Here is a 72,089-nt window from a genome sequence, read left to right as displayed (position 1 = left end):
GCTTCCTTTGATACTTGGCTAGAAAATAGCCATAGGAGAATACAAACAGCTTCTTGAAGCCTACAGTAGCGTTCTATATATTTGATTTCTGGTTGATCTGCTGGTGGCTGTAGTTTCTGCAGTGCATGTACTTGCCAATTCTGAGCAATTTGTAGTGAGACTTGCGACCGCTGTGTTCTGCGCTTAGTGGCGCACATATCCATAGCAAAGGCCGAAGTGGGAAAATTCAGTAGGGGTTGGATTTCTATTAGGCAATAACTCAGTGTCATCTCATCTGGCATAGTAGTGTGCTTCCTTTGATACTTGGCTAGAAAATAGCCATAGGAGAATACAAACAGCTTCTTGAAGCCTACAGTAGCGTTCTATATATTTGATTTCTGGTTGATCTGCTGGTGGCTGTAGTTTCTGCAGTGCATGTACTTGCCAATTCTGAGCAATTTGTAGTGAGACTTGCGACCGCTGTGTTCTGCGCTTAGTGGCGCACATATCCATAGCAAAGGCCGAAGTGGCAAAATTCAGTAGGGGTTGGATTTCTATTAGGCAATAACTCAGTGTCATCTCATCTGGCATAGTAGTGTGCTTCCTTTGATACTTGGCTAGAAAATAGCCATAGGAGAATACAAACAGCTTCTTGAAGCCTACAGTAGCGTTCTATATATTTGATTTCTGGTTGATCTGCTGGTGGCTGTAGTTTCTGCAGTGCATGTACTTGCCAATTCTGAGCAATTTGTAGTGAGACTTGCGACCGCTGTGTTCTGCGCTTAGTGGCGCACATATCCATAGCAAAGGCCGAAGTGGGAAAATTCAGTAGGGGTTGGATTTCTATTAGGCAATAACTCAGTGTCATCTCATCTGGCATAGTAGTGTGCTTCCTTTGATACTTGGCTAGAAAATAGCCATAGGAGAATACAAACAGCTTCTTGAAGCCTACAGTAGCGTTCTATATATTTGATTTCTGGTTGATCTGCTGGTGGCTGTAGTTTCTGCAGTGCATGTACTTGCCAATTCTGAGCAATTTGTAGTGAGACTTGCGACCGCTGTGTTCTGCGCTTAGTGGCGCACATATCCATAGCAAAGGCCGAAGTGGGAAAATTCAGTAGGGGTTGGATTTCTATTAGGCAATAACTCAGTGTCATCTCATCTGGCATAGTAGTGTGCTTCCTTTGATACTTGGCTAGAAAATAGCCATAGGAGAATACAAACAGCTTCTTGAAGCCTACAGTAGCGTTCTATATATTTGATTTCTGGTTGATCTGCTGGTGGCTGTAGTTTCTGCAGTGCATGTACTTGCCAATTCTGAGCAATTTGTAGTGAGACTTGCGACCGCTGTGTTCTGCGCTTAGTGGCGCACATATCCATAGCAAAGGCCGAAGTGGCAAAATTCAGTAGGGGTTGGATTTCTATTAGGCACTAACTCAGTGTCATCTCATCTGGCATAGTAGTGTGCTTCCTTTGATACTTGGCTAGAAAATAGCCATAGCAATAGGATAGGATTGTTTGGTTTTAAAAACTCAAAAAAAAACAAAAAACACAAAAAAAAAAAAAAAACACAAAAAAACACAAAAAAAAACAAAAAGAAGTAAAAAAAAAAAAAAAGTTATAACTCTCATTTTAAAAATGTTTAACCCGAGGGCTAGGGGTAGAGGACGAGGGCGGGGACGTGGGCGTCCAACTACTGCAGGGGTCAGAGGCCGTGGTCCTGGGCGGGGTGAGACACCACCTGCTGATGAGGGAGCAGGGGAACGCCGCAGAGCTACACTCCCTAGGTTCATGTCTGAAGTTACTGGGACTCGTGGTAGAGCACTGTTGAGGCCAGAACAGTGCGAACAGGTGATGTCGTGGATTGCTGACAATGCTTCGAGCAATTTGTCCACCACCAGTCAGTCTTCCACGCAGTCCACCCATGTCACCGAAATCCCCACTCCTCCAGCTCCTGCACCTCAGCCTCCTCCCCCCCAGTCTGCCCCCTCCCAGGAAAATTTGCCATTTGAACCTTCATACTCTGAGGAACTGTTTTCTGGACCCTTCCCACAGTCACAAACCACTTGTCCGGTTGCTGCTGAGCAATTTTCCGATGCCCAGGTTTTCCACCAGTCACAGTCTGTGGGTGATGATGACCTTCTTGACGTAGTGGAAGTGTGTAAAGAGGTGTCCGACGATGAGGAGACACGGTTGTCAGACAGTGGGGAAGTTGTTGTCAGGGCAGGAAGTCCGAGGGGGGAGCAGACTGAGGGATCGGAGGATGATGAGGTGACAGACCCAAGCTGGGTTGAGAGGCCGGGTGAACACAGTGCTTCTGAGACGGAGGAGAGTCCTCGACCTGAACAGGTTGGAAGAGGCAGTGGTGGGGCCAGACGGAGAGGCAGGGCCAGAGCTGGTGCATCAGCGCCACTGTCAACTAGTGAAGCTCCCGTGGTGAGGGCTCTTGCGGCGAGGGCTAGATCTTCAGAAGTGTGGAGGTTCTTTAAGGAAACACCGGATGACCGACGGACTGTGGTGTGCAACATTTGCCAAACCAGGCTCAGCAGGGGTTCCACCACTACTAGCTTAACTACCACCAGTATGCGCAGGCATATGAATGCTAAGCACCCCACTCAGTGGCAACAAGCCCGTTCACCTCCGGCCGTGCACACCACTGCTCCTTCCCCTGTGTCAGCTGCTAGTCAGCCCCCTGCCCAGGACCCTGGCACAAAAACCCCATCGTCGCCTCCACGATCCTCCACAGCATCCACCAGCGTTCAGCTCTCCATACCCCAGACGCTGGAGCGGAAACGCAAATATAGTGCAACCCACCCGCACGCCCAAGCCCTTAATGTGCACATCTCCAGATTGCTTAGCCTGGAGATGCTGCCCTATAGGCTAGTAGAGACCGAGGCCTTTCGCAACCTCATGGCGGCGGCCGCCCCTCGGTATTCGGTCCCCAGCCGCCACTACTTTTCCCGATGTGCCGTCCCAGCCCTGCACCAGCACGTGTCAGACAACATCATCCGTGCCCTGACCAACGCCGTTTCTGACAAGGTCCACCTGACCACGGACACGTGGACGAGTGCTGCCGGGCAGGGCCACTATATATCGCTGACGGCACATTGGGTTAACTTGGTGGAGGCTGGGACCGAGTCTGACCCTGGGGCTGCTCATATACTGCCGACGCCGAGGATTGCGGGGCCTACCTCGGTCCAGGTGTTTCAGGCCTACTATGCCTCCTCCTCCTCCCACCCCTCCTCCACCTCCTCCTCCGAACTACCATCCGTGGGCATGGCGCCATCAGTCGGTAGCTCTAGGCACAGCAGCAGTGCCGTCGCTAAGCGACAGCAGGCGGTGCTCAAACTGCTGAGCCTAGGCGACAAAAGGCACACCGCCCAAGAGCTATTACAGGGCATCACGGCGCAGACTGATCTGTGGCTGGCACCGCTGAACCTCAAGCCGGGAATGGTTGTGTGTGACAACGGCCGTAACCTGGTGGCGGCTCTGCAACTCGGCAGACTGACACATGTGCCATGCCTGGCCCATGTGTTAAATCTGATAGTGCAGCGTTTCCTCAAGACATACCCCAATCTGTCTGATTTGCTCACGAAGGTGCGCCGCATCTGTGCGCATTTCAGGAAGTCCAGCCCAGATGCTGCCACTCTCAGGGCAGCGCAGCGCCGCCTCCAACTGCCCGCTCACCGACTGTTGTGCGACGTGCCCACGAGGTGGAATTCAACACTGACCATGTTATCCAGAGTTTACCAGCAGCGCAGAGCGATTGTAGACTGCCAGATGTCAACTTCCACCAGAACTGGTAGTCAGGTCAGTCAGCTTCCTCAAGTCTACAATGAGGAGTGGACGTGGATGTCTGATATCTGTCAGGTGCTGAGTAACTTTGAGGAGTCAACACAGATGGTCAGTGGCGATGCCGCCATCATCAGCCTCACCATCCCGCTGCTTGGCCTGTTGAAAAACTCTATGGTCAGCATGAAGTCGGAAGCTTTGCGCTCGTCACAAGAGACGGGGGAAGAATATTCCCTTGTTGATAGCCAAAGCACCCTGAGGTCTGTTTCTCAGCGCATATCGGAGGAGGTGGAGGTGGAGGAGGATGAGGAGGAAGAGGAGGAGAATGTTGGCGAGACACAAGAGGGGACCATTGTTGAGTCCTTCACTGTTCAGCGTGTATGGGCAGAAGAAGAGGAGTTGGAGGAGTTGGAGGAGGAGGAAATGGACAGTCAGGCCAGTGAGGGGAGTGAATTCTTACGCGTTGGTACTCTGGCGCATATGGCAGATTTCATGCTAGGCTGCCTATCCCGTGACCCTCGCGTTCAAAGAATTTATTCCAGCACCGATTACTGGGTGTTCACTCTCCTGGACCCACGGTACAAGCAAAATCTTTCCACTCTCATCCCTGCAGAGGAAAGGAGTGTGAGAATGCATGAATACCAGCAGGCCCTGGTGCACAAGCTGAAACAGTATTTCCCTTCTGACAGCGCTAGCGGCAGAGTGCGTAGTTCTGCGGGACAAGTAGCGAGGGAGAGTAGGCGAGCAGGCAGCTTGTCCAGCACTGGCAAGGGTACGCTTTACAAGGCTTTTGCCAGCTTTATGTCACCCCAGCAAGACACTGTCACCTGTCCCCAGTCTCGGCAGAGTAGGGCTGATCTTTACAGAAAGATGGTGAGGGAGTACGTAGCTGACCATACCATCGTCCTAAATGATCACACAGCTCCCTACAACTACTGGGTTTCAAAGCTGGACATGTGGCACGAACTGGCGCTGTACGCCTTGGAGGTTCTTGCCTGCCCTGCCGCTAGCGTCTTGTCCGAGCGGGTTTTCAGTGCAGCTGGTGGCATCATCACCGATAAGCGTACACGCCTGTCGACTGACAGCGCTGACAGGCTGACGCTTATTAAAATGAATAAAGGCTGGATTTCTCAGAATTTCCAATCTCCACCAGGTGAAGGAAGCTCAACCTGAATAATTGATCCACTCCTCCTCCTCCTCCTCATTTTCCTCCTTCTCCTCCTCTTTGTACAGTAAAGCAGAGGAAAATGGCTATTTTTTGACAGGGCCCACTGGCTCTTGCTATAGTACTTCATGCATTTAATTTTTCTGGAGGGCCACCTACCCGGTCCTCTGTTTGAAACAATTTTTGTGAGTGCCACATACAGGCACTCAATCTATTCCATTTTTCTGGAGGGCCACCTACCCGGTCCTCTGGTTTGAAACATTTTTGGGACTGCCACATACAGGCACTCAATCTATTCCATTTTACTGCAGGGCCACCTACCTGCTCCTCTGGTTTGAACAATTTTTGGGACTGCCACATACAGGCACTCAATCTATTCCATTTTACTGGAGGGCCACCTACCTGCTCCTCTGGTTTGAAACATTTTTGGGACTGCCACATACAGGCACTCAATCTATTCCATTTTACTGCAGGGCCACCTACCTGCTCCTCTGGTTTGAACAATTTTTGGGACTGCCACATACAGGCACTCAATCTATTCCATTTTACTGGAGGGCCACCTACCTGCTCCTCTGGTTTGAAACATTTTTGGGACTGCCACATACAGGCACTCAATCTATTCCATTTTACTGCAGGGCCACCTACCTGCTCCTCTGGTTTGAAGAATTTTTGGGACTGCCACATACAGGCACTCAATCTATTCCATTTTACTGGAGGGCCACCTACCTGCTCCTCTGGTTTGAAGAATTTTTGGGACTGCCACATACAGGCACTCAATCTATTCCATTTTACTGGAGGGCCACCTACCTGCTCCTCTGGTTTGAAACATTTTTGGGACTGCCACATACAGGCACTCAATCTATTCCATTTTACTGGAGGGCCACCTACCTGCTCCTCTGGTTTGAAAAATGTTTGGGACTGCCACATACAGGCACTATCCAAATTAAATTGTCTCCATAGCAGCCTCCACACGTTGTCTCCATTGCTACCTCCAAAAGTCGTCCATATAGCTGCCTCCATACATCGTCCCTTTATCAAACGAGGTGTGTCAGGCAGAAATTTGGGTTGTTTTCATGGATTCCACATCAAAGTTGTTAACTTTGTCGCCACCCTGCTGTGTTATCCACAAAATATACTGGCAAACTTTTACCATTTAGGGATATTATTTCAGCGCTTCTTGCGCATCTGTTTACATTCCCCTCACCCGGCATATCCTAAACTTATAAGAACGCTACTACACTTGATCTTATACAAAAGGTTCTTAGAAGTGCTGTTTGGGGAGTAGCCTAGAGACAGGGGCTTGGATTGGCGAAAGCTCGCCTGGCAGCGGAGCGCCAGCTCCATGCGCATCATGCGCTTCTTGCGCATCTGTTTACATTCCCCTCACCCGCCATATCCCAAACTTATAAGAACGCTACTACACTTAACTTGGTGCAGGCTGGGACCGAGTCTGACCCTGGGGCTGCTCATATACTGGCGACGCAGAGAATTGCGGGGCCTACCTCGGTCCAGGTCTCAAAGGCCTACTATACCTCCTCCCACCCCTCCTCCACCTCCTCCTCCTCCGAATTACCATCCGTGGGCATGGCGCCATCAGTCGGTAGCTCTAGGCACAGCAGCAGTGCCGTCGCTAAGCGACAGCAGGCGGTGCTGAAACTGCTGAGCCTAGGCGATAAAAGGCACACCGCCCAAGAGCTATTACAGGGCATTCCACATCAAAGTTGTTAACTTTGTCGCCACCCTGCTGTGTAATCCACAAAATATACTGGCAAACTTTTACCATTTAGGGATATTATTTCAGCGCTTCTTGCGCATCTGTTTACATTCCCCTCACCCGGCATATCCTAAACTTATAAGAACGCTACTACACTTGATCTTATACAAAAGGTTCTTAGAAGTGCTGTTTGGGGAGTAGCCTAGAAACAGGGGCTTGGATTGGCGAAAGCTCGCCTGGCTGCAGAGCGCCAGCTCCATCACAAGATCCAACTAACATAGTTGCAGCACCTTTAATCTACTACTAGTTCACTGCCTCCATAATAATAATAATCTTTATTTATATAGCGTCATCATATTCTGCAGCGCTTTACAAATCATAGGAAACAAATACAAATGTAATGTAACAGAGCACAACATTTGTATGGAACAACAGGAGTGAGGTCCCTGCTCGCCAGAGCTTACGGTTTATGAAGATGATGGGGTAACACGAGGTAAAAGAATATTTAATGGTCAAGCCATTCTTCTTAGGGAATAGAAAAAAATATAATAAATGGAATTGCTGTCGCTTGAAACACTCAGCCGTCATCTTATATACCAGGTCCAGGGTGAATGGGACTGCAGAGAAGTCTGGTGCCTGTTGGTTGCTGGATAACAGATGGGAGGACGACACAGGACGGGTTAGTAGAAGAGTTAAAACTTCATGCAGTTAATGAGTGTTATAGGCTTGCCTAAAGAAATGGGTTTTAAGAGCACGTTTGAAACTTTGGAGGTTAGGTATTAGTCTGATAGTCCGGGGCAGAGCATTCCATAGAATTGGTGCAGCTCTAGAGAAGTCTTGGAGACGCGAGTGGGAGGTCCGCACTAGGGTAGAGGTTAATCTAAGATCACTGGCGGATCTAAGAGCACGGGTTGGGCGATAGACTGAGATAAGAGAGGAGAGGTAGGGGGGTGCAGCATTATACAGAGCTTTATGGATGAGGGTTATTATTATTTTAAACTATTCGAAAGGAGACTGGCAGCAAGTGCAGCGACTGGCATGAACTGTAAGCATACATGGTCCCCTTATCAAACGAGCTGTGTCAGGCAGAATTTGGGGTTGTTTTCATGGCTTCCATGTTAACTTTGTCGCCACCCTGCTGTGTAATCCACAAAATATACTGGCAAACTTTTATCATGTAGCGATATTATTTGAGCGCTTCTTGCTCACCTCCTTTGGTTCCTCTCTGCCACCCATTGGTTTGAAGCCTGAGTCCATTTAGGGTATGTCGCCATGCCACTCTCTAGCCTGCCGCTGCTGCCGCTGCCTCTGCATGCCGTCCCCTATAGTGTCAGGGTCAATTATTGGATGTTTTAGATGCTATCTAGCTTCATTCTGTCACTCTGTCATGGCCATGCTGTTGCCCATAATTTTGGCATAATGGTGCGATTAGGCAGCCTCAGAGGCATCCATGCATGCTGCCCCTGCTGTTTCCTGTCCATTTCCGTGGTGTTTCCATCCTTTTCTGAGGTTCCCAGGTGTTTGGCCAAGCTTCCCTGTGCAGAGCCTTGGTCCCCTTGAAAAATGCTCGAGTCTCCCATTGACTTCAATGGGGTTCGTTATTCGAGACGAGCACTCGAGCATCGGGAAAAGTTCGTCTCGAATAACGAGTACCCGAGCATTTTAGTGTTCGCTCATCTCTAGTCGGTAGGCATTTCAGCGGCATCGAAACATTTCAGAGAAATACATGGTAAATCGGCATGACACTTCACATGGATAGGATTTGAAAGAGTGACACATCCAATCAGGGGTGGGAATATGAAAAGGAAATTATTGAACAGGGAGAGCTATTGGATTTTTGTAATGGAAAGTAGAGCACCACAGGGTATGAACAAAAGACATGACATCATATTGACATACTAAGAGTGTGTTTTTCCTGTATGTGCTCCATCAGATAGATACCTTCCCCCCTTGTTTTTCCGTTTTCTTTCCTTCTCCCTGTCCTATATAGGTTAATTTAAACCAATCCTGATGGTTTTCCCGTATTGACCGTTCGTTTATATGCAGTATCCTGTACAATTTTCATGGCTTTCTTTCCATTTTTGGCAATTAGGTGACACATGGTCACTTTCTTTCGGAACTTTAAGACTTGCAAAATGTTTTTGAATTGATATGTGTATGTTTGAATCGTAATGCATCATAATATGACTCCTTAGTTCTCTAGTACTTTGGCTTATGTCCAGCCCACACAATCTATTTGCATAGTGTAACTATAAGGGGCTTTGACATATTTTATGTATATAAAGTCTGTGTCTTTAAAATTTTACTTACTATCGCTATATGTTTTTCCGGTCCTCGCTCCCGATCACGTGACGTAGTAGGAGGAGGAAGTTGTCATGTGACCTGGAGGTACGGTCCGTATCAGGTGTTGATGAAACAAGGAGGGTGTTTCCTTCCTCGCACCACCCAGCTGATTAGCTTTAAAAGTGAGCGTGGTGTGTGAACAGACAGGTTAAGATTAAGACGGTCTCCGTCGAAACGCGTCAACCCATTCTGTATCCTCATGTTTATGACGTTTTAAAACAATAAAGAAGAAAGTTTTTTGGCATCATACCCATGTGAAGTCCTTCATGTTGTGCCGGTCTACTACTGCATTTTCCTGTCTACGCTACTTGGCTATGGATTGAATCTTCCGTGCACCAGGAGACCTGCGCAGAGTGTGTACAGCCGAGAGGGTCTGAAGGTTGGGTGAGCCGGCTTTACATTATTTCCTTTCCCTATGAATGCAGGGGAGGTTTTATGTTTTATTGTTTATTCACACCCAAGTGTTATGATCTAGAAAAAATGCAAAGACAACTATTATATTAGAGTGAGCAGGAACAATCCTGTTAGCGACATGCGTGACATTGCATGTTGAAAAGAGTGTTTAAAAGAAAAAAGCCATATTTATGTTTGCAATGTGAGTTGTGTGGGTCGTCAAAAATGTGTGGTCACCTGTGTAATGTTTTCATTAACTATACCTCTGTAGTCGTATAGGGGTCCCTAAAATTAGTCCCAGGTTTCTGCTTAGTCTTATTTAAGGACTGATTTGTGATAGAGTCCTCTGGACATGGGGTAATATCTTGCTTAAGATCTCTTCTCTTCTTCATTTTCTTCTGTGATGTTGAGTTCTATTCTTTTTCATATAAATTCTCTCCAACTACAGGAGATTAATCCACAGTGTTCCAGATCATCGTGGGACTCCGTACTGCCAACACCGATCCCCCCGATCTCAGTAGGTCGCTCCCCAAAAGGATCAAGAAGTCCCTCCTTCCGGCTCTCCCAAGGGTAAGTAGAGTATGTGGAACCTGAGTATGTGTATACATACAAAAAAAGAGAAGAATCAATGCTCAAATCAAAATCCACATGACATCTTTTAAGGGCCACCATAGTGTGCATATAAAGAATGAAAAAGTCATTTAAAATAAATATCTAATTTGAATTTATAATTGAAAAGCCCTCTCCATTAAGGAGAGGAAGTAACAGTGAGATAACATAAGGTGTTTTTAGCTAACAGGTCCAATGGTGGAGGTTATTTAAAGGAAGGATCCAAAACTCATGGTTTCGTTCAATCCATTTGGGGCTAGACTTCCTAATCTGTATATCCATTTGCACTCCAGTTGAGCTAATTTCTTATGGATATCTCCTCCCCTAATGCCCAAACTTACCTTATCAATACCTTTGAATTTCAGGCCTTCAGGGTTACAGTTGTGGTACTTCTTGAAATGTTTTGGTAATGTTGTCAAATCCTCTTCATTTTCAATATTTTTAGCGTTGATTATGCCTCTTACGTGTTCACCAACTCTTATCTTGAATTGTCGTGATGTTAGACCTATATATATTTTATTGCACGGGCAAGTCGCTTGGTAGATCACTCCACTTGTGCCACACGTTATATGTTGGGTTATCTGAAATGTTTTGGTGTTGTCTGCATTACTGAATTCCTGAGTTCTAACTATATTTTTACAGGGTTTGCAGGTTTTGCAGGGGAAACATCCCCATTTTGGGCCTCTATTGCCAAAAATTTTCCGTTTTTCTGGTATATAGTGACTGTGTACCAGTATATTTCTCAGGTTTTTCGATCTTCTGGCTGTAATTAGAGGATTTGGAGATATCTCATCCTTTAATATCGGATCGGTTTTCAGGATAGGCCAAAATTGTTGTATTATTTTTGACATCTCCCGCCAATTTTTGTGGTATGTTGTTATAATTCTTGTTTGGTTCTGTTGTGCTGATCTTATCGTATTGGGACATAAAAGTGTTTCATGAGATGAAAATTTGGCTCTTCTGTATGCTTTTCTGATAGTACGATTTGAATACCCCTTTCTTGAAATCTTGTCCAAAGATTTTTGGCCTGTTCCTCAAAAATGGTGTCACTAGAACAAATTCTTTTCAATCGAAGAAATTGTCCTGTTGGGATTCCCTGTATTGTTGACCGAGGGTGTGACGAACTTGCATGTAGAAGTGAGTTGACTGCGGTAGGTTTTCGAAACACATTTGTTTAAATTTTATTATTATCTCCAACTGAGATTAATATATCAAGGAATTCCATTTTTTTCCCCTGTTTATAAGTTAGCTTGATGTTTTGATCATTCCTGTTTAGTACCTCCATAAATTCATGCAGTTCATCGACAGAAGAACGATATTCAGTTTACCCTTACTCGCAAAGAGAATGGAAAAAAACGGCGCAAGGAGGATACAGGTTAAAAAGATCCAAAAAAATAACCAGTAAAATGTTAGTACAAAATTGATTAATCCTCCGCCTCTACGTTCATCCACTCCACATTTAGGAAAAAAATGATGCAGTACCTTTTCAACCAGAGATTTTTGGTACTCACGGGGACAGTCCTTAGTCCATACCCAATGTCCTCAGCGTTGAATGCCCAGGGCATGAAAAATCCTCATACAGGATACGATAGCTTAGCACGGCGTCCCTCTTGGGGATTCTCAAGGTAGCTCGTAGCTTCTGTGCTACTCCTAATTGTTCCCACCCGGGAACTTGTTCCTCCACTACTCGTTCCACTTTCTTTGTTCCTTCTTCTAATTACTATTTGATTTAGGAAGAGAAAGGAAAAGAACGATGGTGCAGTACTTTTTGGTCGTTAAAAAATGTTTTTAATAGTAATACTCACAAGAGTAAAGATTAAAAAGGCCTTATGGATAAAACAAACACGCTCAGTATACCGCCCGACTCCGAGTTTCGCCTGATATGGCTTCTTCCGGGGCTTACCGGCGTGTTGGGCTACGTGTCTTTTATATGCAAATTCAATTCATATGCAAAACATTTCTCACAATTTTTTTCTCAAAATAAAATAAACTGTTTTCATGCAATTCTTTCAATAATGTTCGCATCAATAACAAAGTCTTATTTTGACAGATAGAGTTTCTAACAGTCCTATTTGTAAACTTTACAGTCATATTTGTAAACATATTTGTTAACACATTTGTTAACAACCAAATTTTGCAGGATGTTGGAAAGTTTTAAACGGGGGAAGCTACTAACTCTAAGGTAGTGAATAATAAAGTGCTAAAAAAGTTCATGTGAACCTAATTAAAGTGCTTAGTAGTATTTTCAAGTATTCATGTAAACCCTGTTTTACAGTGCTGATGTACTCAGACAAAGTCTTATTTTAACAGATAAAGTTTCTAACAGTCCTATTTGTAAACTTTACAGTCATATTTGTTAACACATTCGGTAACAAATTTGTTAACACATCTGTCAACAACCAAATTTTGCAGGATGTTGGGAAGTTACTAACTCTAAGGTAGTGAATAATAAAGAGTGCATGTGAACCTAATTGAAGTACTTAGTAATGTTTTCAAGTATTCATGTAAACCATGTTTTACAGTGCTGATGTACTCCAAATTGAAAATTAAGACTTTTACCAAACCGGCATCCCAATATAGAAAAGTTTTTTTAAAAGGTCCTAAACGGCACAGTGTGCTTTGGGTATAGTAAGTATTATATGTTAAAATTAAAGTGCTTGGTGGTATTGAAATAAAGTGCTAATGTGCATAAAACTTTATAAAAATTTTTTTTATAAAAAACACTTTATCTCGAGATCTGCATTCAATCCTAGTGGAATTAAAGTTTTAAGGTGGAAGATCCAAAATGATTCTCTTTGGCTCATTTTTTTAATAATGTCTTCCCCCCTCCAATGTGGTGAGACTCGTTCTATACTAAAGAAGGAGGTACCAATAGGGTTTTTTTGATGGTATCTCGCATAATGGGCTGACAGGGAATGATCCAACTTCCCTTTTCTTATATTTCTGAAGTGTTCATTCAGCCTAGTCTTCAATTTCCTTATGGTCCTTCCTATATATTTCAACCCACATGGGCACACTATCATATAAATGACCTGAGTGGTGTCGCAAGTGGCAAAGTGTTTTATATTATATGTGAGGGAATTGTCGGCTGCTGAAAAATTATGAATTCCTCCAGTTATAGTTCTACCAATACTTTTACAAGCTTTACAGTGTGTGCACCGAAAGAAACCAGTGTGTGTTGTCGGTTCACTAAGCTTTTTATCATTAATACTGCTATGTACTATGTGGTCCTTGATATTTTGCGCTCTAATTCGCTCTAAGTTCATCGACAGTTCCTTCCCATAGGAATAGTATATCGTCGATATACCGTATCCAGTTGTGTACTTTATTGATGTTTGGGACATTTTCAACTTGGAAGATTTCTCTTTCCCACGCTCCAAGAAAGAGATTGGCATATGAGGGGGCACACGCCGCCCCCATAGCCGTCCCTTGGGTTTGTAGGAAAAATTTATCTTTGAAAACATAAAAATTGTGTGTTAAAATGAATTCCAATAGTTTTAGGATCAAATCTGTCAGATCTTTCGAGATATTACTAGACCTAAGAAAAAACGCAGTTGCTCTCAATCCATCTCTGTGTCTTATTGCCGTATAAAGGGATTCCACATCCGCTGTTACTAATAATGTATCCTCGTCAATTGTCAGGCCATTTAGTTGGTTTAACGGTATACTGGTATACTATGTTTGCACCTGCCCCCTGGCATGACCCTTATGCTATTACCTTTTCCTGCGATGCCTTTGCGAAATGAACTTTTGCCGTGTTGCGCCATCCTGTTTCCTTTCATGTTCTCAATAAAAAAAGAAGCTGGCCACTAAACGTAGCTATTCCCATATAGACTAGAGGCCGAGGTATGGGAATGGGTATGGGGGCAGCCATCTTCCCTGAGGCTATAAGTAGTGATAGACTGGAGTGACTAATTGAGAACTCTGCAGTGAAAAGTGAACAATTAACACCCAATTCCCAAAAAGTTTGCTTTGCAAAACTGATTTAAATAGAAAATAGGCAATTTTCTGATGATACATTCCCTTAGAACAACCCAGTGTTACATTACAGAGGTCAGATGTGTAATGTGGTGGATTATCACTGTAGGAGGGGAATGAGCTGAGGATGCATGTCATAGGAGGGTCTAAGGTTTCTCCACCTCACATGTGACTATTCCCATCACTATGCAGCTTTATCTATGGATTGCTTGTATCTATGTTTTATCTAGTTTTTATCTACAGTATTATCACGTTTGCACTTGTTTCCTGAATACCTGCGCTTTGGTTTCATTAAATTTTCAAAATATTTCCTTGCTTGCTGTTGCTGCAAGGCCTTCCTGTAATTATTGGTAAAAATGACATCTGATTGTCTCTCGACTCTCCTGAAACAGAATAAGCAAAATTACCACATCATACAATTACCATTATCTGGGGGTAAATTCAGGTGGCAGTTACAGTTATACCTTCCATAGACTCTATGGGGCACATTTCACCTTCTTCTTCCTGGTGCATGTAAGTGCTTGGGCTTGCGACACAATTTGAAAGTTAAATCCCGCGCTCAGTCCGAATCAGTTGGATCGTCCGACGGCCCGCCCCCCGATTTCAGTCGCATGAAAGCCAGCACAGCCGCGTCACAATCCGATCACGTGCTACACAATCCCCAGTTAAATACCTGACACAGTGGCGCAAGTCCCAAAAACGTTGGAAAATACGCTGCGGACCCCCAGTAAATAAGCCCTCAGTAAATATATCTCACAGTACTCTGGTACCAGCTGGTGGCTGGAGACTAGCTGTAATGATGTCTCCCATACACTGCACATTGAGAGCACAGAAGATTCCTCTCCATAACCCTCTGTATTCCCCAGCCTTCCTTCCCCCAAAATAAATGTCAAATATTTATTTGTACTATATCAATTTCTTCAGAGTTTGTAGAAAGGTTATGGCCCATATACAACAGGGAAGGACACTTCCCCATACCTACAGCCAAGAACATGCTATATAATAATACATTTCTGTAAAATATTAACACTCTCTTTCCCTATAAATGTGACAATAGGACAGCAGGGCCGGACATCAGCCTGAGAAGAGTATACAGCAGGGCCGGACATCAGCCTGAGAAGAGTATACAGCAGGGCCGGACATCAGCCTGAGAAGAGTATACAGCAGGGCCAGACATCAGCCTGAGAAGAGTATACAGCGGGGCCGGACATCAGCCTGAGAAGAGTATACAGCAGGGCCAGACATCAGCCTGAGAAGAGTATACAGCGGGGCCGGACATCAGCCTGAGAAGAGTATACAGCAGGGCCAGACATCAGCCTGAGAAGAGTATACAGCGGGGCCGGACATCAGCCTGAGAAGAGTATACAGCAGGGACGGACATCAGCCTGAGAAGAGTATACAGCAGGGCCGGACATCAGCCTGAGAAGAGTATACAGCAGGGCCGGACATCAGCCTGAGAAGAGTATACAGCAGGGCCGGACATCAGGGCCTGAGAAGAGTATACAGCAGGGCCGGACATCAGCCTGAGAAGAGTATACAGCAGGGCCGGACATCAGCCTGAGAAGAGAATACAGCAGGGCCGGACATCAGCCTGAGAAGAGTATACAGCAGGGCCGGACATCAGCCTGAGAAGAGTATACAGCAGGGCCGGACATCAGCCTGAGAAGAGTATACAGCAGGGCCGGACATCAGCCTGAGAAGAGTATACAGCGGGGCCGGACATCAGCCTGAGAAGAGTATACAGCAGGGCCGGACATCAGCCTGAGAAGAGTATACAGCAGGGCCGGACATCAGCCTGAGAAGAGTATACAGCAGGGCCGGACATCAGGGCCTGAGAAGAGTATACAGCAGGGCCGGACATCAGCCTGAGAAGAGTATACAGCAGGGCCGGACATCAGCCTGAGAAGAGAATACAGCAGGGCCGGACATCAGCCTGAGAAGAGTATACAGCAGGGGTTGGGAACCTATGTGATTCTTTTGATGCTTCAGGCTCCCTCCCCCTGTGGGGCACAGGTCTCCCTGCTCTGCGCTTCCCATCTGACAGGCCACATCAGGCAGGAGGCTACCAGCCTGAAGAGGCCTCTGACCAATGATGTCTCTGACCTTGCGCAGACGCACATGATGACGTCATTGTGGCGCCGCAAGGGGAAAGGGACCGAAGGTGTCGGGAGCACCAGAGAAGACAGGTGATTATACACTTTTATTTTTTAATTTGCACAGTGGGGACTCTAATCTTACTATGGTCATGACTGCTACCTAACGGGGGCATTGCTACTAGGGGCATGACTGCTGGTCACTAGGGGAATGACTTCTGGCTACTGGGAGCATGACTACTGGTTATTGGGGGAATGACTGCTGGCTAGGGGGGACATGGCTACTGGATACTGGGGGCATGACTTCTGGCTGCTCTGGGCATTGCTGCTGGCTACTGGGGGGCATGGCTGCTGGCTACTGTGGGCATGGCTACTAAGGGCATCGCTGCTGGCTACTGGGGACATTATTAATGCCTACTGGGGCAAACTAAACTAAACTAAACAGGCCGGACCCTCTTAGTGGATACGAACGCCGGACCACCAGCGGGGGGGAATTTGAAGACTGGTATTCTAAATGTCAGTCTTAATGAATTCCCCCCAGTTTGTCATCCGGGTGCCATCCGTATTTGCAGATCAGTTGGTAGGTAACACAATCGTGTGAGGATCCAAGGGGTTGGGACAAGCTTTTTTTTCTTCACGGATCCACAAAACGGATGACATACAGGTGACATATTGCAGCAACTCTAATATATGATGAAATTGTAGTGTATGTTTGAAGAATTTGTGTTTAAAAAGTTTTCTGGACCTAAGCTATAGGAAAGGACATCAATAGAAAATCTGTGGGGTAAAAAACCTGGTAATGCGGTCACTCAGCAGAGAATCAGACAACTCTGAATGTAATGTAGCAGCGATCCAGGATTCCCATAGACAGTAATCCTACCACTACACAACGGACATAGATGTCTGCTTCCAGTGCCATCCTGTGTGTAGTAGTGCCCGGGCACCGCTCAGTAGGGGCGCCAGTGACATGTGTAATATACTGTAAGCAGTGACTGGCAGCTTCTCAGGAGAGGGAAGAGGGACACAATTACTGGCTGGCAGCGCCCCCTCTTCATGTAGCACCCCCTCTTCATGTAGCGCCCCCTCTTCATGTAGCGCCCCCTCTTCATGTAATGTGTATTCTATGCTATACAACACAGGACATACAAGGACATTTATTCTATATCAGAAGGAATGAGCCGGAGAATATAGAAATATCCTGACCACAGATTCCGCTAATAACCAAAGTATTTATTCATAAACTAAACCAAGAGCAGTAACGTTCTCTTCCTCTGGTTACTGTTATGCGGATAAAGCCATTGTTATCAGAGGAGATTGGACTGAAAGGCTTTAATGCCAAGGTGAAGCCTTCCCGTTGTCCCCGCAGTTTACATTGATGCGGGTAAAAGCCGGGCAGCTGTTATAGAGAAGATTTCTCTTCTGTTTTCCTGTAGACTGAGTTGTGTGTAGCGAGGGGTGATGGAGGTGTCACAGTGACAATCTGAGGTCGGCTTGTGTGGTCACTATAGAGGTCTTCAGACGAAGCTCAGAAGCTTGTACCATCTCCGCGCTCAGTCAGGCCCCACAACTCGGTGATTCCAATCCAAAACTTTCTGCCATCTGCTTTACATCCTCTGTCTATAGGCTACAAAGAAACATACATTTATACTTTATTGTCCCAAACACAGGATTAATAGCAAGTGATAAAATGTAACAGGTCCAGCAACACATCATATCATATACACATCATACTATATACACATCATACTATATACACATCATACTATATACACATCAGACTATATATACATCATATTATATACATATCATACTATATACACATCAGACTATATACACATCAGACGATATATACATCATATTATATACACATCAGACTATATATACATCATATTATATACACATCAGACTATATACACATCATATTATATACACATCATATCATATACACATCATACTATATATACATCAGATTATATACACATCAGACTATATACACATCATACTATATACACATCACACTATATACACATCAGACTATATACACATCAGACTATATACACATCATACTATATACACATCAGACTATATACACATCATACTATATACACATCACACTATATACACATCACACTATATATATACACATCATACTATATACACAACATATTATATACACATCAGACTATATACACATCATATTATATACACATCATATTATATACACATCAGACTATATACACATCATATCATATACACATCATACTATATACACATCATACTATATACACACCAGACTATATACACATCATACTATATACACATCATATTATATACACATTAGACTATATACACATCATACTATATACACATCAGACTATATACACATCAGACTATATATATACACATCATACTATATACACATCAGACTATATACACATCATATTATATACACATCATATTATATACACATCAGACTATATACACATCATATTATATACACATCATACTATATACACATCATATTATATACACATCATATTATATACACATCAGACTATATACACATCATATCATATACACATCATACTATATACACATCATATCATATACACATCATATTATATACACATCATATCATATACACATCATATCATATACTCATCATACTATATACACATCATACTATATACACATCAGACTATATACACATCTTATAATATATTCACATCAGACTATATACACATCATATTATATGCACATCAGACTATATGCATATCATATTATATACACATCAGACTATATACACATCAGACTATATACACATCAGACTATATATACATCATATTATATACACATCATATTATATACACATCAGACTATATACACATCATACTATATACACATCATATCATATACACATCAGACTATATACACATCAGACTATATATACATCATATTATATACACATCAGACTATATACACATCAGACGATATATACATCATATTATATACACATCATATTATATACACATCAGACTATATACACATCATATTATATACACATCATATTATATACACATCAGACTATATACACATCAGACTATATACACATCAGACTATATACACATCATATTATATACACATCAGACTATATACAGATCAGACTATATATACATCAGACTATATATACATCAGACTATATACACATCAGACTATATATACATCAGACTATATACACATCATATTATATACACGTCAGACTATAATACATCTATAGTTATTTCATTGAAAAGAAACTTACCTCATGGTTCAGTTGCCAAAAGACCAAAACTAATCATGAATGTGACCCAATAGGGATCCAGAAGTGGTCAGGTCAGGGGGCTACATCCAAGTCCTGTTCTAGGTTGTAATCCAGGGATTTCGTGTTGCTGGGGTCCAGCCTAGGACGCTGCTTCTCCGGGCTGATGGATGGAGAACACAAGTGGAGGATGAGATAGGTGAACCTCTACTATGTGGTAACATTTAGTGAAGAACCAGAACTCAGAAAAGGTAAGTATCTATCTCAGTCAGGCCAATCCTCACAACTCCCTTAAAAAACATAAATACTTTATTATAAGGAGTATAATTTTCTTAGTGAGAAGGAAATATAAAAGAGCTGTTACATGTTTACAGGTTAATGTTGTGTTACAATAGACAGAAACTTCATATGGAAGTAATGTTACCGGCTAACGCTGAAATTACCCATGTTCTCCAGAAGTTGTAACATGACTCTGCTTAAGAACAATTAACAAAACCTAGTAAGGCCCCTTACAAACTTATTCCAATGGAGAGGGGAAGGGTGAGGACCGCTTACCCCCTCCACTTCTCCAGCCGGCCGTATACTACAGGGGGGGCACATGTTAGTGTGAAAGGGGCCTGAGGGGCCATAAAAAATAGAAAAAAATAGAAGAACAACAGTAAATATCACATATACTAAACATTATAAAAACACTTCCTCAGATTAATAGTTTAATACTACATCTCTCCTGTGTCTGACCAGTAGGTATAAAATGAGTATCCTGGTTACTACAACTTATCCCCACAGGACGGAGGAGTGTCTGATCAGTGGTAATCTACCATTAGGACCTTCACCAATCATCTCCTGTACCGTGTATGAATGGAGCAGTAAGTTGTGTCTGTGCATTGCTGGTCTATTCATTTCTGATGAAGATATCACTGGGGTATCAGCGGTCTCAGTGGTGACACCCCCACTGATCAAACCGTATATTCCTACTAATTGGATAGTGGATAACTTGTACGGTAATAGATAAATATCCCTATAACAGATAGATGTAACTTACTATACTTTATAAGACTGAATACTCACAGTGCCGCCTCCTTTCTGGATGATATTCAGGATTTTGATTCTCCGGGGATATATGGTGGTGTTATACGCAGCTGCTCCAGGTCTTCCCAATTGATGCCATTAAAAAATGGATGAGATCTAATACAACCGTTGAGTCCTAATCGTGTATTGGGATTGTCATCCAGCAGCTCCTTGATGATATTTGCAGTGTCTCTGTGAAGGCCATAGGATGGGAAAGCTGATGGGATACAGCGGGAGCTGGGGAGTCCTGTGGCCAGCTGGAAGAGCACAACCCCAAAAGAATACCAGTCCGCTGCTAAATTGTAAGCTTTTCCGGAAAGAACCTCTGGAGCTACGTATCCGTGAGTACCAGTATTTCCCCAAATACCTTGTGTTTTCTTCACTGCCAGGCCAAAATCTGCCAGTTTCACATGTCCAGAGCTGGCAATAAGGATATTTGAGGGTTTTATATCCCTGTGGATATATCCTTTTCCATGCAGGAATTGGATGGCGGAGGTGATCTCTGCTGCATAAAATTGGACACTTGATTTAGGGAGACGTCCGCTGGTTTTAAGGTGAGTTAGTAAATCTCCACCAGAGGCGAAATCCATCACAAAATAGTAGCGCTTTTTGGTGGTAAAGGACATATGGCTGTGTATTAGGAATGGGCTCCCTACTGCTATTTCCATGATCTCCTTCTCCAGGCGTAGGGCCATCTCAGCCACAAATGAGGGTCCTCTGGAAACAGTTTTTATGGCAAGAGATGTTTTTTTTATTTTATCCCAGACTTTCACCACTTGTCCAAAGGTCCCTTGTCCTATGACCTCTCCTCCTGAATATCTTTTCGTATTCATGGTAGCCCCACTATCAGGGGGGGTCACTTTGCTAGGTCCAGGCTTGGGCTCCTTCTCTTCCTCAGCCTTTGACCCGCATCTCATCCTCTTCTGAGAAGGACCAGTAAAAGGACTTACTGGCCTTTTTCTGCTTTTTAGGGCTTTTTCAGCCTCTTTGCCTTGCTCCCTCTCTGGGCAAGGCTTCTTCTTTGGGGGCTCTGATGATGAGAGTGCCTCCATACTCCTCTTCTTACCTCCATTTGGGTCTTCTTTAATTTTTTTTGAAGATCCCATGTCTGCAAAATTGCACACTTAAAACGCACGTCTGTAACCAACAGTCGCCAATGGAACACTGACCACGGTTGCCAGGATCAGAATCATGTAGAATCTTATGGTGTCATATTAGAACATTCTGATGTCAGTAAACCAACATAATTAACCCTTTACATGCTCGATGTCTAATAATGTGACACTGCTCTATCTTTAACAAGTATGACTAGGGAATGGGGGTTGTATGGGGAACTATAGGCCAAGCTTACTCCACTATGGATTCTGGGAAAGGAATACACATATAACTTTCCATTGACTTGTGCAGTGCCCTGGAGCAGAGGAGCATTGGACTTTAGACATTTGTGGACATTTGAATATTTCCCCTATTAAACCATTTCTTACTTTATTTCACATTAAGCTCTAGTGTTGTGTGATATACATTCTGTTTACCAGTACGGTGTCTATATAGAACTGTAATTGGGCAAATATGGAGAAAAATGATAGAACTCATGACAGTAGGGGTAATGGGTCCAGTAGAGTGTTTGGTGAAGATATTTTATCGGTGAGACAAACAGCGTCTTCATCAGGCCAGAAATGTAATAGCAGCAGGATACGGAGACACAGGCACAGACTCACCAGTATCCTGGTGCTATTATTTTTCAAGCCTGACGAAGAAGGCATTGCGGCGTTGAAACACGTAGAGGCAGATTAACTTTCCTGGTCCTGTCGCAATCCCGTGGTGCGTTGTCCGACGAGGATTCGGGTCTGCCGCGATTCACTAAGGTAGTGCGTCCAATTTCCTGCATGTGTCGCTACCGCGCTGAGGTCCCCCGGGGTTCACCTTCTTCTTCCCGATGCATGTGAGTGCTGATCTTGCGACACAATTCCGTTTTTAAATTCTGTGATTTGTCCGAATCTGTCGGGTTGTCCGACGGCCATGCCCCCCGATTTCTGTCACATGCAGGCCGGCACTAATGCACCACATTCCGATCTCATGCCCCAAAAACCCGGGCAATTCGGAGCAAAATGGAAATATTCAGGAAACCCGACGGAATTGAGGTCCGCGGATCCTTAGTAAATTAGTTCCATGGCATCAGCAATAAAAGGTCTTAACTGTAAACTCTATTGGACCCATTATTTTTCCTCTGGACATGAGACCATTTTTCTCTAAACATAACAAATTACCTAACTAGCTGGACCCCCTGGCAAGCGCTCACTCTAGGGCTAGACACTGCAACCACAACCACAACAGTCACCCAATAACCACAAAGTATAGTTTTTTCCCCTTATTACTAGTATAAACCTGTAGAAAGGGTTAATGAACATTGAGTAAAAAATTTCTGACTGCACATCTCTAAACTAAAGAAAACTGGTCTTTTCCCACAGCTATAGTAGAAAATGTTTTGGAGGGGAAAAGATTTGCTTACTGATAAAGCAGAGAGACTGACAGCTGCTGTCTGTAGACTTGTTTACCTCTTTAGAAACTTGTTGCCATAGAATATTTTGTGGATTCAATGTAAGTCAATGGGAGAATTCTTTGTCATTGTTTGTGCTGAAATATATCTACTCCTTCCTGCAGTAGAAGGTATATAAAGAGAACAGTTACAGTCCCTAGTGTCCTGCAATTTGGAAACAGGGCTTGGAAGAGGATAATCTGCCAGACTGTCTGGGTGACCAGAAGAAGCAGAGATGGGGACACCCTGACATAGACCCTTCGGCCACCGTACCAGCCTTCAGAGTAAGTGAAGGACAGACGGTCTCTGGTGGACTCAGCATAGCACTGGGGCCTCATCTAACCCGGTTGCTGTACTTATAGAAAGACACTTTCTAAACGGTGGCAGTGAAGGGAAATGTTTCCTCTTCCACCAAGCAAAATGTTTGTGTATATTCCTTTTACAATGACTCAGGTTAGTTCTGACAGGATTTGTCTCCACATCAGGATGTCTGCTGCTTGTCCTTCTGGTATCCAATTCCGACTGGACAAGCTGTTGGATGAGGTCAACCACTGATGCATTGCCGCTCTCCAGGGCAGGGGCTCAGCCTGTTCTCCGATTGGTACACACATTTTTGGTGCCCGGGACAGATTTTGGTCCCAGGGATAGAAAATAGTCTTAGCGCCAGAAATGTATCTGCACAGCTCCACAATATTAAATGTGTATTTTTCCGAGAGGAAGTCGGTAACCAGAAACTTTTACCAGAGGAAAAAATATTGGAATAAAGTAAAAAAAAATATGAAAATACAATCAACATAAAATCTGCTGTAAGAAAATCTGTTTTTGATGCTCATATCAGCTGCTCACAGCTCAGATTTCACAAATTCTTGTAATAATGGGGCAGATTTACTTACCCGGTCCAGTCGCGATCCAGCGGCGGGTTCTCTGACGCTGATTCGGGTCCGGCCCGGGATTCACTAAGGTCCGTGGCCGATATTCACCAGGTGTCGCTTCTGCGCCGTGGTCCACTGAAGTCTGTCGGAGTTCACCTTCTATTACTTGGTGCAGGTAAGTGTGTGTCAAGCGACACTTTTTTTTTTTCCGAATCCGTCGGGTTTTCGTACAGCCATGCCCCCTGATTTCCATTGCGTCCATGGCGGCGCAAATGCGCCGAAATCCAGTCGCGTGCGCCAAAATCCCGGGGCAATTCAGGGAAAATCTGCGCAAAACAGAAAAATTCGGGTAAATCACCGTAAAAACGCGATTCGGGCCCTTAGTAAATGACCCCCATTGTGCTTCTTTATTATATGTTTTTCTAAAATACACACAAATTGTTATATCAGAAAGTCAATATTTATGTCAAATAATTTACCACATATCACACAGATTGAGAAAAATCAAGTAATCAACAGATATGATCAATTTCTTTCCCGAATTGCCCTCCCTCTCCATTCCCTGTGCTGTGATTGGTTGCTATGGATGAGAAAGACCAAGGAGTTTTCTTTAGACATTTTCAGAAATCTACCTAAACATAAACTGCTCAAAAAAATAATGGGAACACTCAGATGACACATCTTAGATCTGAATGAATGAAATATTCTCATTGAATACTTTGTTCTGTACAAAGCTCAATGTGCTGAATGTGCAAAAAAATCATCAATGGAAATCTAATTTATTAACCAATGGAGGGCTGGAATTGGAGTCACCCACAAAATTAAAGTTGAAAAACACAATACAGGCTTATCCAACTTTGATGGATGAAATGCCCTTTAACCCCTTAGCGCTCTTCGTCCGATATATCAGACGCAGAGCGCAGTGCTCGAGATCCGAGCCGAACCGGCTTCGGGATACACGTGGGGGGGGGGGGATGCGGTTGTAACTAATAGCCGACACCCCAGTGTCTTTCGGGGTGTCTTTCAACCACGATTCCCCCCCCCTGCACCATTTTCAGGGGGTGCTGATCGTTGCTATGGCAGCCCTGGGGTCCTGATCGGATGTCGTCTTAAAGACACAGGGGGTCATTTACTAATGGCCCGATTCGCGTTTTCCCGACGTGTTACCCGAATATTTCCGATTTGCGCCGATTGTACCTGAATTGCCCCGGATCGGATTGTGGCGCATCGGTGCCGGCATGCGCGCGACGGAAATCGGGGGGCGTGGCCGAACAAAAACCCGACGTATTCAGAAAAACCGCCGCATTTAAAAACCGAAAATGTGTCGCTTGGGAAGCGCTTACCTTCACCTGGTCCAGCTTGGTGTATTCCAGCGCGTTCAGATTATTTTTAGCGCAGCAGCGCCACCTGGTGGACGGCGGAGGAACTACCTTCATGAATCCTGTCCGGACCCGAATCCTGTGCAGAGAACACGCCGCTGGATCGCGAATGGGCCGGGTAAGTAAATCTGCCCCACAGTGTCAGACTATGCATGTGCATAGGGTGACACAGCTAATATCCTGCAATACATCAGTATTGTAGAGTATTATCATGAACAAGCAATCAGATGATTGCTTGTTCATGTCCCATGGTGAAAATAATAAAAATGTAAAATAAATAAAAGTTTTTCAATAAAAAATAAAGTAATAAATCAATAAAAATGGCCATAAGCCCCATTACATATAAAGAGACATATAATGCAAAAAAAAAGTCTAAATCATAACACAAACCCCACCCATATAGTATCACTGCATCCGTAACGACCCGTAGAATAAAAGTACCGTATATACTCGTGTATAAGCCGAGTTTTTCAGCACATAAAATTTTTCTGATAAACCTCACCTTGGCTTGTACATGAGTCAATAAAAAAAGAAACTTACATACCCACCTTCTGGTGCCCCCGATGTTGGTGCGGCATTGGGGAGCCGCGCTGAACATTGGAACCACTCAAAGGTGAGTATGTAAGCTTATTTTTTTAAGTGGTGGGCGGGCTGGCTGGCTGTATACTACAGGTGGCAGTCTGGCTGTATACTAGAGGGGGCAGGCTGGTTGTATACTACAGGGGACAGGCTGGCTGTATACTACATGGGGCTGGCTGACTGTAAACTAAAGTGGGCTGCCTGTATACTACTAGGGCTGGCTATACACTACTGGGGGATGGCTGTACACTAAAGAGTGCTGGCTGGATATATACTAAACGGGGCTGGCTGTATACTACAGGGGGATGGCTATATACTAAAGGTGGCTGGCTGGCTATATACTAAAGGGATCTGGCAGGCTATATACTACTGGGGGCTGGCAGGCTATATACTACTGGGGGCTGACAATCTATATACTACTGGGGTCTGGCTGGCTATATACTACTGGGGGCTGGCTGGCTATTTACTAGAGTGGGCTGGTTGGCTATATACTAAAGGGGACTGGTCATATACTACTGGGGGCTTGCTGGCCATATACTGGTGGTAAAATTAGGGGCCTTAATTTATACTCAGGTCGGCTTATACTCGAGTTTATACGGTAAATAATTATTGAACCAGTAAAGTAGACATATGGGAAATGTTATTCAGCAACTTATTGAGGTGGTAAATCGACCTGCCTGAAAACACAATGATTTCAAATTTCGCAAATTTCATATTTTTCCAAAAATTCTGAATTTTTTCCTTATTTTGTAAATAAACGCAAAACTTTTCAGCCAACATTTACCACTAAAATGAAGTAAAACATGTGAGCAAAAAACAACCTCAGAATGGCTTTGATAAGTAACAGTGTTAAAAAATTATAACCATATAAAGAGACTAGAGATGAGCGAACACTAAAATGCTCGGGTACTCGTTATTCGAGACGAACTTTTCCCGATGCTCGAGTGCTCGTCTCGAATAACGAACCCCATTGAAGTCAATGGGAGACTCGAGCATTTTTCAAGGGGACCAAGGCTCTGCACAGGGAAGCTTGGCCAAACACCTGGGAACCTCAGAAAAGGATGGAAACACCACGGAAATGGACAGGAAACAGCAGGGGCAGCATGCATGGATGCCTCTGAGGCTGCCTAATCGCACCATTATGCCAAAATTATGGGCAACAGCATGGCCATGACAGAGTGACAGAATGAAGCTAGATAGCATCTAAAACATCCAATAATTGACCCTGACACTATAGGGGACGGCATGCAGAGGCAGCGGCAGCAGCGGCAGGCTAGAGAGTGGCATGGCGACATACCCTAAATGGACTCAGGCTTCAAACCAATGGGTGGCAGAGAGGAACCAAAGGAGGTGAGCAAGAAGCGCTCAAATAATATCGCTACATGATAAAAGTTTCCCAGTATATTTTGTGGATTACACAGCAGGGTGGCGACAAAGTTAACATGGAATCCATGAAAACAACCCAAAATTCTGCCTGACACAGCTCGTTTGATAAGGGGACCATGTATGGAGGCAGTGAACTAGTAGTAGATTAAAGGTGCTGCAGTTAAAACTATGTTAGTTGGATCTTGGCATGGAGCTGGCGCTCCGCTGCCAGGCGAGCTTTCGCCAATCCAAGCCCCTGTCTCTCGGCTACTCCCCAAACAGCACTTCTAAGAACCTTTTGTATAAGATCAAGTGTAGTAGCGTTCTTATAAGTTTAGGATATGCCGGGTGAGGGGAATGTAAACAGATGCGCAAGAAGCGCTGAAATAATATCGGTAAATGATAAAAGTTTGCCAGTATATTTTGTGGATAACACAGCAGGGTGGCGACAAAGTTAACAACTTTGATGTGGAATCCATGAAAACAACCCAAATTTCTGCCTGACACACCTCGTTTGATAAAGGGACGATGTATGGAGGCAGCTATATGGACGACTTTTGGAGGTAGCAATGGAGACAACGTGTGGAGGCTGCTATGGAGACAATTTAATTTGGATAGTGCCTGTATGTGGCAGTCCCAAAAATTTTTCAAACCAGAGGAGCAGGTAGGTGGCCCTCCAGAAAAATGGAATAGATTGAGTGCCTGTATGTGGCAGTCCCAAAAAGTTTTCAAACCAGAGGAGCAGGTAGGTGGCCCTCCAGAAAAATGGAATAGATTGAGTGCCTGTATGTGGCAGTCCCAAAAAGTTTTCAAACCAGAGGAGCAGGTAGGTGGCCCTCCAGAAAAATGGAATAGATTGAGTGCCTGTATGTGGCAGTCCCAAAAAGTTTTCAAACCAGAGGAGCAGGTAGGTGGCCCTCCAGAAAAATGGAATAGATTGAGTGCCTGTATGTGGCAGTCCCAAAAAGTTTTCAAACCAGAGGAGCAGGTAGGTGGCCCTCCAGAAAAATGGAATAGATTGAGTGCCTGTATGTGGCAGTCCCAAAAAGTTTTCAAACCAGAGGAGCAGGTAGGTGGCCCTCCAGAAAAATGGAATAGATTGAGTGCCTGTATGTGGCAGTCCCAAAAAGTTTTCAAACCAGAGGAGCAGGTAGGTGGCCCTCCAGAAAAATGGAATAGATTGAGTGCCTGTATGTGGCAGTCCCAAAAAGTTTTCAAACCAGAGGAGCAGGTAGGTGGCCCTCCAGAAAAATGGAATAGATTGAGTGCCTGTATGTGGCAGTCCCAAAAAGATTTCAAACCAGAGGAGCAGGTAGGTGGCCCTCCAGAAAAATGGAATAGATTGAGTGCCTGTATGTGGCAGTCCCAAAAAGATTTCAAACCAGAGGAGCAGGTAGGTGGCCCTCCAGAAAAATGGAATAGATTGAGTGCCTGTATGTGGCAGTCCCAAAAAGTTTTCAAACCAGAGGAGCAGGTAGGTGGCCCTCCAGAAAAATGGAATAGATTGAGTGCCTGTATGTGGCAGTCCCAAAAAGTTTTCAAACCAGAGGAGCAGGTAGGTGGCCCTCCAGAAAAATGGAATAGATTGAGTGCCTGTATGTGGCAGTCCCAAAAAGTTTTCAAACCAGAGGAGCAGGTAGGTGGCCCTCCAGAAAAATGGAATAGATTGAGTGCCTGTATGTGGCACTCCCAAAAATTGTTTAAAACAGAGGACCGGGTCGGTGGCCCTCCAGAAAAATTGAATAGATTGAGTGCCTGTATGTGGCACTCCCAAAAATTGTTTAAAACAGAGGACCGGGTCGGTGGCCCTCCAGAAAAATTAAATGCATAAAGTACTATAGCTAGAGCCAGTGGGCCCTGTCAAAAAATAGCCAGTTTCCTCTGCTTTACTGTACAAAGTGGAGGAGAAGGAGGAAAATGAGGAGGAGGAGGAGTGGATCAATTATTCAGGTTGAGCTTCCTTCACCCGGTGGAGATTGGAAATTATGAGAAATCCAGGCTTTATTCATCTTAATAAGCGTCAGCCTGTCAGCGCTGTCAGTCGACAGGCGTGTACGCTTATTGGTGATGATGCCACCAGCTGCACTGAAAACCCGCTCGGACAAGACGCTAGCGGCAGGGCAGGCAAGAACCTCCAAGGCGTACAGCGCCAGTTCGTGCCACATGTCCAGCTTTGAAACCCAGTAGTTGTAGGGAGCTGTGTGATCATTTAGGTCGATGGTATGGTCAGCTACGTACTCCCTCACCATCTTTCTGTAAAGATCAGCCCTACTCTGCCGAGACTGGGGACAGGTGACAGTGTCTTGCTGGGGTGACATAAAGCTGGCAAAAGCCTTGTAAAGCGTACCCTTGCCAGTGCTGGACAAGCTGCCTGCTCGCCTACTCTCCCTCGCTACTTGTCCCGCAGAACTACGCACTCTGCCGCTAGCGCTGTCAGAAGGGAAATACTGTTTCAGCTTGTGCACCAGGGCCTGCTGGTATTCATGCATTCTCACACTCCTTTCCTCTGCAGGGATGAGAGTGGAAAGATTTTGCTTGTACCGTGGGTCCAGGAGAGTGAACACCCAGTAATCGGTGCTGGAATAAATTCTTTGAACGCGAGGGTCACGGGATAGGCAGCCTAGCATGAAATCTGCCATATGCGCCAGAGTACCAACGCGTAAGAATTCACTCCCCTCACTGGCCTGACTGTCCATTTCCTCCTCCTCCAACTCCTCCAACTCCTCTTCTTCTGCCCATACACGCTGAACAGTGAAGGACTCAACAATGGTCCCCTCTTGTGTCTCGCCAACATTCTCCTCCTCTTCCTCCTCATCCTCCTCCACCTCCACCTCCTCCGATATGCGCTGAGAAACAGACCTGAGGGTGCTTTGGCTATCAACAAGGGAATCTTCTTCCCCCGTCTCTTGTGACGAGCGCAAAGCTTCCGACTTCATGCTGATCAGAGAGTTTTTCAACAGGCCAAGCAGCGGGATGGTGAGGCTGATGATGGCGGCATCGTCACTGACCATCTGTGTTGACTCCTCAAAGTTACTCAGCACCTGACAGATATCAGACATCCACGTCCACTCCTCATTGTAGACTTGAGGAAGCTGACTGACCTGACTACCAGTTCTGGTGGAAGTTGACATCTGGCAGTCTACAATCGCTCGGCGCTGCTGGTAAACTCTGGATAACATGGTCAGTGTTGAATTCCACCTCGTGGGCACGTCGCACAACAGTCGGTGAGCGGGCAGTTGGAGGCGGCGCTGCGCTGCCCTGAGAGTGGCAGCATCTGTGCTGGACTTCCTGAAATGCGCACAGATGCGGCGCACCTTCGTGAGCAAATCAGACAGATTGGGGTATGTCTTGAGGAAACGCTGAACTATGAGATTTAACACATGGGCCAGGCATGGCACATGTGTCAGTCTGCCGAGTTGCAGAGCCGCCACCAGGTTACGGCCGTTGTCACACACAACCATGCCTGGCTTCAGGTTCAGCGGTGCCAGCCACAGATCAGTCTGCGCCGTGATGCCCTGTAATAGCTCTTGGGCGGTGTGCCTTTTATCGCCTAGGCTCAGCAGTTTGAGCACCGCCTGCTGTCGCTTAGCGACGGCACTGCTGCTGTGCCTAGAGCTACCGACTGATGGCGCCGTGCCCACGGATGGTAGTTCGGAGGAGGAGGTGGAGGAGGGGTGGCATAGTAGGCCTGAAACACCTGGACCGAGGTAGGCCCCGCAATCCTCGGCGTCGGCAGTATATGACCAGCCGCAGGGTCAGACTCGCTCCCAGCCTCCACCAAGTTAACCCAATGTGCCGTCAGCGATATATAGTGGCCCTGCCCGGCAGCACTCGTCCACGTGTCCGTGGTCAGGTGGACCTTGTCAGAAACGGCGTTGGTCAGGGCACGGATGATGTTGTCTGACACGTGCTGGTGCAGGGCTGGGACGGCACATCGGGAAAAGTAGTGGCGGCTGGGGACCGAATACTGAGGGGCGGCCGCCGCCATGAGGTTGCGAAAGGCCTCGGTCTCTACTAGCCTATAGGGCAGCATCTCCAGGCTAAGCAATCTGGAGATGTGCACATTAAGGGCTTGGGCGTGCGGGTGGGTTGCACTATATTTGCGTTTCCGCTCCAGCGTCTGGGGTATGGAGAGCTGAACGCTGGTGGATGCTGTGGAGGATCGTGGAGGCGACGATGGGGTTTTTGTGGCAGGGTCCTGGGCAGGGGGCTGACTATCAGCTGACACAGGGGAAGGAGCAGTGGTGTGCACGGCCGGAGGTGAACGGGCTTGTTGCCACTGAGTGGGGTGTTTAGCATTCATATGCCTGCGCATACTGGTGGTAGTTAAGCTAGTAGTGGTGGAACCCCTGCTGAGCCTGGTTTGGCAAATGTTGCACACCACAGTCCGTCGGTCATCCGGTGTTTCCTTAAAGAACCTCCAGACTTCTGAAGATCTAGCCCTCGCCGCAAGAGCCCTCACCACAGGAGCTTCACTAGTTGACACATTTGGCGCTGATGCACCAGCTCTGGCCCTGCCTCTCCGTCTGGCCCCACCACTGCCTCTTCCAACCTGTTCTGGTCGAGGACTCTCCTCCGTCTCAGAAGCACTGTGTTCACCCGGCCTCTCAACCCAGCTTGGGTCTGTCACCTCATCATCCTCCGATCCCTCAGTCTGCTCCCCCCTCGGACTTCCTGCCCTGACAACAACTTCCCCACTGCCTGACAACCGTGTCTCCTCATCGTCGGACACCTCTTTACACACTTCCACTACGTCAAGAAGGTCATCATCACCCACAGACTGTGACTGGTGGAAAACCTGGGCATCGGAAAATTGCTCAGCAGCAACCGGACAAGTGGTTTGTGACTGTGGGAAGGGTCCAGAAAACAGTTCCTCAGAGTATGCCGGTTCAAATGCCAAATTTTCCTGGGAGGGGGCAGACTGGGGGGGAGGAGGCTAAGGTGCAGGAGCTGGAGGAGTGGCGATTTCGGTGACATGGGTGGACTGCGTGGAAGACTGACTGGTGGACAAATTGCTCGAAGCATTGTCAGCAATCCACGACATCACCTGTTCGCACTGTTCTGGTCTCAACAGTGCTCTACCACGAGTCCCAGTAACTTCAGACATGAACCTAGGGAGTGTAGCTCTGCGGCGTTCCCCTGCTCCCTCATAAGCAGGTGGTGTCTCACCCCGCCCAGGACCACGGCCTCTGACCCCTGCAGTAGTTGGACGCCCATGTCCCCGCCCTCGTCCTCTACCCCTAGCCCTCGGGTTAAACATTTTTAAAATGAGAGTTATAACTTTAATTTCTTTTTTACTTTTTTTTGTTTTTTTTTGTGTTTTTGAGTTTTTAAAAACAAACAATGCTATCCTATAGCTATGGCTATTTTCTAGCCAAGTATGAAAGCACACTACTATGCCAGATGAGATGACACTGAGTTATTAAACAAAATAAACTAAAATAAAAAAGGAAAAATGGCAGACTGTGCCTAATTGAAATCCAACCCCTACTAAATTTTCCCACTTCGGTCTTTGCAATGGATATGTGCGTCACTAAGCGCAAAACACAGCGGTCGCAAGTCTCACTACAAATTGCTCACAATTGGCTAGTAGATGCACTGCAGCAAGTACAGCCACCAGCAGATCAACCAGAAATCAAATATATAACGCTACTGTAGGCGCAAGTAAGCCGTTTGGATTCTCCTATGGCTATTTTCTAGCCAAGTATGAAAGCACACTAATATGCCAGATGAGATGACACTGAGTTATTAAACAAAATAAACGTAAAATAAAAAAGGACAAATGGCAGACTGTGCCTAATTGAAATCCAACCCCTACTAAATTTTCCCACTTCGGTCTTTGCAATGGATATGTGCGTCACTAAGCGCAAAACACAGCGGTCGCAAGTCTCACTACAAATTGCTCACAATTGGCTAGTAGATGCACTGCAGCAAGTACAGCCACCAGCAGATCAACCAGAAATCAAATATATAACGCTACTGTAGGCGCAAGTAAGCCGTTTGGATTCTCCTATGGCTATTTTCTAGCCAAGTATGAAAGCACACTAATATGCCAGATGAGATGACACTGAGTTATTAAACAAAATAAACGTAAAATAAAAAAGGACAAATGGCAGACTGTGCCTAATTGAAATCCAACCCCTACTAAATTTTCCCACTTCGGTCTTTGCAATGGATATGTGCGTCACTAAGCGCAAAACACAGCGGTCGCAAGTCTCACTACAAATTGCTCACAATTGGCTAGTAGATGCACTGCAGCAAGTACAGCCACCAGCAGATCAACCAGAAATCAAATATATAACGCTACTGTAGGCGCAAGTAAGCCGTTTGGATTCTCCTATGGCTATTTTCTAGCCAAGTATGAAAGCACACTAATATGCCAGATGAGATGACACTGAGTTATTAAACAAAATAAACGTAAAATAAAAAAGGACAAATGGCAGACTGTGCCTAATTGAAATCCAACCCCTACTAAATTTTCCCACTTTGGTGTTTGAGGTGGATATGTGTGCCACTAAGAGCTAAACACAACGGTAGCAAGTCCCCCTGCTAATTCCTCACAAAATGGTACTAGATGCAAATAAAAAAAAAAAAAAGTAGAACGTTATTGTAGCCCTAAGAAGGGCTGTTGGGTTCTTGGAGAATCACTCCTGCCTAACAGTAAGCTAATAGAACACCCTAACGCTTTCCCTGACCAGCAGCAGCTCTCTCCCTAGCGGCATCCAGACACAGAATGATCCGAGCAGCGCGGGCAGCGGCTAGTCTATCCCAGGGTCACCTGATCTGGCCAGCCAACCACTGCTATCGACGTGTAAGGGTACCACGTCATGCTGGGTGGAGTGCAGAGTCTCCTGGCTTGTGATTGGCTCTGTTTCTGGCCGCCAAAAAGCAAAACGGCGGGAGCTGCCATTTTCTCGAGCGGGCGAAGTATTCGTCCGAGCAACGAGCAGTTTCGAGTACGCTAATGCTCGACCGAGCATCAAGCTCGGACGAGCATGTTCGCTCATCTCTAAAAGAGACGCAAGTCAGAATCCAAAAAGTGGGGCTGAGCCTTGAGCTACAAAATGGCTGCATCCTTAAGGGGTTAAACAAGTCAAAATGAGGCTCAGTATTGTGTGTGACCTCCACGTGCCTGTATGACCTTCCTACAATGCCTTGGCAAGCTCCTGATGTGGTTGCAGATGGTCTCCTGAGGTATCCCCTCCCCGACCTGGACTAAAGCGTCTGCCACCTCCTGGACATGAAGACCCAGATGTGTTCAATTGCATTTTATATTGCATTGTTTAAGTGTTCCCTTTTATTTTTTGTGTGTAGTATTAATTTTAGAAGAAAGGAGCATCCGGCACCAAGGCTAGCACTTCACATCTTTAGTGATCCGTTATATGTACACGTCCACTGTACAGTATCTCCATCTCCAGTTTTGGTCATTAACACTCCCTTAGTCTTAGCAATGCACAGGTTATCCTATAGATATCTGACAAATTTATATCTCACTTCTAGACCCTCAACTTTTAGGAGAACCTAAAGATATACATCTTTCATGAGAGACATGGACTCAACATTGAAGTGTATGGAAGTTACTGTAAGAGATGCCACACTCGCTGCTTTATGTAACTCACATTGACTTTACCAGAGAGGACAATGTACCATGCAGAGAATCAGAAATTGGGAATGGCCTCTCTACACCCTATTCTCTCTCTCAAAAAATAGGCATAGCTAGGGGTTCATCATGGGGGGGGTGGGGGTGGCAAAATACACTAAGCGGACCATCAACCTAGGTATATCAAGATTACCAACATACAGCGACCTTATAGTGGTAGATACTGGTTCATACTTAGTAATAATCAGAGAATATAACAATGTAGAGACTTAAAGGTAACATAGCCAGAAGCCCCTTGTCCCCAGTATATAGACAGCCAGCTCATGCCCCCCAGTATATAGACAGCCAGCTCATGCTCCCCAGTATATAGCCAGCAGCCCCCTGCCCCCAGTATACAAGATGGAGCCCCTGCCCCCAGTATATAGCCAGCAGCCCCCTTCCCCCAGTATATAGCCTGCAGCCCCTGCCACCAGTATATAGCCTGCAGCTTCTGTCCCCCAGTATATAGCCTGCAACAACTGCCCCCTTATATATAGCCTCTAGCCCCTGCCCCCTAGCATATAGCCTACAGCCCATATCCCCTAGTATATAGCCTGCAGCCCTTGTCCCCCAGTATATAGCCTGCAGCCCCTGCCCCAATATATAGCCTGAAGCCCTGGCTTCCTAGTATATAGCCTGAAGCCCCTGCTCCCCAGTATATAGCCTGCAACCCCTGCCCCCAGTATATAGCCTGTAGCCCATGTCCCCTAGTATATAGCCTTCAGCCCTTGTCCTCCAGTATTTAGCCTAGAGCCGCTGCCTCCCCAGTATATAGCCTGTAGCCCCTGTCCCCATTAAATAGCATGTAGCCCCTCCCCGAGAAATGCCCAGCCTATAAGAAAAAAAATAAAATGTGTGTACTTAACCCCACGACAGGTCCTCTTCTTTCCACCGATGTTTCGGTTCCGGGTCCGTCAACTGCTCGCTGACATCATAGTGTGTACCGATGGCAGCGCACACACTAGAATGTCAGCGTGTGGCTGGTGTCATGACGTGAGCAGGGGGCATCGGAAGGTGAGTACACATTTTGGTATTTTTATAGACTAGGGTATAAGCCAAGGTTTTTTCAACCTATTTTTTGTTCTGAAAAACTTGGCTTATGTTTGAGTATTTACAGGACATTTAATATTCCCATGTAGCAGTAGGTGGGCCCCCAAAATCAATTTCCCTGGTGGGCCCTTGGTCCCCCAGTCCGACCCTGAAGTCCAGGTTAAGGGCTTCAAACCACATACCACAGGTGGAAAACTACTAGAATCTCGGGATAATCTACCTCATCACAAATTAAGAAGTAGTGAAAATAAACTTTTTTATCACATTTTATCTTCAGAAATTTGTGTCAAATTAAAATGATAAGCTCCTGTGTGTCATCCGAGTATTAAAACCACCAAGTGTACTGCGTTCTTCCCTTCTTAAGTTTCCTCTAAAGGAAAAGGAACACCAATACAATAGAATAAAAGCTGCTGCCGTTCTAGGATTCCGAATCCAAACCTGTTAATGTTGAGTTAATGAACTCAACAAATCTTCCATCAAAATCCATCATGATAAACCAGGGGACACTTACTCATAGATCCAGGCACCGTGACTGTGGTAATATTCTTATATAGAGATGAGCGAACACTAAAATGCTCGGGTACTCGTTATTCAAGAAGGACTTTTCCAGATGCTCGAGTGCTCGTCTCGAATAACGAGCCCCATTGAAGTCAATTGGAGACTCAAGCATTTTTCAAGGGGACCAAGGCTCTGCACAGGGAAGCTTGGCCAAACACCTGGGAACCTCAGAAAAGGATGGAAACACCACGGAAATGGACAGGCAACAGCAGGGGCAGCATGCATGGATGCCTCTGAGGCTGCTTAATCGCACCATTATGCAAAAATTATGGGCAACAGCATGGCCATGACAGAGTGACCGAATGAGGCTAGATAGCATCTAAAACATGCAATAATTGACCCTGACATTATAGGGGACGGCATGCAGAGGTAGCGGCAGCAGCGGCAGGCTAGAGAGTGGCATGGCGACATACCCTAAATGGACTCAGGCTTCACCAAAGGAGGTGAGCAAGAAGCGCTGAAATGATTTCCTATGTGAACAAAAGGTTGACGGTAAATTTAGTCGATAACACAGCATGGTGGCGACATAGTGACCAAGTTCCATAACGTATCTGGTGAAACACCCGAAAAATTAGCCTGACACAGCTCTTTTGATAAGGGGATGACATGTGGAGGCAGCAATGGAGACGACTTCCATGATTAAGAGCGACAGTATGGGGCATCCATATTGCGCTGCTATAATTGCAACTTCAGGTCTCCAGCATGGCGGCGACAGATGGGCCGAGTTCCACTATGTATCTGGTGAAACACCCGAAAATTCTGCCTGATACAGCTAGTTTGATAAGGGGATGATGTGCTGTATATCCTCTCGTGCTCCAGCGTCTGGGGTATAGAGAGTTGAAAGTTGCGCATGGAGACATTGGTGGACGCTGTGGAGGATCGTGGAGGCAAAATGGACAGGAAACAGAAGGGGCAGAATGCATGGATGCCTCTGAGGCTGCCTAATCTTGGGATGGAGCTGGCGGTCCACTGCCAGGCGAGCTTTCACCTGTCCAAGCCCCTGTCTCTCGGCTCCTCCCCACCCAAAATGGGCCTGGGGGCCAGAAGCGTTTACTTTGAAAAAAATATAATTTTCAAAGCAGGCCGGGTCGTTTGAATATTTCACCTAGGAATAATGGAATAGCATAGTGGTTCTATTTTTAATTGTTTTTTCGGAAATGGTTCCATGATTAAGAGCGACAGTATGGGGCATCCATATTGCGCTGCTATGATTGCAACTTCAGGTCTCCAGCATGGCGGCGACAGATGGGCCGAGTTCCACTATGTATCTGGTGAAACACCTGAAAATTCTGCCTGACACAGCTCGTTTGATAAGGGGACCATGTATGGAGGCAGTGAACTAGTAGTAGATTAAAGGTGCTGCAGTTAAAACTATGTGAGTTGGATCTTGGGATGGAGCTGGCGCTCCGCTGCCAGGCGAGCTTTCGCCAATCCAAGCCCCTGTCTCTCGGCTACTCCCCAAACAGCACTTCTAAGAACCTTTTGTATAAGATCAAGTGTAGTAGTGTTCTTATAAGTTTGGGTTATGGCGAGTGAGGGGAATGTAAACAGATGCGCAAGAAGCGCTGAAATAATATCGGTAAATGATAAAAGTTTGCCAGTATATTTTGTGGATTACACAGCAGGGTGGCGACAAAGTTAACAAGTTTGATGTGGAAGCCATGAAAACAACCCAAAATTCTGCCTGACACAGCTCGTTTGATAAGGGGACGATGTATGGAGGCAGCTATATGGACGCCTTTTGGAGGCAGCTATGGCGATGACGTGTGGAGGTAGCAATGGAGGCAACGTGTGGAGGCAGCTAAAAAGACGACGTGTGGAGGCTGCTATGGAGAATATTTAATTTGGATAGTGCCTGTATGTGGCAGTCCAAAAAAGTTTTCAAACCAGAGGAGCAGGTAGGTGGTCCTCCAGAAAAATTAAATAGATTGAGTGTCTGTATGTGGCAGTCCAAAAAAGTTTTCAAACCAGAGGAGCAGGTAGGTGGTCCTCCAGAAAAATTAAATAATACCGACTGATGGTGCCATGCCCACGGATGGTAATTCGGAGGAGGGGTGGGAGGAGGAGGACGCATAGTAGGCCTTTGAGACCTGGACCGAGGTAGGCCCCGCAATCCTCGGCGTCGGCAGTATATGACCATCCCCAGGGTCAGACTCGGTCCCAGCCTCCACCAAGTTAACCCAATGTGCCGTCAGCGATATATAGTGGCCCTGCCCGGCAGCACTCATCCACGTGTCCGTGGTCAAGTGGACCTTGTCAGAAACGGCGTTGGTCAGGGCACGGATGATGTTGTCTGACACGTGCTTTTGCAGGGCTGGGACGGCACATCGGGAAAAGTAGTGGCGGCTTGGGACCGAATACCGAGGGGCGGCCGCCGCCATGAGGTTTCGAAAGGCCTCGGTCTCTACCAGCCTATAGGGCAGCATCTCCAGGCTAATCAGTTTGGATATGTGGACGTTGAGGGCTTGGGCGTGTGGGTGGGTTGCACTATACTTCCTTTTGCGCTCTAGCGTCTGGGGTATGGAGAGCTGAACGCTGGTGGATGCTGTGGAGGATCGTTGCGGCGAAGATAGGGTTTTCGCACGGGAGGTGTTTGGGCCGGGGTCCTGGGCAGAGGGCTGGCTAGCAGATGACACAGGGGAAGGAGCAGTGGTGTGCCCGGCCAGAAGTGAACGGGCTTGGTGCCATTGAGTGGGGTGTTTAGCATTCATATGCCTGCGCATACTGGTGGTATTTAAGCTAGTAGTGGTGGAACCCCTGCTGATCCTGGTTTGGCACAGGTTGCACACCACAGTCCGTCGGTCATCCAGTGTTTTTGTTTAAAGAACCTCCAGACTTCTGAAAATCTAGCCCTCGCCACGGGAGCTTGACTACAGGAAACATTTGGCGCTGATGCACCAGCTCTGGCCCTGCCTCTCCGTCTGGCCCCACCACTGCCTCTTCCAACCTGTTCTTCCAACCTGTTCGCCTCCGTCTCAGAAGCACTGTGTTCACCCGGCCTATCAACCCAGCTTGGGTCTGTCACCTCATCATCCTCCGATCCCTCAGTCTGCTCCCCCCTCGGACTTCCTGCCCTGAAAACAACTTTACCACTGTCTGACAACCATGTCTCCTCATCGTCCGACACCTCTTTACACACTTCTTCCACTACGTCAATAATGTCATCATCACCCACAGACTGCGACCGGTGGAAAACCTTGGCATCGGAAAATAGCTCAGCAGCAACTGGACAAGTGGTTTAAGACTGTGGGAAGGGTCCAGAAAACAGTTCCTCAGAGTATGCCGGTTCAAATGCCAAACTTTGCTGGGAGGGGGCAGACTGGGGGGAAGGAGGCTGAGGTTGAGGAGCTGGAGGAGTTCTGATTTCGGTGACATGGGTGGACTGCGTGGAAGACTGGCTGGTGGACAAATGGCTAGAAGCATTGTCCGCAATCCACGACATCACCTCTTCGCACTGTTCTGGCCTTAACAGTGCTCTACCACGAGTCCCAGTAACTTGAGACATGATGAACCTAGGGAGTGTAGCTCTGCGGCGTTCCCCTGCTCCCTCATCAGCAGGTGGTGTCTCACCCCGCCCAGGACCACGGCCTCTGACCCCTGCAGTAGTTGGACGCCCACCTCCACGCCCTCGTCCTCTACCCCTAGCCCTCGGGGTTTTTTAAACAAAACCATGCTATCCTATTGCTATGGCTAGTTTCTAACCTACACTGACAGCACACAACTGGATTTTGTGCTGTGCCTGATGACTTTGAGTTATAAAAAGAAATAAAAGTAAAAAAAAAAAAAATCAGAAGACTGTGCCTAATTCAAATCAAACCCCTAATAAATTGTCCCACTTCGGTGTTTGAGGAGGATATGCGTGTCACTAAGAGCTAAACACAATGGTCGCAAGTCTCCCAGCAAATTCCTCACAATATGGTACTAGCTGCACTACTAATGGCAGCAAGCCCAGCCACAAGCAAACCAAAAAAAGGAAAATATAACGCTATTGTAGGCCTAAATAAGCCGTTGGGGTTCTCCTATGGCTATTTTCTAGCCTACACTGAAAGCACACTGCTTTGCCAGATTACTTTGAGTTATAAAAAGAAATAAACGTAAAAAAAAATTAATCAGCAGACTCTGCCTAATTCAAATCAAACCCCTAATAAATTGTCCCACTTCGGTGTTTGAGATGGATATGCGTATCACTAAGAGCTAAACACAACGGTAGCAAGTCTCCCTGCAAATTCCTCACAATATGGTACTAGCTGCACTACTAATGCCAGCAAGCCCAGCCACAAGCAAACAAAAGAAAGGAAAATATAACGCTATTGTAGGCCTAAGTAAGCCGTTGGGGTTCTCCTATGGCTATTTTCTAGCCTACAATGAGAGCACACTGCTTTGCAATATGACTTTGAGCTATAAAAAGAAATAAAGGTAAAAAAAAATAAATCAGCAGACTCTGCCTAATTCTAATCAAACCCCTAATAAATTGTCCCACTTCGGTGTTTGAGGTGGATATGCGTGTCACTAAGAGCTAAACACAACGGTAGCAAGTCCCCCTGCAAATTCCTCACAATATGGTACTAGCTGCACTACTAGTGCCAGCAAGCCCAGCCACAAGCAAATAAAAAAAAAAAATGTATAACGTTATTGTAGCCCTAAGATGGGCTGTTGGGTTCTTGTAGAATCACTCCTGCCTAACACTATTCTAATAGAACACCCTAACGCTTTCCCTGACCAGCAGCAGCTCTCTCCCTAGCGGCATCCAGACACAGAATGATCCGAGCAGCGCGGGCAGGGGCTAGTCTATTCCAGGGTCACCTGATCTGGCCAGCCAACCACTGCTATCGACGTGTAAGGGTACCACGTCATGCTGGGTGGAGTGCAGAGTGACCTGGCTTGTGATTGGCTCTGTTTCTGGCCGCCAAAAATCACAACGGCGGGAGATGCCATTTTCTCGAGCGGGCGAAGTATTTGTCCGAGCAACGAGCAGTTTCGAGTACGCTAATTCTCGAACCAGCATCAAGCTCGGACGAGTATGTTCGCTCATCTCTAGTTACCAGTGTGTTATCAGCGCCCCTCCATGCTGCAGCTTTACAGGCTGTAGCACTATGCAGGAGCACGTCCTACCCCCCTCCTGGCTCCCTGGGCACTCCTCTCCCTCTGTGATCTTACTGCAGTAGAGGAAGTCTCAGAAAACAGTGGGAGTGGGAAGTGTAACAAACAGCCTGTAAAGCTACAGCAAGGAGGGGCTCTGGTAACACTCCTAGAACCATTATGGCTCATTAGAATAATTTTAAAACTTAATTTTTGAAGGATTTCAAATATATGATTACCACAGTCTTGGTGCCTGGATCGATGAGTAAGTGTCCCTGGTTTATCATGCATTATGTTGATGGTAGATTAAAAATCCATGTAACACCACCCAGGATAGCCAGGGAACATACAGATCTACCAGGATTTCCTGTACTTTGCCCTATGTTTCCCGTTGATTTGGTTAGATAAATATGTTACCTGCCATAAAGTTATATGAGTATATTACACAAGAAAATATCTGAAGAACGTTGTGGTGGAATGAAAAGAAACCAAATTCTAGCAACTTTCTCCACCTCTAGCTATATGAGAAAAATGAGGACCTGCTTCCAGGTTTGGGCAAATAAACCAGCAGGATTTTATGTTTCAATGTGACTTATACCCAGGACTCATCTCTAATGATCATTGCTTTGCTTCGTCGAAACCAAGGAGGGTCCATCCTCAGTGGCATAATTAGGAAAGGCAGGGCCCCATAGCAGTCTTCTAAATGGGGCCCCCGTAGACCCTCAGTAAATATACACATTTGTTTACTCACAACCTTATATGAACACATTTATTCACTGATATATACATTTATACACACAGATCTGTCCTTGAGGCCCCCTAACACTGCAGGCCCCATAGCAGCTGCTATGGCTGCTACCGCTGTAGTGACGCCCCTGTACATCCTACTTCTGAGTAGCAAAATTCCTTTAATTTTAAATAAATAGAATTGGCATAAAAAACAAGTTGTAAAGTAAAAACAAATGTAAGAAGTTTGCCCCTGTATATGTATTCAATCTGGAATGATTTCACGCCTGCCTGTGTGTTACCAGGATTTACTGGTGTCTTAATTTATGACGTTCATGAAAGGATAACAAAAACTCCAATGACTGCAAACTTTTATTAGGAATGAATCATCATAATGCAGGATATATTCATAGCCAGATGTACAATACAGGGGAAAATGATACTACATGGATAGTCACAGCTTAAGAAAATATGGCACTTTGATAACTTTTATAGCTGTTCAATGCTCTGGGCACCTTACACTCTTATTTTCATTGCTGATTTGCATTTCTAAATTACGTCACAAACATGTTACAACATGAAAGTAAACTTGTCTTTTCCTTGTAAAGATAATCCCATACCTCCCAACATTTGTGGAAGGAAAAGAGGGGCGAGCCCCCTAAGCCACACCCCCAATCACTCCCTGGCAACGCCGCAAATTTTTACCATATTATGATAATAAAAATCATCTTCCCAATCCTTTTTTTTTTAACCTGATAGGGATTTCAAACCCAGAACCTGCAGAGTCCATGTACCATAGTGACACAGAACCTCAACCCACTGAGCTATAATCTCAGTGATTATATAACTGTGGATTTTTGGTAACTAAGAACTGTTATCTGCCACTGTTACACTGTGCCACAGACTTATGGCAATGATGTATAGAGAGGGATCTTCTCAGAAATTATTATTGTAATTATTGAGACAATTATTATTTTTATTATTATTTTTACTATTATTAATAATCGTCTCCATAATAATAAAAATAATAAAATTTATAATAATAATTGTCTCAATAATTACAATAATAACCTCTGAGAAGATCCCTCTCTATATATCATTGCATTAAGTCTGTGTCACAGTGTAACAGTGGCAGATGACAGCTCTTAGTTACCAAAAATCCCCAGATTGATAATCACTGGGCTCATAACTCAGTGGATAGAGGCTCCTGTCTCTAATGCAGAGGGTCTGGGTTTGAATCCTGTACTGGGCAAACATGTATTTAATTTAATTAAATAAAGTGCTTGTGTCTGGGGAAGCCCTAGGAGACCATAACCCGACACTTCTCTCAGGATTCCCTGCCGGATGTCTGCTCTGGGGAAGCCTAGGAGATGCAGTGACCATATATGGACAGAGATCTGAACCTGATGACGTGGTCCCTGCTCTCCACTAACCCGACACTTCTCTCAAAGGGATTCCCTGCCCGATGTCTGTAGAAGCCATTCAGTGCTATCAGTTCTGGCTTTGAAAGTGTTTACTATGCGGGACACAGAGCCGGGACAACCCCAGCAAGTGCGGAACCTGGAGGGAATATCCGGAACAATCTGACGTGACGCGGGGCAGAGGTAAAAAAGAAAGGGACTGTCCCGGCAAAACCGGGACGGTTTGGAGCTATGATAATCCCCTGCACCATAATCCAACTAGAATTTATATCCTACACAAGTAAACAGATTGTGGGAGAAAATTAGTATCTGGAAATCCATTACACGACATAAATGAATAGTTAATAACGTGGTGACAATAGTCACTTATGCCCTAGAGCTTCATATTTGGTGATTGTGAAACCTATTCTTAAAGGTTCTGAAAGAGAAGTTCTATGGGTTGTCAAATGAGTCATTAGTTTTCTTGGGCAGCTTCTTGGTCAGAAAAACTGGAAAACATAGAAGGTAAAATGTTAAAAAATGATAATTCAGTAACATTATGTGCTACAGCAGTAAAGATGCTATAAAATATTTATATCAAATTAGATAAATATTTATGCCAACTATTTTTGTAGAAATGAACTTTAATACTTAAAGGGGTTGTCCACTTTGAGCAAGAAATTGATATGGTTTCTGTAAGGAAAAGGTTTACAATTTCCCAATATACTTTCTGTATCAATTCCTCACTGTTTTCTAGATCTCTGCTTGCTGTCCTACTATAGTAAGCTCCTATGTTCACTTCCAGAAATCCGTCCATGGTCACACAGGTGCACGGCTTGTTAGTATCACAGAGAGTAATCAGAGCCGTGTGATATAACGAGCCGTGTACCTGTGTGACCATGGATGGATTAATTTCCACTGGAAGTAAACATAAAGGGTCCGGTCACATGTTGCGGTCGCATTACGTTTACCGCATGCATTTAAAAATGCATGTGTAACGCAACGTGTGACCGCACCCAAAAGCTTCATATACAATGACAGCAAGCAGAGATCCAGAAAACCCTGAGCAATTGATACAGAAATTATATTGGAAAACTGTATAGCTTGTCCTTGCACAAACCATATCAATTTGCTGAAAGTGGACAACCACTTTAATTTTGTCAGTATTTAGTGAAGGGGTGTTCCCACGAAGACGAGTTTCTTTTTCAGTTGCCCCTAGACATGACCATGTAACTTCTGACTTAGGGTCAGGCCACCATCTCTCTCTCTCTCTGCTCTCTGCCTCTAGCCCCGCCCCCTGCAGTTCAGGGCGGAGCTCACTCACTGATGCACACTGAGACACAGACGTTTCCTGCAGGCAGCAGCAGCCAGGAGAGAACTCCAAGCTAAAGATAAGTTGTTTATCTGGGGAGGCACAGTAGGAAGGCACAGCAGAATTAGTGTGTTGTGAAATAGGCATCTAATGGATCACATCATCTCTCATATGTCTCATTTCTTTTTTTTCTATATGTCAGTGTGTTTGTACAATGTTCAGAAGGTAAATGAAAGTGTATACAACCCTGTAACCTGATAATCTAAGCACATTGTCAGCACACAGCATCTCACACAAAACTAGAGGGATCATAATGTGTCTGCTTAGAGAGTTCCCACTCACCCCCTGGAATCTTACAATGACCATGACTGATAGGAGCTAAGACAGCAATAAATTTAATTAAAATGTGAAGTTAAGGGTTACAATTATCTTTATTTTGTTAACATCACTAGGGGATTAAAATTTGAGAATTTTCTTTTATGGCAAAACCCCTTTAACTCACTTAGTATTTGTAAACCAAAAATTGAGAGTCAAAGGTTATATCTTATTCTTAAATCTTTTCAGGCCCAATCGATCAGTTCACATCGATTGTGTATTATGGGATTTTGGTTGTGATTTTTTTTTTCCTGCTTTGGCTGTTATCGTCAGGGAGGCTGACAGTGCTATATAGGATTCTGGGACTGATCCCACTCTGAAGGCTTTAGTCTAGCAGTCAGAGGAAGGTGCTATATACATAAAAGCCGCCTGCAGTGTGGACTATGTAACGCCCAAAAATAATGATTTAGTGTCATCACTAAATCATCAGCTTTTTCAGAATAAGGTAACATTCACACCAGCATGTGCCCGCCATGCCGTAGCACTGCTCGCCCCCGCCCCTCTCCTTTGAGAGTGCACGGCTCCGTACCGCTCCGTGCGCCCATTGCTGGCCTATGGGGGGCGTTTATAGGCTGCAAGCTTGCAGCCATATATACAGTACATCCCCTGACAGTCATGCATGTGAATGTACCCTAAGTTATTTTTTGGATTATTTTCGAATTTCAAAATTTCTCTTTAGTTTTCTAAATAAAAGTCTCTCAACCCAAAATAAATAGACTTATAAAAATTTGTATAAAAGTGGTAATCCCTGGACCTTCCCTTGTCTTTGAATTGCTTACCTGCTGAAGAATGGTTCACCATGGTTGTCTGCGCCTTTTCGGGGTTATTTATCATACGCCGGTGCTCGTGTGCCCCACCGACTCTCCGGTGCAGTCAGCTACATCAAGTGGCTTCGACCCCTTGATGTATCCGGCAACCAGCTGCACACTCAGTGACTTCTCACGTTTAAGAAGCCACTGGCTGGAGTGAATGTGCCGGTGTGGAGACAGGAACGCCCCATTCCAGCCCACTTCCCCCACGGCCACGCCCCCACCTTCAGGCCCCTCCATGCCCCCCCGGCATGGAGGTGGCAGAAAGGGAAAATAATCACAAGTGCTAGCGATAAGCCACTATTTGCATTTATTTCAGGGCTTCCACACCACTGGCGTGGATTAGAAGTCCTGATAGGTGCCCATCTTTGTCTCTTTTCATTGTTAGGATACTGGTATACTATGTCTACACCTGCCCACTGGCATCACCCTTATGCTATTACCTTTTCCTGCCACGCTTCTGCGAAGGGAACTTTTGCCGTGTTGCGCCATCCTGTTTCCTTGCATGTTCTCAATAAAAAAAGAATCTTGCCACTAAACGTAGCTATTCCCATATAGACTAGAGGCCGAGGTATGGGAATGGGTATGGGGGCAGCCATCTTCCCTGAGACTATCACAAAACTGATTTAAAAAAAAATAGGCAATTTTCTGATGACACATTCCCTTAGAATAACCCAGTGTTACATTACAGAGGTCAGATGTGTAATGTGGTGGATTATCACTGTAGGAGGGGAATGAGCTGAGGATGCATGTCATAGGAGGGTCTAAGGTTTTTCACCTCACATGTGACTATTCCCATCATAATGCAGCTTTATCTATGGATTGCTTGTATCTATGTTTTATTTAGTTTTTAGTTTTTATCTACAGTATTATCACGTTTGCACTTGTTTCCTGAATACCTGCGCTTTGGTTTCAATAAATTTTCAAAATATTTCCTTGCTTGCTGTTGCTGCAAGGCCTTCCTGTAATTATTGGTAAAAATGACATCTGATTGTCTCTCGACTCTCCTGAAACAGAATAAACAAAATTACCACGTCATGCGCGATCCCTAAAAGTGCGTTGTCCGACCGGAATGCACTGAGCCGCGATTCACTAAGATCGTGCGGATCGTCCGACGGCACACCTTGATTTCTGTCGCATGAAAGCCAGCGCAGCCGCGTCACAATCCGATCGCATGCTACACAATCCCCAGTTAAATACCTGACACAGTGGCGCAAATCCAGAAAACATCGGAACGAGATTGTCGAGTGGACCCCCAGATCTGGTTACTGGAGACTAGCCTTAATGATGTCTCCCATACACTGCACATTGAGAACACAGGAGATTCTCCACCCTAACCCTCTGTATTCCCCAGCCTTCCTTCCTCCAAAATAAATGTCAGATATTTATTTGTACTATATCAATTTCTTCAAAGTTTGTCGAAAGGTTATGCCCCACATACAACAGGGAAGGACACTTCCCCATACCTACAGACAAGAACATGCTATATAATAATACATCAGCCTGAGAAGAGTATACAGCAGGGGTCGGGAACCTACGGCTCTTGAGTCAGATGTGGTTCTTGTGATCCATCAGGCTCCCTCCCCCCTGATACATGGGGTCTCACTGCCCTGTGCTTCCCATCTCACAGGCCACAGCAGGCCTACATGGAAGGAAACTACCAGCCTGAATAGGCGTCTGACCAGTGATGTGTCTGACCTGACACAGGCGCACATGATGACGTCATTGTGGCGCAGCAGGGGAAGGGACCGAAGGTGTCGGGAGCACCAGAGAAGACAGGTGAGTATAAACTTTTTTTTTAAAATTTGCACAGTGGGGGCTCTAATACTACTGGGGGCATGACTGCTGCCTAATGGGGGCATTTCTACTAGGAGCATGACTGCTGGCTACTAGGAGCATGACTTCTGATTATTGGGGGCATGGCTACTATGGGCATTCCTGCTGGCTATTGGGGACATTTATTAATGGCTACTGGAGCATGACTGCTGGCTACTGAGGACATTATTAATGGTGACAGGGGGCAAGCATGACTGCTGGCTACTGGGGACATTATTACATGGTACTAGGGGCATGACTGCTGGCTACTGGGGCATGGCTATAAAGGGCATGGCTGCTTTCTACTAAGGGCATGGCTGCTAAGGGTATCCCTGCTAGCTACTGGGGACATTATTAATGGCTACTGGGGCATGGCTGCTAGTTTCTGGGGAAATGGCTACAAGGGGCATGACTGCTGGCTCCTGGGGACATTATTAATGGCTACTGGGGCATTACTGCTGTCTACTAAGGGCATGACTGCTGGCTATTGGAGGCATGGCTAAAAGGGGCATGACAACTGGCTACTGGGAGTATTATTGTGGCTACAGTGGGCATCACTGTGACTAATGGCTTCCCTTGGTATTATTTTGCCTAATGGCTACTGGGAACATCACTGTAACTAATGGCTACTCAGAAAATCACTGTGACAACTGGGGGTTGCCATGGTGACTACTGGCGGCATTATTGTGGCTTCTTAGGGCAGGCATCCCTGTGACTACTGGGGCATTATTGGGGCTACAGTGTTCATCACTGTGACTAATAGCTACTAGGGACTTCACTGTGACTACTGAGGGCATCACTGTCACTACTCGCTACTGGGGTGTTATTGTGGTTGCTGGGGGCATCCCTGTGACTACTTGGGGCATTATTGTGTTTACTGGGGGCAGTACAGTGATTAATAGCTATTGGGAGCATCACTGTGACTAGTGACTACTGGCTACTAGGGACACTTGCATGAAGCTTAACCTCACCACATATTAACCAGACTACTAAGCCACCAGCAAAAAAAAGTACTTTATTCATCATTGGTTAGCAACAGCTAAACAACGTTAAAAAAATAATTCAGAGACTTATTGTACTTTAAAAGTGTTGGCCTAACATAAAATGCAGACATTTACTGGTAGTTTTAAACATATTGGCCCCCATTTATAAATAGTGAGGCAAACAGCCAAAAAGGTTCCCTACCCCTGGTATACAGGATGTGTGTATACTTTCATATTAGAAAACCTCTCACCGATCTTGTAAAGCAGAAGAGAACTCAATGAAGACTGTGAGAACCATCAAGGAGATTAGTAAACGTGCCATCGCCTCTCACTGTCTGTAAAACAAAGGCGTCCATGACTGTTATGTAAGAAGGGGATGTGATAGTAATTGTACTGTATAGGATTATATATATATATACTTGGCTGCAGTGATAGTTTAGCTCAACCGATTCACTTTAATGTATCTGAACTGAACGTGGGGAGAGAAGATTATTATAAAGTGACTGAAATCTTGTCTAGTAACAACAGGTCCTTAATAGAGATGAGCGAGTATACTCGTCCGAGCTTGATGCTCGTTCGAGTATTAAGGTACTCGAAACGGCTCGTTGCTCGGACGAGTATTTCCCCTGTTCGAGATCGAGCATTTAATTAAAAAAACACAGTGAAGAACAATGAAGAATAGAATAAAAACAGTGAACACAGTGAACACAGGATCATTTAAGTGAAAAAGACAGTGAAGAACACAGTGAAGAATAGATTACAGATGTTCGGCACATCTGCTTACTTGTCGGAAGATACGCGCGGAAGGGCAGCAGGGAGACATCAAGCAGCAGGGAGACATCAAGCAGCATGGGGAGACATCGGGCAGCGGGGAGACATCGGGCAGCACGGGGGAGACATCGGGCAGCACGGGGGAGACATCGGGCAGCACGGGGAGACATCGGGCAGCACGGGGGAGACATTGGGCAGCACGGGGGAGACATCGGGCAGCACGGGGGAGACATCGGGCAGCACGGGGGAGACATCGGGCAGCACGGGGAGACATCGGGCAGCACGGGGGAGACATCGGGCAGCACGGGGGAGACATCGGGCAGCACGGGGAGACATCGGGCAGCACGGGGGAGACATCGGGCAGCACGGGGGAGACATCAAGCAGCAGGGAGACATCAAGCAGCACGGGGGAGACATCGGGCAGCACGGGGGAGACATCGGGCAGCACGGGGGAGACATCGGGCAGCACGGGGGAGACATCGGGCAGCACGGGGAGACATCGGGCAGCACGGGGAGACATCGGGCAGCACGGGGAGACTTCAGTGGAAGAAGAGGAGCGGATCCCGGGACAGCGTATCACCCCGACAAGTAAGCAGATGTGCCGAACATCTGTAATCTATTCTTCACTGTGTTTTTCACTGCGTTTTTCACTTAAATGATCCTGTGTTCACTGTTTTTATTCTATTCTTCACTGTTCTTCACATCTGTTAACTTGTCGGGAGATAATATACGCACGGAGCAGTGAAGAATAGATTGCAGATGTTTGCATACATCTGCTAACTTATCAGAAGACATTCTTTTTCAATTAAATAACACATTTCATTCCTGAACCATGGTCCCATTGAAAAATGCTCGGGTCTCCCATTGACTTCAATGGGGCTCGTTATTCGAGACGAGCACTCGAGCATCAGGAAAAGTTTGTCTCGAATAACGAGCACCCGAGCATTTTAGTGCTCGCTCATCTCTAGTCCTTAATATTCCTGGCTCATCCCAATGAGCACCCTTATTCCATTTCAGTCGGGACAGGAATTTCAATATACACTCACCGGCCACTTTATTAGGTACACCTGTCCAACTGCTCGTTAACACTTAATTTCTAATCAGCCAATCACATGGCGGCAACTCAGTGCATTTAGGCATGTAGACATAGTCAAGACAATCTCCTGCAGTTCAAACCGAGCATCAGTATGGGGAAGAAAGGTGATTTGAGTGACTTTGAATGTGGCATGGTTGTTGGTGCCCGAAGGGCTGGTCTGAGTATTTCAGAAACTGCTGATCTACTGGGATTTTCACGCACAACCATCTCTAGGGTTTACAGAGAATGGTCCGAAAAAGAAAAAAACATCCAGTGAGCGGCAGTTCTGTGGGCGGAAATGCCTTGTTGATGCCAGAGGTCAGAGGAGAATGGGCAGACTGGTTTGAGCTGATAGAAAGGCAATAGTGACTCAAATCGCCACCCGTTACAACCAAAATAGGCAGAAGAGCATCTCTGAACGCACAGTACGTTGAACTATGATGCAGATGGGCTACAGCAGCAGAAGACCACTCCGGGGGCCACTCCTTTCAGCTAAGAACAGGAAACTGAGGCTACAATTTGCACAAGCGCATCGAAATTGGACAGTAGAAGATTGGAAAAACGTTGCCTTGTCTAATGAGTCTCGATTTCTGCTGCAACATTCGGATGGTTGAGTCAGAATTTGGCGTCAACAACATGAAAGCATGGATCCATCCTGCCTTGTATCAACGGTTCAGGCTGCTGGTGGTGGTGTCATGGTGTGGGGAATATTTTCTTGGCACTCTTTGGGCCCCTTGGTACCAATTGAGCATCGCTGCAACGCCACAGCCTACCTGAGTATTGTTGCTGACCATGTCCATCCCTTTATGACCACAATGTACCCAACATCTGATGGCTACTCTCAGCAGGATAATGCGCCATGTCATAAAGCTGGAATCATCTCAGACTGGTTTCTTGAACATGACAATGAGGTCACTGTACTCAAATGGCCTCCACAGTCACCAGATCTCAATCCAAGAGCATCTTTGGGATGTGGTGGAACGGGAGATTCGCATCATGGATGTGCAGCCGACAAATCTGCAGCAACTGTGTGATGCTATCATGTCAATATGGACCAAAATCTCTGAGGAGCTTCCAGCACCTTGTTGAATCTATGCCACTAAGAACTGAGGCAGTTCTGAAGGCAAAAGGGGGTCCAACCCGTTACTAGCATGGTGTACCTAATAAAGTGGCCAGTGAGTGTATATTCAGTATATATTTATGTAGTATACTACACTCTAAATTGTATATACATGCGGTCCCCTACTTAAGAACACCTGACTTACATACGACCCCTAGTTACAAATGGACCTCTGGATGTTGGCAATTTACTGTACTTTAGCCTCAGGCTACAATAATCAGCTGTAACAGTTATCACAGGTGTCTACAATGTTTTCTATTTTTCTGTACACTGTTGAAAACTAATAAAAAAAAGCTCTTCCTGATCTGTAATATGCTACCTGCAACAAGGGGAGCTAATGGGGCAGCTGTACTATATAAATTAACCCCTAAGGGCCAGGCCCTTTTTCGTTTTTGCATTTTATTTTTTCTTCCCCACCTTCAAAAATCCATAACTTTTTTATTTTTCCATGTAAAGAGCTATGTTGTTTTCGGCATAGCAAATTGCACTTCATAGTGATGGTATTTAATATTCCATGCCATGTACTGGGAAGCGGGAAAAAAAATTCCAAATGCAGTAAAATTGGTGAACAAAATGCATGTGCACAATTTTCTTGTGGTCTTGGTTTTTACGGCTTTCACTGTGCGCCACAAATGACATGTCTACTTTATTCTTTGGGTCGGTAGGATCACAGGGATACCACATTTATATAGGGTTTATAATGTTTTCATATATTTACAAAAATTAAAACCTGTACAGAAAAAAAATTCTTCATTTTGCCATCTTCTGGTGCTAATAACTTTTTCGTATTTTAGTGTATGGAACTGTGAATGGTGTCATTGTTTGCCACTTTTGAAGCTGTTTTCAATTGTACCAATTTGAGGACTGTATGATCTTTTGATCACTTTTTCTTAAATTTAGCAAAATTGCAAAAAAAGTGGCTTTTTTGAATCTTGACACTATTTTCCGTTACGGTGTTAAACGCCAAAAATAACCATTATTATATTTTGATAGATCAGACATTTTGGAATGCAGCGATACCTAACATGTTTGTAATTTTTAATGTTTATTTATTTCAGTTCTGGGCGAAGAAGCGGGGGAGGGGGGGGGATTCAAATTTTTAGGGTTTTTTTAAAGCTTTTTAAATTTTGGGGGTCGCCATGGGACGAACCGACTGATTTGAACTGAGCGCAGGATTTAACTTTCCAATTGTGTCGCAACCCGAAGCACTTACATGCACCACTTAAAACTCCATTTACATTCACATTTACTTAGCCGTCCGCTGGAGTTCACCGAAAGTGCATTGTCTACTAATATTTCTACACTACATCAACTATGTACACAGCACAGTACTTCTCCTTCTATCCAATGTATATGAACATACCACAGCTCCTCCTATCCCTCATATATATGCTCTCATACTGAACAAACAGACACAGTACAGTACTACTTCTCCTTTTATGCACTTTCTTTTATATCGACATGGACTGCTATTTACCAGGAAAGATCCTGATGGCTTTTTGCCTATTTTGGAGTGGATTTAAATATGTCACCAAATATGTCTTGTTATGTTTACAAATACAAGGGGCATCTCTATGTGTGGCTTGTTTTGGTATGGTATCCATTTTTACCTCTTTTCAGTCATTTTTCCTATAAGGTTTTTGTTGCATGCCTTTTTAGCCCTACAATTTAATGAATTTAGGCTTTGGGCAACGTTACATGACAGTTTTTACCTACCTGTGTGCTTAGAGTCAGCCATTTATTGTGTCACATGGTTATATCACTGTTGTTCAAATTGTTGGTTATGTTTACAAATACAAGACAAAGCTGGGAGAAGTGGTCATGGCACCCCTGGAAATGTGGCTAAATGCAGTCAAATATGTCACCCGTTCTAATATATATTGATTATTTATAAACTTCTGCCTGAGTAGAAGCAGTATCTATTATTATATGTAGTAGCAACTATATATATTACCACTTTGTATATACAGGTGGTCCCCTACTTAACGACACCCGACTTACAGACAACCCATAGTTACAGACAGACCCCTCTGACCTCTGGTGAAGCTCTCTGGATGCTTTACTATAGTCCCAGATTGCAATAATCAGCTGTAAAGTGTCTGTAATGAAGCTTTATTGATAATCCTTGGTCCCATTACAGCAAAAAATGTTTAAACTCCAATTGTCACTGGGGCCAAAATGTCTGGATCTACAATTATAATATATACAGTTTCGACTTACATACAAATTCAACTTAAGAACAAACCTCTGGACCCTATCTTGTACGTAACCCGGGGACTGCCTGTATTGGCATAAAATATGAGAAAGAAATATTAGCTCACCGTTTTCTTTGGATTATTATACGCTGTGTTCTGGTGATTCAACGTGGACCCAGATGCTTCTGATCGGAGAAGTCAAAGTATCCCGCACCACTGAAGCACAGTCGAAATTCTTTCAAATTTATATAATTCCATTAAAAATTCCAACGGGTCACATGTTGACTAGATAAAGACGGATATCCTGCTTTATCTTGTCTACATGTGACATTTTGGATTTTTTAATTAAATGAAACAAACTTTGGTTTTGCACACACCTCTACTTTATTTGCAGAAACCTTTTGCTACAACTAGATCCATGTTATGAATAGAGGAACTATACCTACCTTTTTTAAGCAATGTCCATATGTCGTCCCCCTCAACATTGCCAAATGCTTTAGGTAGCCCCAGTAATAGAACTCATTCCTAACCAGCTTAAATAAAGTCTTCTAATGTTTATCGCAGTCAACCTGCCAGGCATAAAGCCCAACTGCTCTTCTCCAATCAGGTGAGTAATTACTCTAGGCCAGTTATGGTGAACCTTTTAGAGACCGAGTGCCAAAACTTCAACCAAAATCCACTTATTTACCGTAAAGTGTCAACATTGGAGATGAGCGAGCACTAAAATGCTTGGGTGCTCTTTATTCGAGACAAACTTTTCCCGATGCTCGAGTGCTCGTCTCGAATAACGAGCCCCATTGAAGTCAATGGGAGACTTGAGCATTTTTCAAGGGGACCAAGGCTCTGCACAGGAAAGCTTGGCCAAACACTTGGAAACCTCAGAAAATGATGGAAACACCACGTAAATGGACAGGAAACAGCAGGGGCAGCATGCATGGATGCCTCTGAGGCTGCTTAATCGCACCATTATGCCAAAATTATGGGCAACAGCATGGCGATGACAGAGTGACCGAATGAGGCTAAATAGCATCTAAAACATCCAATAATTGACCCTGACACTATAGAAGACAGCATTCAGAGGCAGCGTCAGCAGCGGCAGGCTAGAGAGTGGCATGGCGACATACCCCAAATAGACTCAGGCTTCAAACCAATGGGTGGCAGAGAGGAACCAAAGGAGGTGAGCAAGAAGCGCTGAAGTCATTTCCTATGTGAACAAAAGGTTGACGGTATATTTAGTCGATAACACAGCATGGTGGCGACATAGTGACCAAGTTCCATAACGTATCTGATGAAACACCCGAAAAATGAGCCTGACACAGCTCGTTTGATAAGGGGACGACATGTGGAGGCAGCCATGGAGACGACTTCCATGATTAAGAGCGACAGTATGGGGCATCCATATTGCGCTGCTATGATTGAAACTTCAGGTCTCCAGCATGGCGGCGACAGATGGGACGAGTTCCACTATGTATCTGGTGAAACACCCGAAAATTCTGCCTGACACAGCTCGTTTGATAAGGGGATGATGTGCTGTATATCCTCTCGTGCTCCAGCGTCTGGGGTATAGACAGTTGAAAGTTGCGCATGGAGACATTGGTGGACGCTGTGGAGGATCGTGGAGGTGAAATGGACAGGAAACAGCAGGGGCAGTATGCATGGATGCCTCTGAGGCTGCCTAATCTTGGGATGAAGCCGGCGGTCCGCTGCCAGGCGAGCTTTCGCCTGTCTAAGCCCCTGTCTCTCGGCACCTCCCCACCCAAAATGGGCCTGGGGGCCAGAAGCGTTTACTTTGAAAAAATTATAATTTTCAAAGCAGGCGGGGGCTACAAACAGCACTTCTAAGAACCTTTTGTATAAGATCAAGTGTAGTACTGTTCTTATAAGTAATTGGCTTGGTTATGGCGGGTGAGGGGAATGTAAACAGATGCGCAAGAAGCGCTGAAATAATATCGGTAAATGATAAAAGTTTGCCAGTATATTTTGTGGATAACACAGCAGGGTGGCAACAAAGTTAACAAGTTTGATGTGGAAGCCATGAAAACAACCCAAAATTCTGCCTGGCACAGCTCGTTTGCTAAGGGGACGATGTATGGAGGCAGCTATATGGACGACTTTGGGAGGCAGCTATGGAGATGATGTGTGGAGGTAGCAATGGAGACGACGTGTGGATGCTGCTATGGAGACAATTAAATTTGGATAGTGCCTGTATGTGGCAGTCCAAAAAAGTTTTCAAACCAGTGGAGCAGGTAGGTGGCCCTCCAGAAAAATTAAATACATAGAGTACTATAGCTAGAGCCAGTTGGCCCTGGCAAAAAATAGCCAGTTTCCTCTGCTTTAGTGTACAAAGAGGAGGAGAAGGAGGAAAATGAGGAGGAGGAGTGCATACATTATTCAGGTTGAGCTTCTTTCACCTGGTGGAGAATGGAAATCCTGAGAAATCCAGGCTTTATTCATCTTGATAAGCGTCAGCCTGTCAGCGCTGTCAGTCGACAGGCGTGTACGTTTATCTGTGATATTGCCACCAGCTGCACTGAAAACCCGCTCAGACAACACGCTGATCATTTAGGACGATGGTATGGTCAGCTACATACTCCTTCACCATCTTTCTGTAAAGATCAGCCCTACTCTGCTGAGACTGGGGACAGGTGACAGTGTCTTGCTTGGGTGACATAAAACTGGCAAAGGCGTAAAGCGTACCCCTGCCAGTGCTGGACAAGCTGCCTGCTCGCCTACTCTCCCTCGCTACTTGTCCCGCAGAAGTACGCCCTCTGCCGCTAGCGCTGTCAGAAGGGAAATACTGTTTCAGCTTGTGCACCAGGGCCTGCTGGTATTCATGCATTCTCACACTCCTTTTCTCTCCAGGGATGGGAGTGGAAAGATTTTGCTTGTACCGTGGGTCCAGGAGAGTGAATACCCAGTAATCGGTGCTGGAATAAATTCTTTGAACGCGAGGGTCACGGGATAGGCAGCCTAGCATGAAATCTGCCATATGCGCCAGAGTCCCAACTCGCAAGAATTCACTCCCATCACTGGCCTGACTGTCCATTTCCTCCTCCTCCAACTCCTCTTCTTCTGCCCATACACGCTGAACAGTGAAGGACTGAGCAATGCTCCCCTCTTCTGTCTCGCCAACATTCTCCTCCTCTTCCTCCTCCACCTCCTCCGATATGCGCTGAGAAACAGACCTGAGGGTGCTTTGGCTATCAACCAAGGAAACTTCTTCCCCCGTCTCTTGTGACGAGCGCAAAGCTTCTGACTTCATGCTGACCAGAGAGTTTTTCAACAGGCCAAGCAGCGGGATGGTGAGGCTGATGATGGCAGCATCGCCACTGACCATCTGTGTTGACTCCTCAAAGTTACTCAGCACCTGACAGATATCAGACATCCACGTCCACTCCTCATTGTAGACTTGAGGAAGCTGACTGACCTGACTACCAGTTCTGGTGGAAGTTGACATCTGGCAGTCTACAATCGCTCTGCGCTGCTGGTAAACTCGGGATAACATGGTTAATGTTAAATTCCACCTCGTGGGCACGTCGCACAACAGTCGGTGAGCGGGCAGTTGGAGGCGGCGCTGCGCTGCCCTGAGAGTGGCAGCATCTGTGCTGGACTTCGTGAAATGCGCACAGATGCGGCACACTTTCGTGAGCAAATCAGACAGATTGGGGTATGTCTTGAGGAACCGCTGAACTATGAGATTTAACACATGGGCCAGGCATGGCACATGTGTCAGTCTGCCGAGTTGCAGAGCCGCCACCAGGTTACGGCCGTTGTCACACACAACCATGCCTGGCTTCAGGTTCAGCGGTGCCAGCCACAGATCAGTCTGCGCCATGATGCCCTGTAATAGCTCTTGGGCGGTGTGCCTTTTATCGCCTAGGCTCAGCAGTTTGAGCACCGCCTGCTGTCGCTTAGCGACGGCACTGCTGCTGTGCCTAGAGCTACCGACTGATGGCGCCATGCCCACGGATGGTAATTCGGAGGAGGAGGTGGAGGAGGGGTGGGAGGAGGCATAGTAGGCCTGAGAGACCTGGACCGAGGTAGGCCCCGCAATCCTCGGCATCGGCAGTATATGACCAGCCCCAGGGTCAGACTCGGTCCCAGCCTCCACCAAGTTAACCCAATGTGCCATCAGCGATATATAGTGGCCCTGCTCGCAGCACTCGTCCACGTGTCCGTGGTCAGGTGGACCTTGTAAGAAACGGCGTTGGTCAGGGTACGGATGATGTTGTCTGACACGTGCTGGTGCAGGGCTGGGACGGCACATCGGGAAAAGTAGTGGCGGCTGGGGACCGAATACCGAGGGGCGGCCGCCGCCGTGCACTGTACTTCCTCTTGCGCTCCAGCGTCTGGGGTATGGAGAGCTGAACGCTGTGCATGGAGACATTGGTGGATGCTGTGGAGGATCGTGGAGGCAAAGGTGTGGTTTTCGCACGGGAGGTGTTTGGGCCGGGGTCCTGGGCAGGGGGCTGACTAGCAGAGGCAGCAGATGACACAGGGGAAGGAGCAGTGGTGTGCCCGGCCGGAGGTGAACGGCCTTGGTTCCATTGAGTGGGGTGTTTAGCATTCATATGCCTGTGCATACTGGTGGTGGCTAAGCTGGAAGTGGTGGAACCCCTGCTGATCCTGGTGTGGCACAGGTTGCACACCACAGTCCGTCGGTCATCCAGTGTTTCTTTACAGGACCTCCAGACTTCCGAAAATCTAGCCTTCGCCACGGGAGCTTCACTACGTGAAACATTTGGAGCTGATGCACCAGCTCTGGCCCTGCCTCTCCGTCTGGCCCCACCACTGCCTTTTCCAACCTGTTCTCTCCCTCAGTCTGCTCCCCCCTCGGATTTCCTGCCCTGACAACTTCACCACTGTCTGACAACCGTGTCTCCTCATCGTCCGACACCTCTTTACACACTTCTTCCACTACGTCAACAATGTCATCATCACCCACAAACTGAGACCGGTGGAAAACCTGGGCATCGGAAAAGAGCTCAGCAGCAACCGGACAAGTGGTTTGTGACTCTGGGAAGGGTCGAGAAAACAGTTCCTCAGAGTATGCCGGTTCAAATGCCAAATTTTCCTGGGAGGGGGCAGACTGGGGGGAAGGAGGCTGAGGTGGAGGAGCTGGAGGAGTACTAATTTCGGTGACATGGGTGGACTGCGTGGAAGACTGACTGGTGGACAAATGGCTAGAAGAATTGTCCGCAATCCACGACATCACCTGTTCGCACTGTTCTGGCCTCAACAGTGCTCTACCACGAGTCCCAGTAACTTGAGACATGAACCTAGGGAGTGTAGCTCTGCGGCGTTCCCCTGCTCCCTCATCAGCAGGTGGTGTCTCACCCCGCCCAGGACCACGGCCTCTGACCTCTGCAGTAGTTGGACACCCACGCCCTTGTCCTCTACCCCTAGCCCTCGGGTTCAACATTTTCAAAATGAAAGTGTAAACTGTAAATTTTTTTTGTGTTTTTGTTTTTTTAACAAAACAATGCTATCCTATTGCTATGGCTAGTTTCTAACCTACACTGACAGCACACAACAGGATTTTGTGCTGTGCCTGATGACTTTTAGTTTTGAAAAAAAAAAAAAGAAAAGAAAAAAGCAGACTGTGCCTAATTCAATCAAACCCCTAATAAATTGTCCCACTTAGGTGTTTGAGATGGATATGTGTGTCACTAAGAGCTAAACAGAACGTTCGCAAGACTCCCTGCAAATTCGTCACAATATGGTACTAGCTGCACTACTAGTGCCAGCAAGGCCAGCCACAAGCAAATCAACCAAAAATAAAATATATAAGGCTATTGTAGCCCTAAGAAGGCCTGTTGGGTTCTCGTATGGCTAGTTTCTAGCCTACACTGACAGCACACAACTGGATTTTGTGCTGTGCCTGATGACTTTGAGTTATAAAAAAAAAGAAAAGTAAAAAAAAAAGAAAAAGCAGACTGTGCCTAATTCAATCAAACCCCTAATAAATTGTCCCACTTAGGTGTTTGAGATGGATATGTGTGTCACTAAGAGCTAAATATAACATTCGCAAGTCTCCCTGCAAATTCGTCACAATATGGTACTAGCTACACGACTAGTGCCAACAAGGCCAGCCACAAGCAAATCAACAAAATATATATATAACGCTATTGTAGCCCTAAGAAAGCCGGTTGGGTTCTTGTATGCCTAGTTTCTAACCTACACTGACAGCACACAACTGGATTTTAAGTCACTTTATGTTTTGAAGAAAAAAAAAAATCGTCAGACTGTGCCTAATTCAATCAAACACTTAGGTGTTTGAGATGGATATGTGTGTCACTAAGAGCTAAATATAACATTCGCAAGTCTCCCTGCAAATTCGTCACAATATGGTACTAGCTGCACTACTAAACAAAAAAATAATAAAATATAACACTATTCTAGCCCTAACAAGGGCTGTTGGGTTCTTGTAGACTCACTCCTGCCTAACAGTAAGCTAATATAACACGCTAACGCTATCCCTGCAGCAGCAGCATCAGTTTTCTCCCTAACGGCATCCAGAAAGAGAATGATGTGAGCAGCGCGGGCCGGGGCTAGTCTATTCCAGGGTCACCTGATCAGGCCAGCCAACCACTGCTATCGACGTGTAAGGGTACCACGTCATGCTGCGTGGAGTGCAGAGTCTCCTGGCTTGTGATTGGCTCTGTTTCTGGCCGCCAAAAATCAAAACGGCGGGAGATGCCATTTTCTCAAGCTGGCGAAGTATTCGGACGAATGTGTTCGCTCATCTCTAGTCAACATCAATTGTATATGTCCCTTGAGGCCACCAATACAGTTGAAAGAAGGAGGTCAAATCCAGACTATCATTGTAGCTTTTCTCCAGGGTCTCTCTGTACAGGAAGAATGGTGGGTCCAGCAGGAGGACCACAAAGATAATGCAGTTATGTCAAAACCTTCTCACTTTTTCTGCAGTTCCAAACAGCCAATAAAGTGTCGCTTTTGAATATCGCTGAGAGCAGCATCACTTAAGTTGCCTGGGACTGAAGGAAGATTCAGTGTTTGGTTTTATGGGGTGATGGCATGTATGGCATGTGTGCCACCTCTGGCACCTGGCCGTGCCATAGGTTCGCCACCACTGCTCTGGGCTGACGGACGGCCAATGCCTATGCTAAGATTTTAACATCTGTTGAAAGCAAAGAAAATGGCTGATAAAAAAAAAAAGATGCTTTCCTGGTTTGGCCAGGACAACCACTAATGCCTCTATCTTAGAGTCTGGAAATTGCCCGTGGCTAAGGGCATCTTGCAACACTTCAAATAAATTGGGCAGCGTGATTTATTATAATTAAAAAAAAAATCCCCTCCAGTGCATATAACCCCGGGCTTTTAGATTGGAAAATGAAGCTAAACATACTCCAGCTCCTCCAGGGATGGTGAAGCCTCCAGCTCATCACAAGTCTCTTCTAATAAACAAGTCATATTGACATTTCGGAGAAAGGAGTACATGTCTCTACACCCTTCTGGCAGTCTAGTAGTGTAAACATCCCTGCAAAAATCATGCATCCTAGCAAAGATGTCCTCATTGGACACATGTGAGGTGCCATCAGGTCCGATCAGTTGGATCAGTGGAGAACCCTCCCAAGTTTCAATAGTAGTTAACTGGTGTCCAGCACTTTCACCTTGTTCAAAGTAATTAAAGAATAAAGATACATTTATCATCTGCAACATGGAGTTCATCAAGTAAGAGATGTGCCTCAGTCCTGTAATTTTTTTCAGTGGAAGTTGGGGAACTGGCATAGTCCTTTGAGGTACATACCACCCATACCTGAAAAGTTTCTGTGAGCGCTATACTCTTGGCTCTAAGTCTACTTATATGTTGGATAAGAAACCCCTTAACATAGACCTTAATTGTTTCCCAGACCACTGCTACTTAGACGGACCCTGCATTCATGTCAAAGAATTTTTGTATAGATTTTGCCAATGCACTCCAACTATCAATAATTTGCACAAGCCATCTGACAGTCTAATGCTATTCCCCAACAATGGGGAATGGGCTGAGATGTTCCAGAATGAGCTGCAATGTGTTCCTAATGTACAAGACATCACCCCAACTGATCTTTATCACATGAGACAGACTGGTTGGGCCTTGGCGGGGGGCCTTGGCCATCAACTCTGAACCTATCCAATGCAAGAGAATATAAAGTGTTGGGATATACACTGCCTCAATAAGAAGTGGTACCCCGTAGACCAGTGGTGCACAACCTTTATTAGTGTGAGTGCCTCATAGTTACACTGGTCTACTTCAATATAGATGTGTGTATATAGATAGATAGGTTGTGTGTGTGTATGTATGGGTATATAGATTGGAATGTGTATGCATGTATTTTTTGGGGTAAGTTCAGCATTTAAAATTTGAAAACTTTGTAGGCAACAAGAAAAATCCTCATCTTCAGAGGGGAAGAGACTTAAATTAATCAAGCTCTCAGATGTATGAGAGGCAAGGGGACCAGCGCCCAAAGAGAACAGAAAACTACTAGTCCACATTGTTCTTCCTGGGTTACGCTGAATGTAGTTTCTACATAAAAAATTGGATTCCTCCCACCTCACCCCTGGAGGAAAAAAACTTTAGTATCTTTGGATAAATTTTTAAGAAAGATTTGCCACATTTTTAATAGTTTTTTCATCTAATGTATATTAACTTTCTTTGCTCATTAATGTACACTCAGCACCCCATCTTGACAGCAAAAAAATGTAAATGTAAATATTTTTGCTAAAACAAGCAAAACTGAAAATAGCCCCTGGAGTGCTGTGACATGCTGTCAATTTCCTTCTGATCCTCCTTGATTGGAGTCCAGCTGTGTTTTATTAAAATGATTGTATTTGATAATACAGAAAATGCATACCTGTCTCATGAGATTTAGATTGAACATTTTGTTGTTAATTCTAAGCGGTATGTGTGGAGAAAACAAGGCTCCGCTCATCACCAGCCAAATACAATCCCAACAGTGACACATGGTGGTGGCAGCAGCATGCTATGGGGGGGCAGGACAACTGGTTGCAGTTGAATGATAGATGAGTGTGGCCAAGTGCAGAGATATCCTGGATGACCTCTTCCAGAGGCTCTGGACCTCAGACTTGATGGAAGTTTAACCTTCCTACAAGACAATGACCGTAAGCACACAGCTAGAATAACATAGCGGTGGCTGCAGAACATCTCTGTGACTATTCCTGACTGGCCCAGCCAGAGCCCGGACATAAACCCAATCGAGCTTCTCTGGAGAGACTTGAAAATGGCTTCCACCAACATTCACCATCCAACCTGAGGGAACTGGAGAGGATCTGCAAGGAAGAGGCAGAGGGTTCCCAGGGGTGAAAACTTGTTGCATCTTCCTAAGAAGACTCATGTCTGTACTAGCTCCAAAGCTGCTTCTACTCAATACTGAGCAAAGGGGCTGCATGTGATATTTCAGTTGTTCTTGTTTAGTAAATTATCAAAAATATCTACATTTTTTTTCTGTCCAGATAGGGATCAGAGTGCACATTAATGAGCAAAAAAAGAACTTTTTTGAATTTACCAATTGGCTGCAATGAAACAAAGAGTGAAACATTTAAAGGGGTCTAAATACTTTCCGTACCCACGTATATTGGAAGTTTTTCATAATTAAAGGGGTTGTCCGGGTTTGTATATTTTTGACAAGGGGGGGCTGTATAAACAAAGAAAGCATTTATACTTACGCCCTTCTGGCGCTCCTGACCAACAATGTGCCTCCCATCATGGTTGGTCTCTTTATGTATACAGAGAGGCAGCGGTGATGTTATAACCTTTGTGCGCTCTACCTGTGACCTGTATGATACTTACACACACCAAAGCCTGGACCCGGTCGTAACTTCACCGTTTCCTCTCTGTATACATAAAGAGACCAATGGTGATGGAAGGCACAACAATGGACCAGACACCTAGAGGGGGGTAGGTACAAATGCTTTCTTGTTGTTACAGGCTAGCTGTTCTTCTCCACTGATCAAAAATATACAAGCCCGGACAACCCCTTTAATTATGGAGGGCACTGTATATGTTAATGGGTCACTAGGTAGGTTTTGAATTGCATTTAGGAACACACAGTGGGGAGGAATTTCTCCTGATCAGATCTACACTTAACCCCTTATCACCGACACTAGTTTTCAGCTGAGGCTGCATTCACACATTCCATTAACGCATGTGCTTTCAAACGCATCAGAGTTGCTGTCAACATTGCGTTTACAAAATACATGCATTAACGCAATGTTTATGCATGCACGAACATAGAGTTAACACAATGGGGGGTCATTTACTAAGGGCCCGATTCGTGTTTTCCCGACGTGTTACCCGAATATTTCCAATTTGCGCAGATTTTCCCTGAATTGCCCCAGGATTTTGCTGCACGCGATCGGATTTTGGCGCACCGGCGCCGGAATGCACGCGACGGAAACCGGGGGGCGTGGCCGCACGAAAACCCGCCGGATTCGGAAAAACCGCCGCATTTAAAAAAAAAATGTGTCGCGAAAATTGCACTTACCTTCACTCAGCCCGGCTCCGTGTATTCCAGTGTGTTCCGATGCTCTTCAGCGCAGCAGCGCCACCTGGTGGAAGTCGGAGGAACTACCTACCGGCCGGACCCGAATCCACCGCAGAGAACGCGCCGGGTAAGTAAATCTGACCCAATGTTTACCTTTTCTCCTTATTTTTGAACATAAATGTTTGTTATGCTATGTTAACGGATTAACAATGCGTTATCGCATGCATTTTGTAAACGTAATGTTGACAGCAGTGTAATTCGGTAAATCTCCTTTTTTCTACTGTTGTGATACGTTTGAAAATACAGACATTAACGCAAACAAAACACAAAGTGTGAATGCAGCCTTTAAAGAGTACCTGTCACCAAGAAATTCAGCATTAGGAGCATGCGGCAGTCACCAAACCCTAAACCCGTCCACAATCCCGCCCCCCTCAGGAATACACCGGACTGCTTTGAGAGCGATCTGGCGTTTACATTGTACTCCGCTGCAGTTAGGTTTCTGATAACGTTATTATTCTATCACTGCAGCGTTTGTTTTAGCACTTTAGTAAGCACCTCCTAGTGCCAAATTTCTGGGTGACAGGTCCTCTTTAAGGACATCTGCCACATTTTTTATATAGCGCACACAGATTATGCAGCGCTGCACAGAGCTTGCCAAGTCGCTGCCCCCATGGGGCTCACAATCTAATCCACCTACCAGTATGTTTTGGAGTATGGGAGGAAACCAGAGTACCCAGGGGAAACCCACGCAAACACAGAGAGAACATACAAACTCTTTGCAGAGGAAGAAGGATTGCAAACCAAGCATACGTACATACTGGTGTGTCCCATCTGGCAGGATCGGTTCTTCTTTTAGCTTCTTATGTCCTGGTTTTTTTTTTTAAAAAAGGCTTCTTCGTCTTCTCGTGACAAATTGTACTTCATGTTGGTTGAACAATTTAAGTGATAAGTTTTGTATTTCGTTATTCAAAGTTTGAATGTTTTTTTTTCTAGTTATTTAGTTAGACCACCCAAATAGCTTGATAACTACCATTTCTGGAATGTCTGCTTTATGATAACATGTTTTTTTCTGCGTCCTCTCATTTTCCTAGATGTTATAAGGCTTAGAAATTAAAGTGTGATTTTTCTCATTTTCATAAATATCGCCAAGACTCATGTTTTGAGGGACAACTCAGCTTCCAAGTGACTTTTAGAGACCTAAATATACTATACACATACCACAAACTACACCCCTTAACGTATGTAAAACAACTCCTACAAAGTCTGTTAACCCTTTAAATGTTTCACAGGGAATAAAACAATATGGAAGTGGAAGAATGGAAGAAACATGAGAATTTTTGGGGGGAAAATACATTCATTTAGGCCAAAAATTACACTTCAATTCATCATTGAATGTTGAAACGCTCTGCAAAGTTTGATACACAATTTCTCCCGAGTTCAGCGATACCCCATATGTGGTGGTAAACTGCTGTATGGGCGCACGGCCGGGCATAGAATGAAAGCAGCGCCATTCACAGCAGATTGGTATTGTCACATTGTACAGGCTATAAAATTTTATTACAGGCTGTTCCTGGGTTACGTACAAGATAGCTTCTGTAGGTTTGTTCTTAAGTTAAATTTGTATGCAAGTCGGAACTATATAATTTATAATTGTAACTACAGACCAATCTTTTTTGGTCTCTGGGACAACTGAATTTTTAAAATGTTGGGTTGTCCTAAGAACCAGGATTAACAATAAAGCTTCATTACAGACACCTTTGATAAATGTTACAGCTGATTATTGTAGCCTAAGGCTAAAGTACAGTAAATTACCAATATACAGAGGTCCGTTTGTAATTAGGGGTCGTCTGTAAGTCGAGTGTTCTTAAGTAGGAGACGTCTGTATTTTGTTAATGCGAACATATTAGGGCTTATTATTAGCAGTATGAGATACAGTGTAAAGATAAAAAATGATTGCATGTAACACAATCCTAGCGCAGACACCTGTTAAATACCTGTCCAAGCCGTGCAATCCCCGAAAATGGGGAACAGTCCAACAAAAGTGCAATCCGCAACCTTTAGTAAATGAGCCCCAATAGAGATTGGCTTTCTCTTCCTGGCTTTGTCACTGATGCATTACTGAACCATTTTTTTTCAATGGGCTTTTTCACACTTCAGTTTTTTCCACTAATCTAATGTTGTCGGTGAACACAAAAAGAACAGGTTGACAAATTGACCTCTGACACTGAAAAAAAAACAGAAAATACTGGGTCAGTAAGGCATCAGTGAAAAATGACTGAAGCCAGGAAGAGAAAAACAATCTGTATGTGTCCAGAAGCCACAATGTGGGGAAAAAAACACGGATGTGAGTCTACCCTTACACTTAGTTTTGTTAAGTAGCTCCCCCTTCTGGTTGCCCTGCCCATCCTTCTGTAGCCTCCGCCCAGGTCTTCTATTGTGAACTGAGTGTTAGCAGCATTTAACCTGCTGGCTTCCGACCTCTACTGTAAGCAGAGATGTGCTAGTAACAGCTGAAGTATTCCCATAGTCATGTAGCTACAGGGTCCGGCTACTTCATACCTCTCCCATTCTGAGGAACTTTAAAAGATCAGGAAAAAAAGGAAGTATTCAGCCTTGTTGTGTAATCACAGGTTGGGACATCTAGAAGGGTGTTTGCACACACAGACTTGTGCCAAAATTATGATATTTGTAGTTTTTCACAAACAAACTCCCCACCCATGGCTGTTTGACTATAAACAACTTCCCCTCCTCCACACTCACACCCACCATAAAGATCAGCTAGAAGATTTGACAAACATCCCCCCCCCAACTTTTGGTATGCAAAAAGAGGGACCAAAAACCCCTCCGCTTTTTCCGTAAACCTAGCCCACTGCCCAGCCCATTGACCCACCTACAAGCATACTATAATATCTATCCCTCATATTGTGGCCTCCTGTCCTCCATCCCCCTCATATTGTGCCCCCCTCCATCCTTCTCATATTGTAGCCGCCTGCCCTCCATCCTCCTCGTATTGTGGATTCCTGTGCTCAATCCTTCTCATACTTTGGCCTCTTGTCCTCCATCCTCTCATATTGTGGCCTCCTGTCCTTCATCCTCCTCATATTGTGGCCTCATGTAGTCCATCCTGCTCATATTGTGCCCGCCGGTCCTCAATGTTCCTCCATTGTTGCCTCCTGTACTCCATCCAACCTCATATTGTGGCCCCTGTCCTCCCATGTTGTCAGGTATTTTTTTTTTTAATTCTTACTTACCTTTCCATCATTCCTCCCCAGCAGTCCTGCTTCCTCTTCTCCCAGGGCTCTGATGTTGACTCAATGGAGGGGTTGGGGCCAGGCAGGAGAGGCGCTACCACCACACATCTCTGCTGAAGAGCAGAATCTGACATGTGGAGGCAGCAGGAACTGATCCTTCCTCCTGGCCCCAATGCCTCACCTGCTCTGCAGCTCTAGTGTGTCAGGGCTGGGAACATGAGGCGGGACAATGTGGGACATTCTCCCAACTCTCTGGGACAGCGGAACAGCGCCAACAAACCGGTGAATGTCCATGCTGAGCCATGAGCAAAGATATATTTATTTTTTATGTTTAATATGTGTGCACTCTTTAAAAATAGATCCAAGGGCAGCACGGTGGCTCAGTGGTTAGCACTACAGCCCTGAAGCGCTGGGGTCCTGGGTTGAAGTCCCATCCAGGTGCACATCTTTAAACACTTTGTATGTTTTCTCTGTGTTTGTGTGAGTTTCCTCGCACACTCCCAAAACCTTGTGAGATTGTGAGCCCCACGGGTTCAGGGACTGAATTGTCAAGCTCTGTGTAATCTATGAGTGCTATATAAATAAAGGAATTATAATTATTATCCGGGCACCGTGACTGTTGTAATCTTCTGATGAAGAAAAAATTTAGTTTTATAATTATATCAACCCCTTAAGGACCAGACCCTTTTTAGTTTTTGTGTTTTTATTTTTCACTCCCCACCTTCAAAAATCTATACATTTTTTATTTTTCCATGTACAGAGCTCTGTGATGGCTTATTTTCTGTGTAACAAATTGAACTTCATAGTGATGGTATTAAATATTCCATGCCGTGTACTGGGAAGCGGGAAAAAAATTCTAAATGCAGTGAAAATGATGAAAAAACACATTTGCACCATTTCTTGTGGGATTGGTTTTTACAGCTTTCACTGTGCGCCCCAAATGACAGGTCTATTTCATTCATTGGGTCAATACGATCACGGGGATACCAAATTTGTATAGGTTTTATAATGTTTTCATACATTTACAAAAATTAAAACCTCCTGTACAGAAAAAAATTCCTTATTTTGCCGTGTTCTTGCGCTAATAACTTTTTCATACATTCTTTGCGACTTCTGATGACGTTTTCAATGCTTCTATTTTTAGGACTGTGCGACCTTTTGATCACTTTTTATAGAATTTTTTCTATTTTTCAAAATGGCAGTATTTTCCGCTACGGGGTTAAAAGCAGTGAAAAACGGTTATTATATTTTGATCATATTAATATTATATTTTGATTTATATCAGTTCTAGGGAAAGGGGGGTGATTTGAATTTTTATGTTTTTTTATATAATTTTTTTTTTTTTACTTTTTTTTATTTATTTGTTTTACTATTTTTCAGACTCCCTAGGGTACTTTAACCCTAGGTTGTCTGATTGATCCTACCATATACTGCCATACTACAGTATGGCAGTATATGGGGATTTTGCATACCTTCTATTACAATGTACAGATTGCCGCTCCCCGGTGACGTCACGGGGAGCGACGACCGGAGCAGAGATGGCCGGCTCTTTAATGCCACCAGCAGCTTTGCCGGCGCCGATCAAAGGGTTAACCCCCGTTTGCTTCATTATGAAGCAAATGCCCGGTGAGTATGAAGAGGGCTCAGCCCGTCAGCCCTCTTCATACTCCCCCATGCGCAGCAAGACGTAAGGGTACGTCTTATTGCGCTATGGGGTTAAAGAGCCATTAGGACACTGAGGGATGTTACTGGAGCCCCTCCGTGCTCCAGCTTCACAGGCTGTTACACTGTGTACGAGCACTTATCAGCATCCCCCTCTCCCTCTGCCTGTTGTAATGTCACTGCAGCAGAGGATGTTTCAGCGCACAGTAGGAACCCCCTGCAGAAACAGCCTGTGACGTTACAGCTTACACCTCCCAGAGCCCTTCTGCCTCTTTAGCATAATTTTAAAAGGGGATTTTAGATGGAAGTAGGCCATGGAAGACAAATATAAGAAGATTATCACAGTCACGGTGCCTGGATCTATGAGCAAGTGTTCCTAGATCATGCTTCATTTTAATGGTAGATTTTCTTTAAAAACCCATGTAACACCACCCAGGATAACCAGAGAACATACAGATCTACCAGGATCTCCTGTACTTTGCCTTATGTTTCCCGTTGATTTGGTTAGATAAATATGTTACCTGCCATAAAGTTATATGAGTATATTACACAAGAAAATATCTGAAGAACGTTGTGGTGGAATGAAAAGAAACCAAATTCTAGCAACTTTCTCCAGCTTTGGTTCTCGGAGTTAAATGAGGACCTGCTTCCACGTTTGGGCAGATAAACCAGCAGCTTGTTGTGGTTTATTTACTAAGGGTCGCAGATCGCACTTTTTGTGGACCATTCATGGTTTTCAGGAGTTGCGCAGCTAAGACAAATGTTTAACAGGGGTTTGCGCTGTGATTGTGTTGCAAGCGTTCGAAATCGGGGGGTGTGCCGTCGGATTATCCGACTGATTCGACTGAGTGTGGGATTTAAGATTCAAATTGTGTTGCAAGACAATGCACTTACATGCATCGGGAAGAAGAAGGTGAACTCTGTCGGACCTGAGCGGGGAAGCTCCACATGCAGGATATCGGGCATACGATCTTAGTGAATCGTGGCACAGTGCATGATCGTCGGACAATGCACTTTCTGTGAACTCCAGGAGACCGTGTAAGCAGGGGCGCACCTGCCATGAGGCGAGTTGAGAACTTCGCCTTAGGCGGCGCGCCTCCTGTTGGACAAGGGGGCGGCATCGTGCTGCAGCGGCTGCAATAGGGCCGCATGCCTGGGCAGCCACCCAGCTTCCCGCCGACACAGCCACACAGCTGCCGACACGGCCACCCGCCAGCCGCTGGCGCTGCAATCTGACCGGCCGTCAGTGGACCACTCAGCTGCCCGCCAGGGCCATCCAGCTGCCGGCACCACCACCTGCTAACAGAGCCAGCCGCTGACAAAACTACCCCACCGGCTGCTGGTGCGGCCACCCGCCTACACAGCCACCCAGCCGCTGGCGCTGCGACACATATATATATATGTGTGTGTATATATGTTTGTATATATCTTGTATGTGTGTTTGCGTATGCTGTATGAGTGTATATGGTGTATATGTGTATTCTGTGTGTATATGCTGTATGTATATGCAGTATATGTGTGTATTTGTAAAGTGCTACATGGCAGTACGCTGTATGTATTTTATACTACATGGCGGTATGCTGTATGAATTTAACACTACATGGCGGTATGCTGTATGCTTTTTATACTACATGGCAGTACACTGTATGCATTTTACACTCCATGGTGGTTTGCTGTATGCATTTTACACTACATGTTGGTACACTGTATGCATTTTATACTACATGGCGATACGCTGTATGCATTTTATACTACATGGCGGCATGCTGTATGCATTTTATACTACATGGCGGTACGCTGTATGAATTGAACACTACATGGCGGTATGCTGTATGCTTTTTATACTACATGACAGTACACTGTATGCATTTCATACTACATGGCGGTATGCTGTATGCATTTTATACTACAGGGCGGCACGCTGTATGCATTTTATACTACAGGGCGGCACACTGTATGCGTTTTATATTACATGGCAGTACGCTGTATGCATTTCATACTACATGGCGGTACGCTGTATGCATTTTATACTACTTGGTGGCATGCTTTATGCATTTTATAATACATGGCGGCATGCTGTATGCATTTCATACTACATTGCGGTATGCTGTATGCATTGTACGTTGCTTTATTTTCACACCAAACCAATATGATGGATCTGGTCCCGACACATCTGGTCCCTGATATATTACATATATGGGGGGGGGGGGGTCTCTCTATAGCTTGCCTCAGGCAGCAGAAAGGCTTGGTTCAAACCTGCATGTAAGTAAATGTGCCCCGTTGTGTTTGTAATCTGATTTATATCCAGGATTCATCTCTAATGATCATTGCTTTGCTTCGTTGAAAACAAGAAGGATTTCTCTTGCTTATGAGTAGCGACATTTTTTTAAAATTAGAAATAAACTTTTCTGAATAAAAAACAAGTGAAAAAAGTAAGAAGTTTACCCCTGTAAATCTATTAAATCTGGAAAGATTTCCTGCCTGTCTGTGTGTAGTCATTTTGCAATTTTTCTCTATAGTTTTCTTAATTTATGAGATGTTCATGAAAGTATTAAAAAAACTCCAATGACTGGAAACCTTTATTAGAACTGAATCAGC

At 45.1% G+C, this 72,089-nt stretch overlaps 1 protein-coding gene and 1 long non-coding RNA gene across 2 annotated transcripts; both read right to left on the bottom strand.

The window, feature by feature from the left end:
• Positions 1 to 17,331: 17,331 nt before the first annotated feature.
• LOC140068985 (uncharacterized) lies at positions 17,332 to 21,591 on the bottom strand. The gene is made up of 3 exons (XM_072114330.1): positions 20,433 to 21,591; positions 19,368 to 19,527; positions 17,332 to 17,690 (listed from the first exon to the last, which is right to left on the bottom strand). The coding sequence occupies exon 1, from the start codon at positions 21,536 to 21,538 to the stop codon at positions 20,459 to 20,461; it is 1,080 nt and encodes a 359-aa protein (XP_071970431.1). The 5' UTR covers positions 21,539 to 21,591; the 3' UTR covers positions 17,332 to 17,690; positions 19,368 to 19,527; positions 20,433 to 20,458.
• A 21,777-nt stretch (positions 21,592 to 43,368) lies between these two features.
• Positions 43,369 to 54,335, bottom strand: LOC140068984 (uncharacterized). Its single transcript, XR_011848668.1, has 4 exons — positions 54,197 to 54,335; positions 49,161 to 49,244; positions 47,011 to 47,118; positions 43,369 to 44,124 (listed from the first exon to the last, which is right to left on the bottom strand). It is a non-coding gene; the product is annotated as an uncharacterized lncRNA (long non-coding RNA).
• Positions 54,336 to 72,089: the final 17,754 nt, after the last annotated feature.

This window comes from Engystomops pustulosus, chromosome 7, assembly GCF_040894005.1.
Source record: "Engystomops pustulosus chromosome 7, aEngPut4.maternal, whole genome shotgun sequence".
NCBI lineage: Eukaryota > Metazoa > Chordata > Amphibia > Anura > Leptodactylidae > Engystomops > Engystomops pustulosus.
Note: the sequence above shows the minus strand (reverse complement) of the source record. Positions and strands in the feature narration are given on the sequence as shown.

Coding starts and splice junctions, on each gene's coding strand:
- LOC140068985 (XM_072114330.1), bottom strand. CDS start 21,538: ATGGGATCTTCAAAAAAAATTAAAGAAGACCCAAATGGAGGTAAGAAG.